Source organism: Rutidosis leptorrhynchoides, chromosome 9 (genome assembly GCF_046630445.1).
Source record: "Rutidosis leptorrhynchoides isolate AG116_Rl617_1_P2 chromosome 9, CSIRO_AGI_Rlap_v1, whole genome shotgun sequence".
Taxonomy (NCBI): domain Eukaryota; kingdom Viridiplantae; phylum Streptophyta; class Magnoliopsida; order Asterales; family Asteraceae; genus Rutidosis; species Rutidosis leptorrhynchoides.
The window spans coordinates 363,969,258-364,041,346 of record NC_092341.1 but is presented as its reverse complement, the minus strand read 5'-3'; the positions used below and the strand labels follow the sequence as shown (position 1 = coordinate 364,041,346).

Genomic DNA, 72,089 nt, shown 5'->3' with positions numbered 1-72,089 from the left:
CGGTACCAAAAAAACAACCAGAAGGTCCAGAACACAAAACTAACCTATGAAAACCTACACGAGAAAAATAAGGCACCATCCAAACGAAACAAGATGGACGATACACAACCTACAATGTTTTCTTGTACAACTTTAATAAAACCGAAGAAACTACTTAGATGGTTATGGTTTTGTTAGCGGTTTATTTATTATAGTGCGGTTAGCCCATCCACATTTTGTCATGTATTTATATTATGTCTAACATAATTATTGGATCAATGAGTATTAAGTATTTTAGTTTAACATGGTATTAGAGCAAACCTAAATGATAACTATCCTCCAACACCTAAATTATGGTTAGCTGCTGCAATGAAAAGATTAGACACCATCAATTCAAAATGAAAACCTTCAAAGTTTTCTTTCCAAGCTAGGCCGGCCACATATTTCCCCAAATTATATCAATCAATAACGTTACCGTCATTGTAATGGAGGCGCCTGACGTACTGCATCTATTGATGAGTGTCGGTGTGAAGACGGGAATTTAAAAACGCGAGGATGGAGGAGCCGAGACAATCTTTTTTTGTTTATTTGTTTTTGGTTTGTGACTTTGTGTAAATGCGAGGCTTAATTAATTACAAGTTGGGTTGTTCGGTGTATCATTAACAATACAAATTCGATATCTTCTCAGTCTTTTTAAGTAAGTGTTGATTGCTTAGGTTGCCAATATACATATAGAGTGAGTTCAGTTCATATTAATATATTTCCAAAAATAGAAATTAAAGTAATACCTAGGACTTGCAAACTCAAAGAGTTTTCCTGTGGCGGAGAAGATGATGAGTGCAACATCGGCATCGCAAAGAACCGTGAGTTCTTGGGCTTTTTTCAGAAGCCCTCTTCTTCTTTTCGAAAATGTCACTTGTCTTGATGTTTTATTATCGATTTTCTTTATCTTTATCTTCTCTCTCGCCATTAAAATCACTTCTACCAAACCAAAAACACACAATTTATTTATAAAACTAAAACTTCTAAATAAATTTTTTTTTTTTTAAATGATCACTTAATCTTTTAGATCTAACTCACAGATAATAAAGCAACCTTATCCATCATAGACTAAATGTTTACAAAACGTAATAAAGTGTTAATTAGCTTCAGGCATACAACTTTATAAATCACATGACAATTAAATGCTATCAGAAGAGATTTTAGCTGCTAGATATATATGAAATTCATATCTATCGATCTATTAAATCTAATCTAATCTAATCTAACCCAGAAAAATAAAACAAAAATTAGAAACGCCATTAGCAATAAAGCTAGATGAGAAATTAAAGTATATACATATATACATCATGATGATGATGAAGATTTTATAGTTAAATAAGGAAATGGGTGGGTTACCTCTTTTTGGGTAAGAAAATTAAAATGGAGATATTTTTTTGAGAGAAGCAATAAGAGTACTGTTTATATATCGATCAGTACATACATATATATGATATGATAATGATAATATCACAGCTGGCTGCTGACCAATCCTAGACTAGAGAGAATAAAGGAGGGATATTGGGATATTATATGATGTGGGAGTGGGAGGGTGTAATACTATAATAATATCTACAGTATATGTTTGGGAATTGTTGTTTGGGAAATGTGCGAGTATATTATGTGTCTAAAGATGGTAAAGATAATATCTTGCTTTAAAAAGTAAAACTTGCCAATTTTTGGTAACTAACAACTGCTTACCTATCTTGACAATAGGATGAGAGAGGTCTCAATGTGACAACTTAGTCTTTTAAATTAAAATAAAATAAAATGCGACATAAATAAAAAATACTAAAAAAAGTAAACAACCAAACTACTCGTCGTCATCGGGACATGCCAATTCCTTAACATATTTTTTCTTAAGTTTCGCTCGATAATTCATCATCATTTCATACTCGTGGGGAGGCAAGTCACGTGACACCGGTTTGGAGAAGCTTCAAACTTTTTAACATTGTTCTCGTCTCGCTTTCTTCACAAAGCTTCTCCATGGTTCGATTCGCCGCCAGTTGAGAAGCTTCGGCGGATTGAGCTATCTTTATTCGAACTTCGTCGGATGACATACGACTCGCGGCATCGGATGAGTACGAATCCCTTTGGCTTTTAGCCTGACTTGGAGGACGTTGGATTGGGTCGTGATCTTTAAGTAAATTTTCAAAGTGGGTTGTGTCAGGGTTCGTGCTTGTGACCGGGTTCGAACTAGCCTCGGCTGGAACATTTAATGGTGTATCATCGGTTTGTTTCATTTGTTGGTAGCCGATATGCCTTCACTTTCTAAAAACTTCGGGCAATCCCTTAAAACTCACCACGCATCCTCAAAAGCGAATTGTCGGCCCTTGGTTTGTTGTTTGAATTGTTTTCGGGCCGCATTCATAACGTCCTCCCCCGAACAACTACTTTGCCACATTCTCAAGCTTCGAATAAATACCAATAAATATCTTAACATCTCTTTGAATTTTAGCCCATTTACCACTTATTTGATCTGCACGTCTTTTCTCCGTAACTAACAAATTGTATTGTCTTCTCACTTCACCCCAAAATGAATTATAAGTTTAGTCATTTCTCGCATCCGGATGTTCGAAAACTACACATAACGCTCGACTAAAATTTTTGTTTCCAAGTCGGACCAAGCAACTTTCGGACACCTAACTTTTCCCCCCTTCGGATCGGCCACGGATTCGTCTTCGGGTTCGACATCCGGTTCGACCTGGCGTGCAGTTTCGGGCACTTGTTCATCATCCGATTCATCAAGTAGTGGTGGATAATATGGTGTTTGTTGTTCGGATTGTTGTTGAGATTGTTGGTTCGAGAATATGAGATATTGTTGAGATTGTTGGTTCATATTGTGGGGATATTGTTGTTGATATTGTTGATTCGTGTAGTATTGTTGTTGTTGTTGTTGAGATTGTTGTGTGTGAACATTTGAAAACATACCCCCAAATGGATTAACATTTGTAAATCGGGGCGACCAACCTGTGACAACCCGGAAATTTCCGACCAAATTTAAACTTAATCTTGATATGATTTCGATACGATAAGCAAAGTCTGTAATGCTGAGTCTCGAAAACTTTGGAACAGTTTACATGAATTCATTTGACCTTCGACTGCTCACGACGATTCACGAACAATTATTTGTAAATAGATATGTGTGTATGTATATATAAATAATAATTCGAAATATAATTTGAAGTATTATATGTTGTTGTTATTAAAAATTAATAAAATAAAAATAGGATATTATGATAATTATTATTTAAAATATATCTATATATATAAATAAAGTATAAAAAAATAAATATTAAACGATTGTAATACTCGTTTGATGTTCCGATTAATATTAAGCAAGTTAAATTCGAACTTATATGATTTTAAAATAAACGATGATCCGAAACTGAGTTCTATAAATTATAGACTTATTAAAAATGTATTTATGAGCTATTTGTTAAATTTTAAAACTTTTTATATCTTACCCAGGAACGGGCGTGGGCAGTGAGTTAATTATTTTTAATAATTTTAAATAGTTAATGATCAAATTTTATATCATAATAACCGAAATAAATAAAGTTAATTACTGTAAAAGTTTAAGATTTTTCCGAAAACTTTTATCCGCCGTTGATTTACAACGGACCACGATACAATATCCGAAATTAAAAACCGTCGATAGAGGTGGCTAAATTATCCTATATTATTCTTCTGCACGTTCTTTACATTTTGTGAGTAAATTAATTATTACTAATATATTATTGTACTATATATTATGTTAGCTATCCGTAAATGGAGAATTACATAGATGATTGATTATCACTGTGCTTAATTGATATATATACAATCTTTATTTCAATCATTGTCCACTCATTTATTTTCAATGACATGATATTTTACAAACATCTCAATTTATATATACATATACTTCACTACATACTTCAATCAACAAAACCTTTTCCATTTTATCAAACACCTTTATCTATAATATCTCTATCTACCTAATATATTATGCATATCTTAGATATATACAAAATACAGCTAGATCAATCAAAATGACCACATACTAGAGGACCCATCACAAACTCAATCATCACAAACATATACCTCACCTTTCACTGCATCAACTACGAATTCTTTCCAAAAGCACTTCCAAAACAATTACTTCAAACTTTCTTTTCTACTTTGTTATACACATTTCTTATCTATCATCAATCAAGATGACCACCACATCAAACCACAAATTATTTCTTTTATTAATATATGATTCTATATTAATATATTTACATTATAGTTATATAATAGATAGGATGTATCGATATATACATACACATCACCAAATTCATACTCTGTCACCAACATAACCATTACCATACTCACTTCCGTTTCCATTTTCTATCAAAACACAACCCAACTAAACCATGGTTCTTGCTACTGCAGGCCGCACTCAACTCTATTGTTGGTTCGGTTAAACTCACCCAACAACACGTCTTCTTGTTGCTGCGATCACAAAACAAAACCCACTGTTATACTATTTCTTCTTCTTTTCTAATATTGTACGATCACGTTAAAAATCACCAAAACCACCTCCTTCTTTTCTGTTTTGGCCGGACAATCAACACCATTGAAATCGTTAATCTGTTTTCTCTGGTTATACCTTCAGTTCACCTCAATCCCCCACTTAAACTTATGCTACTACTCATCACTATTGTTCTTCGTGACATAGCAACACACCACTGGTTTCTGCAGCTGCTACTATACTATTAATTGAGTCTGTTACAGCTGATAGTCGGTGGGTTTCTGTCAAACAAAAAGTGGTACGTTACTGTTACTGTAGCATGTCGTGAAACCCAAACACCACCCAAAGAACACTGTCGCTGATGCCCCACTTATTTCTATTTCATTTAACGAATTACTAGTATAGCCATACGTTTTAGATAAATGAAGATTAAGAAGATGGTGTTGTATTAATATTGGAGACGATGAGACAGGGGGATGATAATGAAGTTTGAGATTGAATGATACATAAAATCTCAATGTTAACGATCATAAGGATAGATGAAGATGATGGTATGATTAAGATTATGATTTAGAATTATGATTATAATTCATGATTTTAAGTGATAATTATAATGATAAATGATATTTGATATTAGTATGATGATGAAGAGATAACGAATGAAGATGTTATATATATATATATATATATATATATATATATATATATATATATATATATATATATATATATATATATATATATATATATATATATATATATATTTTCTTTTAATTCGATGATGATGAAGAGAAAGGGGTATGATGAAGTTGCTTTATGATGGTCCCAGATATAAGAAAAAAAGTCGTGAGTTTTCCCTTTTTGACAAAAGGATCCCACTTGCTCAATAATTGAATGATAAGATGATGATCTGTGTTTTAAACTAAGAAGAAAAACAAACAGATGGGTTAAATACGTTCAAGTCACGAATCAGAATAGAAAATATGTAATGGAACAATGGTTGGTGTTGTTGTGTGTTGAACAGGAGGTCATGGGTTCGAAACTAGGCGACGTCATTATTTTTTTTAATTAACAATAAAAGCTGCTGTTGGGCTTGTGTTTGTTGTTGGGCTGCATTCTCAGTTGGGCCGAGTACTGTTTTTCCTACATTGGGTCGGTTGTGGAATAGATTGGGCTGAGGGTTTTGGTTAAATGAATAAAAACGCGAATAAAATCAAGAACATATGAGTGCATCAGTGTTTTGAAAGGAATTAGTTTAAGCGGGAGGTCTCAAGTTCGAGCCCTGCCTGATGCATTTTCTTTTTAGAAAAAGCTTGAAGGTATTTTACTCACTTTAGTTAATATTATTATTATTAATCATCATTATTATTAGGAATAAGTTAATTATTATTGTTACCATCATTAACACAATCAAATATTAGTATCATTATTGTTATTACTAAGTATTATCATTAAGTATTAGGAGTATTATTAATATTATTATTACTAACATAGGTATTATGGTTATTATTATGATTACGATTATTATTATTATTATTATTACTATTTTGAAAACAACATAAATTATTATTATTTTCATTAACATTAGTATTAGTATCATTTTATTTTTTAGTAGTATTATTATTATTATAATTAACATAAGTATCGTTATTAACAATATCATTTTTATTATTAGAATTATCATTATTAATAAAATTATTATTATTATTATTAGTAAATCATTATTTTCACAAATATTATTTTAACAAATAAATATGTTGTATATAAATATATTTATTACATATACTATAACTATATTAATATTACATATACATTATGTATTAAACCTAATAACATTGTTTACATAAATATTTACATATAGCAAATTTTTGGATTTAGCAATATGATTCTAATTATATATATATATATATATATATATATATATATATATATATATATATATATATGTGTGTGTGTGTGTGTGTGTGTGTGTGTGTGTGTTAGTATAACTATATGTACAAATATTAAAATACAAAATAAATATATATATATATATATATATATATATATATATATATATATATATATATATAACCTTTAAAATAACAAATATATTACTAAATTAAATAAGTAACATACATAAACTAGTTTGATTATTATTACATGTTAAATATATGTGTTAATATATATATACAAATGATATAGGTTCGTGAATTTAAGGCCAACCTTACACTTGTTCAATGACGTCATATGTATTTTTACTACAAAATACAGTAGTGTGAGTTTCATTTGCCTTTTTACCCTTTATATTTTTGGGCTGAGAATACATGCGCAATTTTTATAAATGTTTTACGAAATAGACACAAGTAATTGAAACTACATTATATCGGTGAATGATCGAAGCCGAATACGCCCCTTTTGCTTGGTAACCTAAGAATTAGTAAACCGATCTACTAATTGACGCGAATCCTAAAGATAGATCTATTGGGCCTAACGAACCCCATCCAAAGTACCGGATGCCTTAGTACTTCGATGTTGTTTATATCATATCCGAAGGATTTTCCGGAATGATAGGGGATATTCTTATATGCATCTTGTTAATGTCGGTTACCAGGTGTTCACCATATGAATGATTTTTGTCTCTATGCATGGGACGTATATTTATGAGAACTGGAAATGAAATTCTTGTGGTCTATTAAAATGATGAAAATGAATGATTATGATAAACTAATGAACTCACCAACCTTTTGGTTGACACTTTAAAGCATGTTTATTCTCAGGTATTAAAGAAATTTTCCGCTGTGCATTAGCTCATTTTAAGGATATTACTTGGAGTCAATCATGGCATATTTCGAAAGACGTTGCATTCGAGTCGTTGAGTTCAGTAAAGATTATGATTAAGTAAATGATAGATTAGATCATTTATAGATGGATATAATGAAATGATATGCATGCCTGTCAACTTTCGATGTAATGAAAGTTTGTCTTTTAAAACGAATGCAATGTTTGTAAAATGTATCATATAGAGGTCAAGTACCTCGCGATGTAACCAACTATTGTGAATCGTTTGTAATCGATATGGACTTCGTCCGGATGGATTAGGACGGGTCGCTTCAGTTGGTATCAGAGCGGTGGTCTTAGCGAACCAGGTCTTGCATTGGTGTGTCTAACTGATAGTTGTTTAGATGCATTAGTGGGTCTGGACTTCGACCGTGTCTGCATGTCAAAAGTTTTGCTTATCATTTCGTATCAAAAAAATTATTTGCTTATCATCCTTAAAGTCTAGACACGTCTTGCTGCCTCTATTGCATAGACACACAACAACAACAACAACAACAACAACAACAACAACAACAACAATACCCAATCTCGCGCCTGCGAGGTATGGGGGAGGTAAGATGTAGACAATCCTTCCTCTACCCTAAACTAGAAGAGAAGTCGTTTCTGTTACCACGAGTAGAGAGAATTCTCCACCCACGGGAAAGGAAATTCATCCCCCTCTCTACTCCAGTGTAGAGAGATTGCTTCCGTGAGGACCTCCGGCTAAAAAAAGACTTTTTTTTTTTAAAAATTTAAAACTAAAAAATAGAAATTAAAAAATAAATTAAAAAAATACAAAGATAAATAAAAAAAAAATATATATATAGATAAATATATAGATAAAAAAAAAAAAAGTGTATAGATTCCTCCGTATAGACAGTGTATAGATAAATTCATTTCTTAGCATATATGTTATTGTTACCTTTGCCTGACAGCTTCAGTAGATTCCTCCGTAACTTATGGGATTTTAGTATTATATATGCATATGTAAATTATGTATTGCAGGGTACTAATCTACATCCTATAATATATTTCTTATCGAAAATCCTTCATTTGATCGTACGAGATGAAACCCTCAACCAGTTTGAGTCCCTCAGATTCTGATAGCTATTCCGATAGTTATTCCGACAGCTATTCCGACATGGATATTCACCTAAGCTCCGAAAGCAGTGTAAACGAAATGGATCAACCAACTAGTCATCTACAATTCTGGATGAATTGGGGATGAGTTCGTAGTCTACTTAATCAATGGAGACAAGTAGAAGCGATCCCTTTCATCTGCCATATTGTCCTCTTGACGATGAACCTGAAGCACTTACCAGCGAACCTGTTCAAGACACCATTTTCTCTCTCATTTTCATAGTATCTCGTCACGATTATATTCTATCAAAAATTCTAAACCTTATTCATCCGTTCGTTCTGACCGACAATCATCCCGGAATAATGGAAGAAGTCAACGAGCTTCGCGCTCAAGTAATCAATTTAGAAAACATGGTGCAAAACTTACCAGCTTCAGCAACATCACCGGCACCAATAGTACCATCAACAACCCAAGTTTCAACATCACATGCCTCAACATCTCATTCTGTACCTCGAGTATAATCATCGTTCTACATGACGTTCTACATCATTTATCTTCGTTCGACATGGCGTTTATGTAATCTCTAATGTTTTAGAGATTATATATTCTTGTTCTAACGGTAAACCAAATGAGATTAATATCATATTAACTCATTAAATCTATATTACATCTGAAGAAAATATATATATGAAAGTATATTTTCATAAGGATTGTAATAAAAAATTCTTTTGTACAAACTGTTAATGGTGAAAATATTTAACGGGTAGGTAATACTCGAGGAATATTTAAATTTCACATTAATAAGTTACACTGTACATTCTTCAAATCTGATTCAACATTCATTTACTATCCTACTTACATCTACAAAGATACGAATCCGTTCACCGCAGAATAACCATTTTCATTCAATTTTATATTTGGATTTTGACCTATCAGAATCCAACAAGTGGCATAATGAAGAAGACATTGGACAAAATAAAATTTGTTAGAAACAAACAAATTAACTATGAAAATTTTTGTTAAGAATCCACGCGAACTGTTCCTAGCTAACTGATTACATTTTATTTATCACAATTTAATTATCGCAATTTATATTCTCGCAATTTTATTTATCATCATTTAATTTCTGTTATTTATTTTACGCACTTTAAATATCGGGGCACGTATACAAGGTCTTGACATATCATATCGACGCATCTATATATATTATTTGGAATAACCATAGACACTCTATATGCAGTAATGATAGAGTTAGCTATACAAGGTTGAGGTTGATTCTACAATAATATATATACTTTGAGTTGTGATCGAATCTGAGACATGTACACGGGTCACGATACGTATTAATTAATTCGAATATTATATATTAAACTATATATGAATTATTGAAGTGTTAACTGTGGACTATCGACTGTGGACTAATAACATTAAACAATTAAAATGAATTAAAATATTGATTATAACAAATGAAACTAAACATTTCTTCAAGTTTGCCACTTGATTTCATCTTAAACCTCATTTGTATCTTGACGATTACAATCTGCGTTCAAACCTTTCATGATTCTTGAAAATACCTCAATCGAGAGGATGAACCAACCGCATTTAATCTACGGAAGAAAAGATTGATGCATATAGTTATGCACCTGAAAACACTTGGAACCTGAGTAAACGTTTAACACGTATCTGTGCTAATTCCTTTAGTGTTGTTATTACCCAAAATAACTTGGTGATTCCTTTCAAAGTAGCAAATTTTGTCACAGCTTCAGCAAATCAACTTCGACTTTTCGTTCGAAACAACCTTATTAACACCTTGATGTATATCTGTTCTCTTTTATTGTTACCGGGGAACCTTTTATATTCCACCATATTACCATCAATGTTTAATCATCTAAAAATACAATTCTCTTGAAACCACCTCAGATTGATAACTGATGATTCATATATTGTAGCATTAAATGCAGAGAAAACAGAAAAATTGTAGATGGTCTAAACGGCCAAAAGTTTGAAGATAAAGAAGGGAGTGTTAGGAACGCTCGATAGAAAATTTGGTACTGAAAAACAGATTGAGCTAACCATGAAGGAGACCAAGGCCAAATACAAGGACCATACCATATATTCACAGAATCCAGGTAATTATGGATCCGATGAAACCTTCAACGAATATCTTGCTCCGTACTCATGTTAAAATCTTGCGGAAAATCTTTCTTCATCAACCATCGAACTTAGAAATTCCAAAATATCATCATAAACATCTTCGATATTTCTGAAGATATTTTCATAAATATTCTTGTCCGATATTAATTATCTCTCCGCACTGTATGTGTTATTTCATAAAAAGAAACTGTTTTAGTTTCTAAATTCTGAAACCTTCGAGTTTAAAATATGAATGTTTTAGAAGTAGTGTTGGAATCTGATGCATGAGTTAGTATAATATAATGACACTTGATCAACGTGATTATATTACAGTAAGTCATGTTGAGTTTCTAATGGGACAGGATGATTCACAGATCATAACGTCATCATGTGCCATGTTACATGACTCTGGTATTCTACTTAATCTCTAACCATATCAAGAAAATATTTTTCTTGATGATTCGGTCTTTTCCGAGGTTTTCTGGTAATTTGACAAATCAAGATCGTGCCATTACGATTTCCTTCTTAGAACATTAACCATGTTCATTCGAAACTCCATACCCACGAATTCTGGACCATTACTTAATGTGCTTAATGGATAGAAAAGAAAACGAAAGCATGAAGCTCCAAAATAGAAAGGGGGTATAAATCGCAGCAAATAAGATGGAGCATTAACTGTGGATGACAATGATTATAGGAGACAGAAGCAGGGGCTTCGAAATATAAAGGAAAATATAAAACTCAGCAACAACGCCGAAATTACAAACAGTGGATATTAATATGAATAGCAATATAAAGACACGGTATAATTAAGAATAGTATCACCCCAAGGTAATGGTAGAAGTAAACAGATTTTTCTGGTGAAAGATTGAAAAGAAGGATGACAGAAATGATAATTAGGAGAAATATCAAGGATTAGAACTGGATTAAGCATTTTCAAAATCTTTTGAAAGTATGAACTAAGAAAGAAAGTAATGAGATGGTGAGAATAATGGAACGAAAGAGTTTAATTTATAATAGAAATATCAGACAAAGTAATCGAGACAGATCACCGTATTTAATTATAGAGATCTTAATTTCCTTACTGGCCGAAGAATCAAATCTTTTAGATTTCGAAGATTTTCTTTTAAATCCCTTGAATTCTGGAATTCAACCAAGACAACGTCAAAGTTAAGACGAACCTTATTCTCTAAATTCAACTATGACTAGTCAAAAGTTATAATGAAACTTGTCTTTCTCATTTCACTATTTTGTGATAGCTTCACTCGTACGCTTCACATGATCGAATCGTTTTATCTATATTAATCAATAATGATATAACTCTATTCATCGACACATATTTTTCATGAAAACATTTTTATTGTTAGCCATGACCACCTCACTCAAATTTCGGGTCGAAATTTCTTTAACGGGTAGGTACTGTGACAACTCGGAAATTTTCGACCAAATTTAAACTTAATCTTGATATGATTTCGATACGATAAGCAAAGTCTGTAATGTTGAGTCTCGAAAACTTTGGAACAGTTTACATGAATTCATTTGACCTTCGACTGCTCACGACGATTCACGAACAATTATTTGTAAATAGATATGTGTGTATGTATATATAAATAATAATTCGAAATATAATTTGAAGTATTATATGTTGTTGTTATTAAAAATTAATAAAATAAAAATAGGATATTATGATAATTATTATTTAAAATATATCTATATATATAAATAAAGTATAAAAAAATAAATATTAAACGATTGTAATACTCGTTTGATGTTCCGATTAATATTAAGCAAGTTAAATTCGAACTTATATGATTTTAAAATAAACGATGATCCGAAACTGAGTTCTATAAATTATAGACTTATTAAAAATGTATTTATGAGCTATTTGTTAAATTTTAAAACTTTTTATATCTTACCCAGGAACGGGTGTGGGCAGTGAGTATATTTTTGTTTAGTAATTTTAAATAGTTAATGATCAAATTTTATATCATAATGACCGAAATAAATAAAGTTAATTACTGTAAAAGTTTGAGATTTTTCCGAAGACTTTTATCCGCCGTTGATTTACAACGGACCACGATACAATATCCGAAATTAAAAACCGTCGATAGAGGCGGCTAAATTATCCTATATTATTCTTCTGCACGTTCTTTACATTTTGTGAGTAAATTAATTATTACTAATATATTATTGTACTATATATTCTGTTAGCTATCCGTGAATGGAGAATTACATAGATGATTGATTATCACTGTGCTTAATTGATATATATACAATCTTTATTTCAATCATTGTTCACTCATTTATTTTCAATGACATGATATTTTACAAACATCTCAATTTATATATACATATACTTCACTACATACTTCAATCAACAAAACCTTTTCCATTTTATCAAACACCTTTATCTATAATATCTCTATCTACCTAATATATTATGCATATCTTAGATATATACAAAATACAGCTCGATCAATCAAAATGACCACATACTAGAGGACCCATCACAAACTCAATCATCACAAACATATACCTCACCTTTCACTGCATCAACTACGACTTCTTTCCAAAAGCACTTTCAAAACAATTACTTCAAACTTTCTTTTCTACTTTGTTATACACATTTTTTATCTATCATCAATCAAGATAACCACCACATCAAACCACAAATTCTTTCTTTTATTAATATATGATTCTATATTAATATATTTACATTATAGTTATATAATAGATCGGATGTATCGATATATACATACACATCACCAAATTCATACTCTGTCACCAACATAACCATTACCATACTCGCTTCCGTTTCCATTTTCTATCAAAACATAACCCAACTAAACCATGGTTCTTGCTACTGCAGGCCGCACTCAACTCTATTGTTGGTTCGGTTAAACTCACCCAACAACACGTCTTCTTGTTGCTGCGATCACAAAACAAAACCCACTGTTATACTATTTCTTCTTCTTTTCTAATATTGTACGATCACGTTAAAAATCACCAAAACCACCTCCTTCTTTTCTGTTTTGGCCGGACAATCAACACCATTGAAACCGTTAATCTGTTTTCTCTGGTTATACCTTCAGTTCACCTCAATCCCCCACTTAAACTTATGCTACTACTCATCACTATTGTTCTTCGTGACATAGCAACACACCACTGGTTTTTGCAGCTGCTACTATACTATTAATTGAGTCTGTTTGATGTGCGTAGAGGTGTGTACAAAATAGTTATATTTTTACAAGGAAATACTATTAAATACGATACAATTTTACACAAGATATTTATTTATTTATAGAATGGATATACCTAAACCTTGCTACAACACTTATACGCAGTGTACCTAATCGTACAGTAGTGTAGTTTTTAGTAAGTCCGGTTCATCCACAGGGAACTCGCCAAGTTTAACGCTGTATTAGTTTTAACTTATAATTGTAAAAATACAAAAACGTATATTTTTTTTATACAAAGAACTTAATAAAAAATCTTTTTTTTTTATATATAGCGTTTCGCTTCCGGCGTTTAAGCAAGTCCCCGGTAGCGGCGCCAAAAATACTTGATGTTCGTAGAGGTGTGTACAAAATAGTTATATTTTTACAAGGAAACACTATTAAATACGATACAATTTTACACACGATATTTATTTATTTATAGAATGGATATGCCTAAACCTTGCTACAACACTTATAGGCAGTGTACCTAATCTTACAGTAGTGTAGTTTTTAGTAAGTCCGGTTCGTCCACAGGGAACTCGCCAAGTTTAACGCTATATTAGTTTTAACTTATAATTGTAAAAATACAAAAATATATAAATAATATTATTATTATAAAAGGGGGATTTTACCGTTTAAAGACCGGTTTGTCGATTTTAAAACTTTAGTCGCAGTTAAAACCTAATGTAAAATATTAAAAATAAATATAACTTAATTTAAAGCGTAAAATAAATAACGATAATGAAATTGCAATAAATAAAAGTGCGATAAAATAAAATTGCGATAATTAAAAAGTACGATAATTAAAAGCGCAATTAAATAAAATGACAGTAAATAAAAGTGCGATAATTAAAAGTGCAATTAAATACGAAATAAAGAAATTATGCTTATTTAAACTTCCGTAATCATGATGTTTGACGTGTTGATTTTAATTTGTTACCATGGGTTAATTGTCCTTTGTCCTGGATTATTTAATATGTCCGTCTGGTTTTTGTCCATAACAATCCATCAGTCATAAATATAAAGTGCGAGTGTCCTCGTCAAATTATCCTTATATTCGAAGTCAAATACTCCAACTAATTGGGGACTTAAACTGTAACAAGGTCTTAATGCTTTGTTTAATAATTACACCAGGATATCGACTGCGTGTAACCCAAGGTTTTAATACTTTGTTAACAATTACGCTAAGTGTCCTTGTATATAATTCACCCCTGTTTTAATAAGTCCATTGACTATTAATCCATTCCCGTGTCAGGTTAAATGAACGATTATTAGTACTCATAAATATCCCACCCATCGTGTCTGATCAAGTGTATATAGTTATTTATAGGTACGTCTAATTGTAAATCTTTATATTAAATTAACAAACTATCATTTAATTAAACAAATATAAAGCCCATTAATAGCCCATAGTTTAATTTTCACCAGTGTCGTTCTTTTGTCCAAACACCAATTATGGTACAAAGCCCAATTACCCCGTCTTAATATTTTAGCCCAACATCACAATTACTTCGGCTTAAATAAGCATAATAATAACTTAGCTACGAGACATTAATTTAAAAAGGTTGAACATAACTTACAATGATTAAAAATAGCGTAGCGTTACACGGATAGAATTTCAACTTACACCCTTACAACATTCGCTAACATACCCTTATTATTAGAATTTAAAATTAAAATTAATATATATATATATATATATATATATATATATATATATATATATATATATATATATATATATATATATATATATATATATATATATATATATGTATACGTGAGAGAGATAGAGAAAAATATATATTAAAACTGGCCAAAACACGCGAAATTTATAGATGTGGCCTGACTTCTGGGGCCATGCGATCGCATGGATTTTGTTCTTCCAGGCCATGCGATCGCATGGCCAGCTGGGAGAGTTCACATGACTTTGTTTTCTTTCTTGCCGACGGTTTTTAATAATAATATAATATATAAATAATTTATAGAATTATTTAAATATTATATTATATTCGTGTGCATAGTTGACTTGTAATTTTTAGTCCGTTGCGTCGAGCGTTGAGAGTTGACTCTGGTCCCGATTCCGGATTTTCGAACGTCCTTGCGTACAATTTAATATCTTGTATTTTGCGTTTTGCGTCTAGTACTCTTGTAATTTTGAGACGTTTCTCATCAATAATTTGAACTTCTTTGATTGTACTTTGTACTTTTGAGCTTTTTGGTCGTTTGCGTCTTCAATTCGTCGAATCTGTCTTTTGTCTTCACCTTTTATTATTTAAACGAATATCACTTGTGAATAGAACAATTTCAACTAAAAGCTTATCTTTCTTGAGGGATAATGCTATGAAATATATGTTCGTTTTTAGCATTATCACTGTTACAGCTGATAGTCGGTGGGTTTATGTCAAACAAAAAGTGGTACGTTACTATTACTGTAGCATGTCGTGAAACCCAAACACCACCCAAAGAACACTGTCGCTGCTGCCCCACTTATTTCTATTTCGTTTAACGAATTACTAGTATAGCCATACATTTCAGATAAATGAAGATTAAGAAGATGGCGTTGTATTAATATTGGATACGATGAGACATGGGGATGATAATGAAGTTTGAGATTGAATGATACATAAAATCTCAATGTTAATGATCATAAGGATAGATGAAGACGATGGTATGATTAAGATTATGATTTAAAATTATGATTATAATTCATGATTTTATGTGATAATTATAATGATAAATGATATTTGATATTAGTATGATGATGAAGAGATAACGAATGAAGATGTTATATATATATATATATATATATATATATATATATATATATATATATATATATATATATATATATATATATATATTTTCTTTCTTTTAATTCGATGATGATGATGAAGAGAAAGGGGTATGATGAAGTTGCTTTATGATGGTCCCAGATATAAGAAAAAAAGCCGTGAGTTTTCCCTTTTTGACAAAAGGATCCCACTTGCTCAATAATTGACTGATAAGATGATGATCCGTGTTTTAAACTAAGAAGAAAAACAAACAGACGGGTTAAATACGTTTAAGTCACGAATCAGAATAGAAAATATGTAATGGAACAGTGGTTGGTGTTGTTGTGTGTTGAACAGGAGATCATGGGTTCGAAACTAGGCGACGTCATTATTTTTTTTTAATTAACAATAAAAGCTGCTGTTGGGCTTGTGTTTGTTGTTGGGCTGCATTCTCAGTTGGGCCGAGTGCTATTTTTCCTACATTGGGTCGGTTATGGAATAGATTGGGTCGAGGGTTTTGGTTAAATGAATAAAAACGCGAATAAAATCAAGAACATATGAGTGCATCAGTGGTTTAGAAGGAAGTAGTTTAAGTGGGAGGTCTCAAGTTCGAGCCCTGCCTGAGGCATTTTCTTTTTAGAAAAAGCTTGAAGGTAGTTTACTCACTTTAGTTATTATTCTTATTATTATTAATCATCATTATTATTAGGAATAAGTTAATTATTATTGTTACCATCATTAACACAATCAAATATTAGTATCATTATTGTTATTACTAAGTATTATCATTAAGTATTAGGAGTATTATTAATATTATTATTACTAACATAGGTATTATGGTTATTATTATGATTACGATTATTATTATTATTATTATTATTATTATTATTATTATTATTATTATTATTATTATTATTATTATTATTACTACTATTTTGAAAACAACATAAATTATTATTATTTTCATTAACATTAGTATTAGTATCATTTTATTTTTTAGTAGTATTATTATTATTATAATTAACATAAGTATCGTTATTAACAATATCATTTTTATTATTAGAATTATCATTATTAATAAAATTATTATTATTATTAGTAAATCATTATTTTCACAAATATTATTTTAACAAATAAATATGTTGTATATAAATATATTTATTACATATACTATAACTATATTAATATTACATATACATTATATATTAAACCTAATAACGTTGTTTACATAAATATTTACATATAGCAAATTTTTGGATTTAGCAATATGATTCTAATTATATATATATATATATATATATATATATATATATATATATATATATATATATATATATATATATATATATATATATATATATATATATATATATATTAGTATAACTATATGTACAAATATTAAAATACAAAATAAATATATATATAACCTTTAAAATAACAAATATATTACTAAATTAAATAAGTAACATACAAAAACTAGTTTGATTATTATTGCATGTTAAATATATGTGTTAATATATATACAAATGATATAGGTTCGTGAATCCAAGGCCAACCTTACACTTGTTCAATGACGTCATATGTATTTTTACTACAAAATACAGTAGTGTGAGTTTCATTTGCCTTTTTACCCTTTATATTTTTGGGCTGAGAATACATGCGCAATTTTTATAAATGTTTTACGAAATAGACACAAGTAATTGAAACTACATTATATGGGTGAATGATCGAAGCCGAATATGCCCCTTTTGCTTGGTAACCTAAGAATTAGTAAACCGATCTACTAATTGACGCGAATCCTAAAGATAGATCTATTGGGCCTAACGAACCCCATCCAAAGTACCGGATGCCTTAGTACTTCGATGTTATTTATATCATGTCCGAAGGATTTCCCGGAATAATAGGGGATATTCTTATATGCATCTTGTTAATGTCGGTTACCAGGTGTTCACCGTATGAATGATTTTTGTCTCTATGCATGGGACATATATTTATGAGAACTGGAAATGAAATTCTCGTGGTCTATTAAAATGATGAAAATGAATGATTATGATAAACTAATGAACTCACCAACCTTTTGGTTGACACTTTAAAACATGTTTATTCTCAGGTATTAAAGAAATTTTTCGCTGTGCATTAGCTCATTTTAAGGATATTACTTGGAGTCAATCATGACATATTTCGAAAGACGTTGCATTCGAGTCGTTGAGTTCAGTAAAGATTATGATTAAGTAAATGACAGATTAGATCATTTATAGATGAATATTATGAAATGGTATGCATGCCTGTCAACTTTTGATGTAATGAAAGTTTGTCTTTTAAAACGAATGCAATGTTTGTAAAATGTATCATATAGAGGTCAAGTACCTCGCGATGTATCCAACTATTGTGAATCGTTTGTAATCGATATGGACTTCATCCGGATGGATTAGGATGGGTCGCTTCAAGACCGCATTCGGATCTTGAACTTGGGGGCGTTGTTTCGATTTGCCTTTGTTTGGAGTTTTTTTGGAACTCATTTTTTTATATAAAAAAGAGACTGTGTGAAAGTAATTGAGTTTAAATGAGAGAAATGGAGTGTATAAATGTTGTGTAAAATGATAAAATGTGGAGTAGTTTATATAGAGTTTAAAAAAGAAAAAAAAATCTTGCCGTTTACTAGTCGTTGCCCCTTTATTTTATTCTTCAGCGGTCATATTTCGATCCGTTTTCTAGTCCTCAAAAATTTTATAAACGCACGATGGGGAGAATGATTTGCTGGGAGAGTAGGTGGGCGAGACCCTGGGCAGTTCGCTGCCATCGACGCCCAGCTAGGCGGATGGCTGGGGCGACCCTCAGGGTGAAACCGTTGGGACCTCTCTAAGAACATTTGTAATATAATGATCCGGGACCGAGTTTATGAGTTCAATCGAAGATGACCACGTGATAAGGCTAAAAAGGAACATATATTTCATAGCAAAATCCCCCAAGAAAGACAAGATTTTAGTTGCAATTGTTCAATTTTCAAGTAATATTCGTTTATTTTAAATAAGTGCGAAGACAAAAGGCGAAAACGACGAATTGAAGACACAAAGGTCCAAAAAGCTCAAAAGTACAAGATACAATCAAAAAGGTTCAAATTATTGATGAGGAACGTCTAAAAATGACAAGAGTACAAGTTACAAAACGCAAAGTACAAAATATAAAATTGTACGCAAGGACGTTCGAAAATCCGGAACCGGGACCAGAGTCAACTCTCAACGCTCGACGCAACGGTGTAAAAATTACGAGTCAACTATGCACAAGAATAAAATATAATATTTAAATAATTCATAATAAGAATAATATTAAATAATAAAAAGTTGTTAATTGAGCATAGTTCAGGGGTCATAAGTGAAAATTCAATTTCTAAATTCGCCTATAAAAGGCTTTGTAATCGTAATGTAAAAACACACCTTTTTCTATCTTTTTCTTATTTATCAATATCAATTATCAATATCTATATTCTATATCTCTATCATAATGTTAACTTAATAAGATATAACAATAATCTTAATTTTAATTTTAAATTATGATAATAATAAGATTTATGATAGAGATCGTTTGAGTGTGTAAGTCGAAATTCTGTCCGTGTAACGCTACGCTATTTTTAATCATTGTAAGTTATGTTCAACCTTTTTACATTAATGTATCGTAACTAAGTTATTATTATGCTTATTTGAGCCGAAGTAATCGTGATGTTGGGCTAAAATATTAAGAAGGGGTTATTGAACTTTGGACCATAATTAAGGTTTGGGCAAAAGACCGACACTTGTGGAAATTGAACTATTGACTATTAATAGATGGGGGGTATTGTCTAATTGAGTGACAACTCATTGGAGTCTGTCGAACCTATCTTCAAATTAATTAACCTAATAATTAATAATGATTATGGTTGTCCTATTTAGTGATGTTCATATGGAATCTGTTATAATCATTTAATTAATCAATTGGGTTGGGTAATTGATTATTCATTCTGATCAAGTGGATGAATTAATATTCATAAACTAATTAAAACAGGGGTGGATTACATACAGTGATAACTGGTGTAATTGTTGACAGAAGTGATAACTGCGTCACAGTTTAAATCCTTAATCAGTTGGAATATTTGACTTCGGGTACAAGGGTAATTTGACGAGGATACTCGCACTTTATTTTTATGACCGATGGACTATTATGGACAAAAACCAGATAGACGTATCAAATAAACCAGGACAAAGGACAATTAACCCATGGTAATAAATTAAAATCAACACGTCAAACATCATGATTACGGAAGTTTAAATAAGCATAATTCTTTTATTATATTTCTCATCGTATCTTTATTTACTGTCATTTTATTACTCGCAATTTTATTTACTGTCATTTTATTTATTGTCATTATTTTACGCACTTTAATTATCGTCATTTATCTTTACGCTTAAAATATAGAATCGACAAACCGGTCATTAAACGGTAAAACCCCCCTTTTATAATAATATTACTACTTATATAATTATATATATTTTATATAAATATAGTTAAAAATATAGTAAGTATCACCAGCTCCCTGTGGAACGAACCGGACTTACTAAAAACTACACTACTCTACGATTAGGTACACTGCCTATAGTGTTGTAGCAAGGTTTAGGTATATCCCATCCGTAAATTAATAAAACTTGTGTCATATTTTGTAGTATTTTGTATTAAAAATAATACTATTTCGTACCCTCACGCTACATCATCAAGTTTTTGGCGCCGCTGCCGGGGAGCGCTAAAACGCTATATTTTTAATTATAATAATATTGAAATAAAATATAATAATATAATAATATTGAAATAGAATATAATAATATAATAATATTGAAATAGAATATAATAATATAATAATATTTTAGAATATATTTTGAATGGTAAAAGTTTTAAAAAGTCGTATTTATTAAATACTTCAGGGGTATATTATGTAAATTGTAATTAATAATTTCTATCATGTCGCTTTCATGTGAATAGTAAATTAATTAATTTCTTTTCATTTACTATTCATGAATAGTAAATGAATTAAAAAAAAAAGTTTTGAAAAAAAAATAATAATTTGTAAAAAAAATCATTTTTAAAAAAAAAAAAAAATTGTAAAAAAAAAAACGTTTTTTTTTTAGAAAAAAAAAATTCGTTTTTAAAAAAAAAAACGTAAAAAAAAAAAAAAATGTAAAAAAAAAAAAATTTATTAAAAAAAATATATATTTTTTAAGATTTTGTCTATAAAAAAAAAATTGTTTTTTTTAGTTTTATTACCTTTAGATTTTTAGACTATAGTCGCAACTTTTAGTATTAAGTTTAGTTTTGCCATAGTTATTTTTACTTCTAGAATTTTTAGGCTTTGCCGTAAAATCCCTTAAGTGCTTATTCCTTAGATTAAGTTTTAGGTGCTTTAGAATTTTACGACGCCGTATTTCGCACTACTTTCTTATTTTTATTTTTCGACGCCTATTTTTCGACCTTTTTATTTTTCGACCTTTTTCGACGCGCAATCTTTTTCTTTCTTATTTCTCGCCATTCTAGTTTTTAGGACTTAGATTTTTTTCTACTTCTTCTCTAAATTTCTTAAAATTACGAAAATTTATTTTAAGTGGTTAAATTGATAGACATCAAAATTTTCTGGTTCGTAGTAATAGTTGGATTTGTACGTGGACCGGGTTATTGGAGCCAAACAGTACTCAATTATATTGAGACCAAACGAATCCTGCCCCTCTGCTGCATCTTTTGGCTATTCGAAACGTGGGCAAAATCAGAAAAGTCTATTAATTGGACAACTTATATAAGTTTTTCTTATTTTTATAACTAATAGGATATTCTGTGAATGCACCGAGCAAAACGTTCACCACCTTTCATACGTTCACCACCTGTAACTCGATCAAGACATCTAGCAAATATTGTCGCCGTTGATTTTTCTTTAGAATCGTCATCTAGTCGAACAAGAACTCCAACTCAAATTTCCGATAATCCATCTTTTGAACCCGACTTCACAATTAAGAACCCGGAGCATATTCAAGGACAATTCCAAGATCCTGAACCACTAATTATTCCTCCTGAGCCACAAACCATTAAATCAGAATCCTCTAGTGATTCGTATTCAACAAATTCAATTATGGAAGTAACGGAACCTCTAAGTATGGAAGATCGAATGAGAGCCACACGCACGGGCCAAGGTCACGCCATTATTAAGCCAGAAGTTAATGCGCCAGATTATGAAATCAAAGGACAAATTCTACACATGGTAACTAACCAATGCCAATTCAGTGGTGCACCGAATGAAGATCCTAACGAACACCTTCGTACGTTTAAAAGAATTTGTACACTATTCAAAATCCGAGAAGTGGAAGATGAGCAGATCTATCTCATGTTGTTTCCCTGGACTTTAAAGGGAGAAGCCAAAGATTGGTTAGAATCGTTACCTGAAGGGGCGATTGACACATGGGATGTTTTAGTTGAAAAATTTCTTAAACAATTCTTTCCGGCATTCAAAGCCGTGAGACTTCAAGGAGAAATTGTTACGTTCGCGCAAAAGCCAAATGAAACATTATATGAGGCGTGGACAAGATTCGGAAGGATGTTGAGAGGATGTCCTCAACACGGATTAGATACTTTTCAAATAGTACAAATATTCTACCAAGGCGTAGACGTTGCTACACGAAAAGACATCGACATAACAGCTGGTGGTTCCATTATGAAGAAAACCGCAACTGAAGCTTACAAAATTATTGATAACACAGCCTCCCACTCTCATGAGTGGCATCAAGAAAAAGATATTTTTCGTTCATCTAAAGCGGCTAGAGCCGATTCTAGCCATGACTTTGATTCTGTTTTCGCAAAAATAGATGCTTTCGAAAGGCGAATGGAAAAGATGAATAAAGATATTCACGCAATACGAATCAGTTGTGAGCTATGCGGTGGACCACACTTAATGAAAGATTGTAATGTTGAACCAACCATGGAACAACGAGAGAATGTTTCCTATATGAACCAAAGGCCTGGAAATAATTATCAAAATAATTATCAACCGCCAAAGTTAAACTTCAATCGAAATCAAAACATTCTTTACAATCCAAACGGACCCAACAACAACTCGTACAACCAACAAGGTCCGAATAACCAACCAACTCAAAACAACACTTTCAATCAACAAAGACCTAGCTTGTATAAAACACCACAACAACCCGAAGAGAAAAAGCCAAATCTAGAAGAAATGATGGCAAAGCTGATTGAATCTCAAACACAATTCATTACATCTCAAACCCAAACGAACGAGAGGTTTGATCAGTCATTAAGAACTCAACAAGCTTCCATTTTGAATCTTGAAAAACACGTAGGTACTCTTGCTAGCATGATGAGTGAGAGGGAACAAGGAAATCTACCGAGTAATACTGAAGTAAATCCTCGGAATGAGAATGTTAACATGGTGTCAACAAATTCTGAAAAACCAGCTCCAGAAGTTGGGAAGGTTTTAGATGTGAGTAACAATGAAGAAGTTACACCACCACCACCAGAGTATGTAAAGCCAGTGGTGGCACCATATAAACCACCCATCCCGTGTAGCGACCCCGACAAATCGTCACGTGACGGCGTCGGCTACGTGGGTCCCATTACCTGATTATAAGTCTTTAAGATAACGTTTGACCAAAATATGTCGCCTTCATTTCAAAATAAAGATTGTTTCAAAGTTTGCAAGAATTGTTCAACCAAAAGTTAAGTTACAACGTTATAAGTACGATTGAAATCTAGGCGACACGGTTTAAAGTAAAGTCAAAAGACGCTCCATGAAATGCATGTATACTCGACATCCAAAGCAAGTATCAAATAATGAGCGGAAGCATGTATCACATATCGTGCAAGACCTGAGAAAAACATAGAAATCTGTCAACGAAAAACGTTGGTGAAATCATAGGTTTAGTAAGTAAATTGTATTGAACCACAAGGTTCTTTAAGAATTGCTCAACCAGAATCATTCACATTCCAAAATAGTATTTGTATCACGAGCACCCAATTATCAAGGCTTAACCGAATCTTCCCTCTGAATTTTGAATTTAGTGTTAGAACTTACACTACACATTGTTGAAATTATATTTCATTCACTAACGGTAGCGAACCGTCTGAATGAGGGTTTGTTAAACCCGTATGGCCACACAACATAATTACACGCTTACACTTACACCCTGCAAGTGGAACTAATGATAATTGGATTGAGGACTTTTGTTCAAACTCGTATGCATCTTTGTATTCGTATTTGTTCACAATGTAAAAGCATGAAAAGTAAATAAGTATGAAATGTATGTGTTTCTCAGCCCACGATGTAAAGAATAAAAGTGATTGAAAAAGTGGGACTATGATCTCACCTTGAGTGCAAGAGTTAATAAAGTACTTCACAAAGTAACGTATGCATGAAAGTTGCTTAGCCTTGACCTAAACAAGTAAGTTGTATCAATTAACCGGTTACGACACAAGGTCGGGTGAAACGTGTTCAATTAGTCCTATGGCTCGTTACGACTCGATTAAGTATAGCATGTGAATCACGTTGCCAAGTTTCATACAAGAAACAAGTATAAAAGCATGTTAGAACGATTGCATAAAAGTTTGGTTAAGTTTGACTAAAAGTCAAACTTGGTCAAAGTCAACGAAAAGTCAACGCGTTCGGGTCGGGTCCCGAACTATTTTTCTATGCTAAATATTCATATACAAGTATATTAAAACAAGTTTCATGTGAATCGGGGGTCGGTAGCTAGTCAAACATTTCGCGTGAAATGTGACAAAGTGAGCAGAATCTGGCCAGGCCAATCCGCGCGCCGCGCGGGGATGGGGCGCGCCGCGCCACCATCTGGGCAGAGATTTCTGGTCAGTTTTCAAAGTATGCACGAACCAAACATCAAACATTCACCATTTATGATCCGCAAACAACCAAAACATGTATCTTATATCCTTGGAAAGGTATTTTGACGAGCAATACAACTAACCACATATCACCAAACAAAAACATCAATTACAATAACCGAAAACTCGTCAATTGATCAAGAAAGGTTTATTTTCAAAGTTTCAAGTTCGTAAAACGTATTTTATGATTCGGGAATCCAATTTACACATACGATATGCCGTTTCGAAGGTAATGAAGCATACATTACTACTAAACACTAACAATTAACATTTCATGGCATTCAAGCATCAAAAGTTCATGTCAAGAACTATCAAACCCTAGTCAAACATCACAAAATCATTAATCGGGTTTTTGAAGTTTTCTTAATCAACCTATGCATCAAAACGAAGCTAGTGATACTAGTAACACAATTAAAACATGAACTTTAACAATCAAACAACATTTAATCTTCCAAAATGCAAGATTAAGCAAACCCATTTCAAATGTTCAAACTAGTTACTCAAAACAACAAATCGAGCAAGTAAATCATATATTCATGCTAGACACGAGCCATAGACACTAACTAACACCATTTCAAATCAAAAAACACGAATTTAGAGAAATCTAGAGTTTTAGAAATGTTACCCAAACGAGATGAAGTTGGTATCAAATTGTAGAGGATGAAGAGAGGATTCCAAATATGTAATTTGTTTTGTTGTAAGCCTCCTAGATCGAATTTAGATGATGAATGATTGAATTGGGTGTTTGTGTGTGTGTTCTTGCTAGAGAGAAAGAGAGAGAGAGGGAGATGGTTGAATGGTGGTGATTGGGGTGGACTAGGTGACCTAGTCAACTAGTTTGCCCCGTGTCAATTTTAGTCCCTCGAGTTTGTAGTCGGGTGCGGAAAATACCTAAACGGAATATTTTAAAACGCGTATTAAAATCCGATAACGAGAATATTTAGAATGTTAGCTAACGGAGGTTACGAATCTAGATACAAGGAATATTATCTAAAAAGAAAAAGACGGCGTTAAAAATAATTTAACGGAAAAATGCGGGATGTTACATTATCCACACCTCAAAAGAAATTTCGTCCCGAAATTTAGTTGGAAGTAGTAGTCGATATCTCTTACTCGAGACTTAGAGTAGTAACTCTACGAATGAGTGAAGGTACTTTCCTGGACATTCCACGAATCCGGATAGTCGGGGTGTTACGTTGTATTGAAGTTCGATTTCACGATCCATGATTTCAACCAGTTTTCCCATGAAGAGGAGTTTGTCATCAATAGTTGGTGCATCTAAAAGGATTGCACATTCCTGTTCCGCATGACACGTTTCTAAGTTTGTTACATGAAATGTAGGGTAAACGGAAACTTAATTGAGTCGGAAGTTCTAAACGGTAGGAAGCGGTTCCAATACGCCCCAAGGTTTCAAAAGGTTCGATATTGCGGATATAGCCTTTCTCGATTTCCCAAAATGGATTACACCTTTCCAAGGTGCGGTTTCTCAATATTACGCGATTACACACTGGGATTTGTGAGGTTTTCATCTAAGTTTGGTATAACTCTTCTGGCGACTACGGGTCATCTCGAGCCCTTCTCGGACTTGAACGATCTCAATTGTTGTTTCTTGATGGAGTTCAGATTCGGTGATTTGCTTGCCACATGCTTTGGTTAAATGAATCGGGGTATGACATTAGCGGTCCTATAGGGTTTCAGAAAGTGCGTGTGAACACACGAGTGGTGACTACTGTTGTAAGAGGGATCTACTAAAAGCGACCATGCAAGTTTGAAACATGTCTTTCGAAGACGTAAATCGTTCGTTTGTTCGGTTCGTCTGTTTGTGGGAGATACACGGTACATGTGTCTAAGCGGGTTCCCAAGGTCTCTTGTAACGCTAGAAGTGAAACGAGTATTTCGATACAGGATAAATGACGAAGATACACCGTGTTGGAATAGAATCTCTTAAGATATGTTTGAACAAGTCAGTTAGGGTTCGAAAAATGTTCGTTACGACTATTCACCCTCGTGGCGAGTACTAATGTAATATGAGGAGTTTATCTATCCATGGAGAAATGTTACAAGGAGTTTCCTTAAACGGAAATGCGAGCGATGAGGATAGGAGTGAAATGAGGACTTTGAATAGGATGAGCTTACATCTCGAGGTTGCCATAACGTGCCTCTAGTTGTCAAAAGTTGAAGTCTGAAAGAGAAACGAGGTAGTACACGTAGTTGTATAGTTCGGGGTTGAATAGTAGTTGACCGATTATCAGAAACACAAGGGCGTTAAGTCAAAGAAGAGTGAAGTATCGTTGGATTGTGTGTTATCTTAAATTCCAGTAATATCAGACGGTGACGGTGAAATAACAGAGGTATGTAGTGTGGTACGTGATGACGAGAAGATTGATCGGATCCACAATTTAGTATTTGAATTCTTCGTGTAAAATAACGAATTTTAGTTATGTTGATTTTTGAGTCGAGAGAGTATGTCTTTCGGCGTCCAAGTAGAAATATTTCCACATTTGAGTCCCACCTGGTGCTATATGAATTAAGCTAGCAAGGTTGGTGTGAATAATCACGTTCAAGATTCGGGCACGTAGAGGTTTATAGTTTTTCCTTAGTGAGTTAACGAGTTTAAAAGTCGTGTAACACGAGAAAAGTCAGAAATGAATCTTCGGTAATAACAGACGAGATCTAAGATTTTACGAATACAAGTCTGAGTGGGGAGAGTTTCCTGATTACATGTGGCTTGATTTCGAGATTGATTGTAATGCCTTGACCATTAACATTATGGTCTAGAAAATTGGACTTCGTTCAACAGAAATTCTCACTCGGAGAATTTGGTATAAAGTTGCTCTTTTCTCAAAAGTTCGAGCGTAAGATGGTGATGTTGTTCGTTTTCCTTCTTTACTTAAATAAGTTAAGACGTCATCTATAAATACGATAACAGATTTGTCTAGATAAGTTGCATACGTGATTTAGGAGGTTCATGAATACGGACGGAGTCCTAAATAAATCAAACGGTACTAAGAGAGATTTACAACTAACGTTGCGAGTTCGGAAATGGCTTAGGAGACATCGTCTCACTTAACCCCCAATTGATGATAACCGGAACGGAGGTCGTTTTGGAATACACACGGGATTCATGCAAGAAATCATGAGGTCATGGATGCGAGGGAGAGGGTATCGGTTTCCAACCGAAAATTACTCAGTTCACAATAATCTATACAAGATGATGGGGAAACAAATTTTTTTTTTTTTTTTTTTTTTTTTTTTTTTTTTTTTTAACGAATAGGTTTCGAGCTCCCTAGTTCTATAGGTGTCAAGTCAAAAGTCTTAACGTATATCCTCCAATAAAATTTATAGGCACACAATATTTTCCGTTGGTCACTTAAATCGTCTAAGTAGTATCTAGGGGAAAAAGTGGAATGTAAAGAGCACGAGTCAAAGACTTGTTTATAAAACGTCTAACGGTAACCGAATCGAATAAACATGAAACGTGAGAATTTCGAGAAGAAACATACCCGTGACTAGTCCATCGTCGTCTCGGGCATCCTAGGCGTTGATGTTGAAAGTTTAACGGCGTGCGTTGGGGTTGATTTTCTTATTTGGGCACGCACTCCTAAAATGACCCGGTTGGCCACATTCAAAACAAACACCCGTCTTGGGTGCATTGGGCTCCTTTTGAGCGACGGAAGTGGTATTCCTACAATCGTGGGCTACATGGCCACTTCTTTGACACTTCAAGCAAAATGGTTTGCCACATTCGCCTAAATGATGTTTGTAGCACTCGTTACAATACGGTAGGTGTCCGGTATAACCCCTCTTGCCGTCGGAGGTGTAAGGCTTCTTAGCAAAGTTGTTGTTGCTTGATTGAGAGGGTTCCCACTTTCTTTTGTTGCCGCCCGATTTATCCTCGGCCTTAGGTGCCGGAACTACGATTTCGTCAACCGTTTCAATTAGTTGGCGAGCCATGTTCATAGCGGCTTGATGAGTAGTGGGTTTGGATGACATCACCCCTTGTTTGATGCTTTTTGGAAGACCGAGCATGTAGAGTTCAATCCTTTGAGATTCGGGGTTAACAAGATTAGGACACATCAAGGATAGTTCGGCGAAGCGTTGATTATAAGTTTTAAGATCGTTTCCGACCGCTTTCAAAGCTCTTAGTTCTCCCTCAAGCTTTCGGGTTTCTTCGCGCGGAAAATATTCAACAATCATCTTTTCCTTTAGATCGGCCCAAGAGAGGGCATGAGCTTCATCGGTACCCACCGATTGAACATAGGTGTTCCACCATGTTAGAGCAATACCGGCGAAGGTGTGAGTGGAATATCTAACCTTGTCTTGGTCTCGACAACCGCTTATGCTAAAGACGGCTTCCGTTTGCTCAAACCATCGGGTGAGCACAACCGGTCCCCCGGTTCCATCGAAAGTGTGAGGTTTGCACCCTATGAAATTCTTATAGGAGCATCCTTCGTTGGAATTTCTGGCTCCATTGTTGTTGTTATGATGATTGTTGTTATTGTTGTTGTTGGAGGAGTGACCGGCCATGGCCGCATCCACGGCAGTGGCTATCATACGTTGGAGGGCTTGTTCGGGAGTTTCGGGAGGAGCGCGTCGACGAGCCATTGTTCCTTCGTGACACAAGAATATCGTTGGTTAGTATTTTCAACAATACTAACCGGAGTATGGATTAAGGATAGAGAGAAAATTTTCCTTGACTCGCCCTAAATTCTTTATGTCATAATGTCGGAACGTCCATGTGAATCACCGTAATATAATCCCGGAAATTATATTACCCTGATTCTCATGTGCATTTAACATTACTTCATAAAGTCAAGGTGGCGCATCAACAAAATTTATCAACGTAAGATCAAGATCGAATACGAGTTAGATATGATAGAAGAGTTCGAGTATAAATGCACAAATAGTCAAGTAATTCCTACTTCAGTCTATATGCCGGTTGTAGTTTAGATTCACCTATGTACCTTATGACTCGGGGTGGACACAAATGAACTCTAAATCCCTACAACCAAGGCTCTGATACCACCTGTAGCGACCCCGAAAAATCGTCACGTGACGGCGTCAGCTACGTGGGTCCCATTACCTGATTATAAGTCTTTAAGATAACGTTTGACCAAAATATGTCGCCTTCATTTCAAAATAAAGATTGTTTCAAAGTTTGCAAGAATTGTTCAACCAAAAGTTAAGTTACAACGTTATAAGTACGATTGAAATCTAGGCGACACGGTTTAAAGTAAAGTCAAAAGACGCTCCATGAAATGCATGTATACTCGACATCCAAAGCAAGTATCAAATAATGAGCGGAAGCATGTATCACATATCGTGCAAGACCTGAGAAAAACATAGAAATCTGTCAACGAAAAACGTTGGTGAAATCATAGGTTTAGTAAGTAAATTGTATTGAACCACAAGGTTCTTTAAGAATTGCTCAACCAGAATCATTCACATTCCAAAATAGTATTTGTATCACGAGCACCCAATTATCAAGGCTTAACCGAATCTTCCCTCTGAATTTTGAATTTAGTGTTAGAACTTACACTACACATTGTTGAAATTATATTTCATTCACTAACGGTAGCGAACCGTCTGAATGAGGGTTTGTTAAACCCGTATGGCCACACAACATAATTACACGCTTACACTTACACCCTGCAAGTGGAACTAATGATAATTGGATTGAGGACTTTTGTTCAAACTCGTATGCATCTTTGTATTCGTATTTGTTCACAATGTAAAAGCATGAAAAGTAAATAAGTATGAAATGTATGTGTTTCTCAGCCCACGATGTAAAGAATAAAAGTGATTGAAAAAGTGGGACTATGATCTCACCTTGAGTGCAAGAGTTAATAAAGTACTTCACAAAGTAACGTATGCATGAAAGTTGCTTAGCCTTGACCTAAACAAGTAAGTTGTATCAATTAACCGGTTACGACACAAGGTCGGGTGAAACGTGTTCAATTAGTCCTATGGCTCGTTACGACTCGATTAAGTATAGCATGTGAATCACGTTGCCAAGTTTCATACAAGAAACAAGTATAAAAGCATGTTAGAACGATTGCATAAAAGTTTGGTTAAGTTTGACTAAAAGTCAAACTTGGTCAAAGTCAACGAAAAGTCAACGCGTTCGGGTCGGGTCCCGAACTATTTTTCTATGCTAAATATTCATATACAAGTATATTAAAACAAGTTTCATGTGAATCGGGGGTCGGTAGCTAGTCAAACATTTCGCGTGAAATGTGACAAAGTGAGCAGAATCTGGCCAGGCCAATCCGCGCGCCGCGCGGGGATGGGGCGCGCCGCGCCACCATCTGGGCAGAGATTTCTGGTCAGTTTTCAAAGTATGCACGAACCAAACATCAAACATTCACCATTTATGATCCGCAAACAACCAAAACATGTATCTTATATCCTTGGAAAGGTATTTTGACGAGCAATACAACTAACCACATATCACCAAACAAAAACATCAATTACAATAACCGAAAACTCGTCAATTGATCAAGAAAGGTTTATTTTCAAAGTTTCAAGTTCGTAAAACGTATTTTATGATTCGGGAATCCAATTTACACATACGATATGCCGTTTCGAAGGTAATGAAGCATACATTACTACTAAACACTAACAATTAACATTTCATGGCATTCAAGCATCAAAAGTTCATGTCAAGAACTATCAAACCCTAGTCAAACATCACAAAATCATTAATCGGGTTTTTGAAGTTTTCTTAATCAACCTATGCATCAAAACGAAGCTAGTGATACTAGTAACACAATTAAAACATGAACTTTAACAATCAAACAACATTTAATCTTCCAAAATGCAAGATTAAGCAAACCCATTTCAAATGTTCAAACTAGTTACTCAAAACAACAAATCGAGCAAGTAAATCATATATTCATGCTAGACACGAGCCATAGACACTAACTAACACCATTTCAAATCAAAAAACACGAATTTAGAGAAATCTAGAGTTTTAGAAATGTTACCCAAACGAGATGAAGTTGGTATCAAATTGTAGAGGATGAAGAGAGGATTCCAAATATGTAATTTGTTTTGTTGTAAGCCTCCTAGATCGAATTTAGATGATGAATGATTGAATTGGGTGTTTGTGTGTGTGTTCTTGCTAGAGAGAAAGAGAGAGAGAGGGAGATGGTTGAATGGTGGTGATTGGGGTGGACTAGGTGACCTAGTCAACTAGTTTGCCCCGTGTCAATTTTAGTCCCTCGCGTTTGTAGTCGGGTGCGGAAAATACCTAAACGGAATATTTTAAAACGCGTATTAAAATCCGATAACGAGAATATTTAGAATGTTAGCTAACGGAGGTTACGAATCTAGATACAAGGAATATTATCTAAAAAGAAAAAGACGGCGTTAAAAATAATTTAACGGAAAAATGCGGGATGTTACATCCCGTTTCCAAGAAAAGGAGTTGAGTATGAGCAAGTAATAGGTAATAAAGTTGGTGATACCATTGGAAAGAAGAAGAAGAAGAAGTATAAGAAAGTGCAAGAAACAAAAACCGTAGAAGTAAACCCGGTGAAGACAGTTCCACCAAAACCTCCACCAAGAGTAGGTGATCCGGGTGAATTTATTGTTCCTTGTCTACTTAGTGATTGTGTCATGTATGATGCACTAGCAGATTTAGGTGCAAGTGTAAGTGTTATGCCTCTTTCCTTATATAAGAGATTAGGTGTAGGTAAGTTAAGTCCAACAGATATGAGTGTTCGACTCTTTGATCAAACCATTAAGCACCCAGTTGGAATTGCTGACAACCTACCCGTTCAAGTAGGCAATTTAACCTTTCTAGTCGAATTTATTGTCATTGACATAGAAGAGGACCCAAACATTCCTCTAATTTTAGGTCGGCCATTCTTTGCGTTCACCGGGGCGTTATTTGATGTAGGAAATGGAAGAATGACACTTAAAAGTGGTGACAAATCGATCACCTTTATGATTCGAAAATCTAAACCTCCACCAACCAAAACCGTTGAACCAATAAAAACGATTGGTAATAACCATGTTGTTTTACCAACTCCAACGGCAGTGCTTAGCAATAATGAAACGCCTAAGTGTGGGAAAAATGAAGTAACACCTAATGATAACCCAATAACAAAGGACCCCGTTGTTGATACGAAATTAGATGACCCCGTTATTAACAGTTCAATGAAGAAACTTTTTAAACGGGCTATTGATGCTAGAAGTAAGGGGAACTTTAAGTTATGTAACCGGTTAGTATCCAATATGTCGCCTAAAGAAAGGGCGAAGCTAGTTGAATTATGGAATATTACGGAAGAAGCCGGGCACTGGCTTAAAGAAAAAGTCACAGATAGGCAAGTTGATTATGGACCAAGAGAAATTGACAATGAAGTTAATCACAATTTCAACACCACAGCTACCTAAGTGTGGGGAGATTCGAATGTTCTAAAAAGATAATGCTGTCTAAAGTTATTTGTTCTGTTCTCGTGTAGTTCCGAGAATGGAATCCGATTGGTCTTTTCCGCTAGCAGACACTAAAGAACTAGTTTTCTCCCTCCATTCTGAATTTTTATTTTTTTTAGGTTTTATTTGAAATTAATATGCATTTTAATTTATGTTTTATTGTGATTTTAAAAAACAAAATTTACTTTATTTCATTAAGTTAAAAATATGATTTTTAAAATTCGTCGTGAGTTGAAGACTAGGTCGTTGAGCCGAAATTACTTTACCCGAGGGCGGGGCGACAAATTTTGTTATCATTATTTTTAATTTTATTGATTTAAAGTATGCCAAAAATATTATACTTTATAAATTTTTGAAAAGTGGGGTTATAAACCAAACTTCAAAAATATATATATATATATATATGTTTGTATTTTATCTTATGTACAAAACAGGGTAAAACAGCGCACTTTCAAAGACTGTCATGAAGTTCAGCAAAAGCTACTGATTTTGACAAGACGCAAAAAATCAAATGTGAAATAACAATATGTTTGCAAACTCGGTATTTTTAATCACTTTTCTACGCTAATCACCCTCATGAATTTAAATTATAGTCTGATTTCATGCAAATGAGGGCATTGCATGATCTTAAGTGTGGGGAAGGGTTATAAATTCTCTCAGGTTTATACTTGGTTTATTTGCCAAATTTTGTGAAAATTTGAAAAATTTTCAACTAAATGAACTCAAAATCATGTTTATACATATTTATGAACGATGAAAACTAGGTGTTAATACCGAAATTATCGTTACCTCGGAAAGGACATAAATTGAGAAACAACCTAAAATGCTTGAATTCATTTAAAATGGAATAAAGGAGAATAAAAAGGCAAAGAAAGAAACTAAGTGTGGGGAGAATGTACCAAGTTATTCAATTAAAAATTATCTATCACATATCTTTGTACAAGATTATTGCAGGTACTTTTGTTTTGGATGATACTAATCAGTTTTACCCGGTTTACTGTAATATATTTGAAAGAAAGATGGATCTACACGATGAATCAATTCCATCATTAAAAGGAAGTAAAGTCTTCCGAAAAAGACACGCGCTTCTTGATTTAGGTCAAGAAGTTGTCGTCCAGACCAGCTGTAGGTTGACGAAAAATCTAGAAAAGTCATCTCTAAAATCAGCAGGAAATCCACGGACCTCAGCATCAAACAGGGTCGCCAAGTGGTCAGATTTATCCTAACCATGAGAAGGATTTATCTCGTACAATGGGGAGGCACCGTGCAAATTAGCTTGATAAGACTAATGAATCAGATCCCCAGAAAGGATAATCTCCTTAAAGATTAAAAATCAGCTTTTAAGACTGATATTACTCAATCCTTGAGATTGACCTTAAAGATTGAGAATTCAAACTCATGGAATTCAATGATATCTAAACTCGAGCTTGAACGAGAAAATATTTTGATCAAAAATACAAACCGATTTGTTTTCTGAAAATCCATTTTCAATGCGTTCATTACCATTGAACGTAAAATCCTAGGAATTCACCTGGAATTCATTAGGTCACCTGAACCAAATCGGGTGTCAACCGTAAGAACGGTGGTTGCATAGCATGGTCGGAGGCAGGACCTTGTGCCAGACCGAAAAATCATAGGATGATCTTTACTATCGCTCATACCAAGGATAGTTCTAGCATCCGACACGTTAAAAGACCATAATCATCTGCATGTCACGGGACATTGCCTTAACAGTTTCTTGTTCATCGCTTTCCTTTACAACCGGACGGTAGTTTACCGAAAGATAATATACGGAACAAGTAAACTGGATGTGTACTTTCCGATACCGGGATAGCAGTGGATTACACGAACCTAAAAGTTTTAGCCAAAATATTGATCCACAAATATATTTTACAACACCGATGATGGATCAAATCAGAAAACTTGTCTAGGGTAAAATCTAGCTTGAATTTTCAAAAGATCAAATGTTTTCATAAAGATCCAATTTTCTTAAAGGATCTAAATTTTTATAGTCATGTGGGACTGTAAACCGCCTTTCAAATGTGCACTTTGCTTTGGAAACCGAAAGTAAATCGGCTATTTGATTGCAAGTGTCGTTGTCCTAAACCCAAGGCAACTGTGGATGACACACCCACCTTTAACCATATCGTTACTATCATTGTTTATACCGCTCTATCAAAATCACTGATGTACAAAGTGTGAAGAATAAAGAAGTGATTCGTGTGATGTATTATATTATTTCAAGACTGTATTGCTTGAGGACAAGCAACGCTCAAGTGTGGGGATATTGATAAGGCTAAAAAGGAACATATATTTCATAGCAAAATCCCCCAAGAAAGACAAGATTTTAGTTGCAATTGTTCCATTTTCAAGTAATATTCGTTTATTTTAAATAAGTGCGAAGACAAAAGGCGAAAACGACGAATTGAAGACACAAAGGTCCAAAAAGCTCAAAAGTACAAGATACAATCAAAAAGGTTCAAATTATTGATGAGGAACGTCTAAAAATGACAAGAGTACAAGTTACAAAACGCAAAGTATAAAATATAAAATTGTACGCAAGGACGTTCGAAAATCCGGAACCGGGACCAGAGTCAACTCTCAACGCTCGACGCAACGGTGTAAAAATTACGAGTCAACTATGCACAAGAATAAAATATAATATTTAAATAATTCATAATAAGAATAATATTAAATAATAAAAAGTTGTTAATTGAGCATAGTTCAGGGGTCATAAGTGAAAATTCAATTTCTAAATTCGCCTATAAAAGGCTTTGTAATCGTAATGTAAAAACACACATTTTTCTATCTTTTTCTTATTTATCAATATCAATTATCAATATCTATATTCTATATCTCTATCATAATGTTAACTTAATAAGATATAACAATAATCTTAATTTTAATTTTAAATTATGATAATAATAAGATTTATGATAGAGATCGTTTGAGTGTGTAAGTCGAAATTCTGTCCGTGTAACGCTACGCTATTTTTAATCATTGTAAGTTATGTTCAACCTTTTTACATTAATGTATCGTAACTAAGTTATTATTATGCTTATTTGAGCCGAAGTAATCGTGATGTTGGGCTAAAATATTAAGAAGGGGTTATTGAACTTTGGACCATAATTAAGGTTTGGGCAAAAGACCGACACTTGTGGAAATTGAACTATTGACTATTAATAGATGGGGGGTATTGTCTAATTGAGTGACAACTCATTGGAGTCTGTCGAACCTATCTTCAAATTAATTAACCTAATAATTAATAATGATTATGGTTGTCCTATTTAGTGATGTTCATATGGAATCTGTTATAATCATTTAATTAATCAATTGGGTTGGGTAATTGATTATTCATTCTGATCAAGTGGATGAATTAATATTCATAAACTAATTAAAACAGGGGTGGATTACATACAGTGATAACTGGTGTAATTGTTGACAGAAGTGATAACTGCGTCACAGTTTAAATCCTTAATCAGTTGGAATATTTGACTTCGGGTATAAGGGTAATTTGACGAGGATACTCGCACTTTATTTTTATGACCCATGGACTATTATGGACAAAAACCAGATAGACGTATCAAATAAACCAGGACAAAGGACAATTAACCCATGGTAATAAATTAAAATCAACACGTCAAACATCATGATTACGGAAGTTTAAATAAGCATAATTCTTTTATTATATTTCTCATCGTATCTTTATTTACTGTCATTTTATTACTCGCAATTTTATTTACTGTCATTTTATTTATTGTCATTATTTTACGCACTTTAATTATCGTCATTTATCTTTACGCTTAAAATATAGAATCGACAAACCGGTCATTAAACGGTAAAACCCCCCTTTTATAATAATATTACTACTTATATAATTATATATATTTTATATAAATATAGTTAAAAATATAGTAAGTATCACCAGCTCCCTGTGGAACGAACCGGACTTACTAAAAACTACACTACTCTACGATTAGGTACACTGCCTATAGTGTTGTAGCAAGGTTTAGGTATATCCCATCCGTAAATTAATAAAACTTGTGTCATATTTTGTAGTATTTTGTATTAAAAATAATACTATTTCGTACCCTCACGCTACATCATCACCACGAATTTGAATTATTTTCTTACAAATGAATCCTCCAAAATCATACATGAGACCACTAATTTGAAAATATGACCCCATGTGTTTTCAAAATTGATGATTTTTATTTTGAGCAGTGGTTAGATGTTACTGACGAGGATCCGAATGCGATGTCGGAACTCACCCACCCCATCATTTCTTTGGTCAAACAATCACAGTCCTGCTGTCTCTCAGGAGGAAACTCATACTGCAAATCCATACGGGCATCACGTGTGATAAAATTACTTTGGGTGAGACTCGAACGCATAACCTCCAAGACCTCCGAAGCCCAAGAGATGGGCGGTATCAACAAGGGATAAATTTTCAACACATGGGAATCGAACTTATAACCTCCCTTATTGGAAGTAATGTTGTTATCACTACACCAACACATTGATTATAAAATTGATGATTTTTTTATCCTATACTGTCATTTTTTGAAAAAAAAAGAAAATTTACATATTACTACTTATTTTATTTAACAGCGGATAATTTTTTATATCAAGGGCTCGTTAACAAGACGCTAATGAGACTTACAAATACAAAATCATAGATGCTTACAAAATCAATCGTTCCAACTTATAATCTTTTTACCTCTATCTTATCCATATTAAATCATATTATGGAAACTTAGACGTATGAAAGAAAGAAAAATGGACTATTTTATCCATATAATGTATAATACAATCATATAATAATACAAACAAATCAAGAACCATGTCAATGATTCATATGAATAAAAACACAAATGAATGAAATTGAATACTTTAGAAAAAAATGTAAAAAAGCTTTACATAAAAATTGTCACTGTTATTTTCACAATCATATCTAAAGACCGAATCATTCAATTTTCTCTGAAAGATCACAAAAAAATCACAAGAATTACTCAACCTCATATTTGAATGATAAGAAACTCGAATACAGAGAGAATACATTGAAGAAAAGGAGAAAAAATTGTTATATAGAATAAATTATGTGAGAAGTGAATAGGAAATTGTCCCGCTATTTTACAACCATTGAACACCCATTTGAATCCTTGTATATCTAGCATTATCGGTGACAAATTAGACACCGAGCCGTCTCCATGTTTATTGTATATAAAGGTAATTACAAGCCCCTTTTCCTTTCTTTATAAAAAATTTAGTTCTTAAACATGATATTTTTTTTATCTCTATCCATTATGTCGAAAGTCATGGAAGATACATGTAATGAATAGGGACCATCACTAAATAAAAAAACGTTTGGTATAATTTACTCAAAAAATAATCCTAAATAATCTGTTAGCTTTGGATTTAACGACTAATTGAACGGTTTTATAAGTGGAGACTTGTCTTTTACTTATTTAGTGTACTACGGTAGTAAAAGGTTTATTTACTCCTTATATCAATCGATACAAAAGTAAATCAATAAAAAGCAAAATTTCATTGGAACTTAAACTTAATTGGGACCAACTTCCTCATAGACTAAATATTTCTCGTAAGGTATTGAATTTGAATGCCATTTCTTCTCTTATATGTAACCGGGGAGTAGAAAGCAACTGTCATATCTTCTATGGGTGCGAAGTAGTTGTCGAGGTATGGAGATATATTAGAAAATGGGTGGAGATCAATCTTTCTAAATTTGATTATTGGCACGAGTTTAATGAGTGGTTTAAAAATTGTCTTAAAAATATTAACTCGAAAGAACAAGTTATATTACATAGTTGCGACGATAGTGTGGAGGATATGGATGCTTTGAAATAGTGTAGTACTCAATAACACTCCTATTCAGAAAGGGATCGTTATTAAATATATTCGCTATTTTTTCGCAGTTAAAGCGTAACACATGCCCATAAAAGCCATTGTAATTGATCTTTAGCATCTTGCTAAATATTTTTAATAAAGTGATTTATTTTAGGCGAAAAAACGTAACTAATATAACAAAGGCTTAATCATCAAATCGATGAAAACCCAAAATGAATAACTGAACGAATATAAGGAGACGATCCAACAAACCGAAACATAACGCATGAAACAAACAAAACTTGAACAAAAAAGAACCGTGATTCTCACACACCATGTTTTAATCCATGTACAACTAATTACCTATTTTAACGTTAATTATAATTACAATAAAAAAAGTTCAACTTCCTAGATTAATTTAAGAGCATAAATGTGAATTTATGAGACAAAAGTATAAATGAATCAAAAATTGGTGTGTGAAGATTCTCATACCTCACATATGTTTATGATTTTCTTCTATATTTTTTTATATAAAATATTTTAAATATAATTTATAAATGTATAAAATATACAATCTAATTAATCAACAATTGATTTTCAAATTATCGATTACTACTTTTAACCGTCTCAGTCGATTAATTTTCGAATAGCGAATTCCGCAACCTTGGTTGTATGGATAACGACCGTTTATATACACCGTTACACAACACGAAAAAAGCATATTCACGCGCTACACTTTTTTCTATTTTTCACTCTTCCGATCACCTGTTCTTTACAAACTTGAATTTCATAAACCCTAACCACAATAACCATTAAAATCACAAATATTCAAATGGTAATCATCTCAATCTACAGTCACTACTCAATCATTATCGTTGTCACATAAAAAGCCCTAATTTTGATCGCTCATTTATTAAGCCATTTACGATTCATTCGAAAACCCTAATTTAATGCTTACATACTCACGAAAGAAAATGAAGGATAATCCGAATCCTAATGCTTTTGATTTTATAGATGAAACTTCTGATTTTGCTCTTAGAATTATGAGTAAGGTCGGAAGACCCCCTGCGAATGCAGTTGATAAGTATACATTCCTCGCTACCAGTAAGTTATTATTTTAATGTTATTAATTTTTTTTTTTGTATGTACACATACTAATATATTTCTATACATATATGTATATGTAGATATTTTGAGATATATTCTTTTGACGTATATTTTAAACAAGTTAAAAGTTTGACCTTTGAAGTCATGGTGACCACTGATCATCTAACAGTGAAATGCTTTATGATTATTGTTCTGATTGGGTACTATTTACTAGCTGTTGAGTGGCTCAGGTATAGATGATATGCAAAAATGATACTCTATAGAATAAATATAATGGGCAGATCAACAAGATCAATATGACTATGAAGGATTGTAAAGTATTAGAGAATAAATTTGGCTATAGATTAAGTGGATCTAGAAATGCAATGCATTTAGTAGAGGTTTTGAAATAAGCTAAGGAAGGAAATGAGTTATTTTAAAGGAGAAGATTATGACTTTTTACGTTGTGTGATTGTGATTGTATTAAACCAAGCAGGCTGGTCTGAGTGGCTATCGAGTTGCCCAATGAAGCACACCACCCGGGTTCACCCGGGTTCAGTTCCTGGCTATGTCAAATTATTCAAAAAGGGAGTGTGACTAGAGGGTGTGCATAATGCGCAATTCACCTGGTACCAGGTCTCGCGCTCAGGGGGCTTGATTAGTTGAGGTTTTACCTTCTATGGGGGAGGGGAGCCGGTGTGCTTGTTCATAGGAGGGTTTCCTCGCTTATCCCAAAAAAAAAAGAAAAAGAGTGTGACTGTATTAGATAGGGAGAGCTAATTAGAGGCCTGGTTATATTACAGAAGTGATTGACCATTTGTGTAAATTGAGGCCGGTAATTTACAGTACCTTTCTGCAGATTTGTATGAGGTGGGCTTACTTTTATGAGTTTTTTTTTTTTTTTTTTTTTTTTTTTTTTTTTTTTTTTTTTTTTTTGCGGGTGGGTGAGGGTGAGGTTGTTCAAAACAGTTTAGTTATGCCATAAAGTATTGTCAATACTCAACAAAGAAAGTATATCACAAAAATTTCACTATTTCAGTTATGATCTACATTTGATTACTTTTACAAATTCCGGACCGTAAGACAAACTTGCTGACTGCTTTTGAGATCATGAAACCTAGCTGAAGGCTAACCATGTTAGCTAAAAATTTAACTAGCCTCATATATAAAAATGTTTCAAGAGAATATGTTAGTGATTCATATAAGAAAATGTGGTGTTGAATGTTATTGAATAAAGTTCCATCGCCTGTCTGCTTTGTCTCTCTGTCTGTATTTTATGGCGTTAACTTTTCAGTAATATTATTTTGACTCTGATATCTGCAGTATTAGCTTGCATTTTTGTATGTTGATATCAGGTTCTTATGTTAATTTTCATGTCTTGTAGCCGCTGCTGGGAAAAATGTCTCAGCTGAGGAGATTAACTATGTTCCATCTTTAAACATTGATGTTATGAACATTAAGCGCATGTCTACCACCGTAGTCGAAGATCCTTCTGCTACATTAATGGGCAATTCAAATGATGGGTTTAAAGTTGCTGATCACCCTCGTGAATCTAGTCCAAAACTTAGATCTAATTTATCCAAATCAGAAGTCAATTCACCTGCTGGCACGGAGGCCTATGTGGCTGCCATGTCAGCTTTACCTAGAGACGACAAATCAAATTTGAACATCCCAGTTTTGTTGCCTAGTCAAAGTGAATCTGTATGTTCTGTACTTCTCAAGATCTATGTTAAATGTCTGTATTTATTCGAAGTGCTATATGCTCACATGTGCTGACTTGATTGCAGGATGATGTAGTTGAAATGGACCCAGATGAAAATGAAAGCACGTGTGATAGATCTTCATCTTCTTGTAATGCTGCAGAAGAAGATGGTAATTACTGAACTCATCATCTTCTTCTTTTATTTCTTTCTGGGGTTCCATCCTATTCTTAATGCTTCCTGATTATAAGCATTTTTCTGTTATAGCAACTTTATACGTTTACCTCATGAAACCATGTGGATTGTCAGTTTTGTAAGGCTTTATCTTGTTGTTCGGGAGTTTATGGAAAGAATGAGAATCAGCATCATGCCTTTTGGCTTGTTAATATTCTTTTTAGTTATTTATAGATCATATTTGATATCAATAAGAAAATTTATTTCAACTGAAATGTTGCTTTATCTTTTCAGTTGCCGGACCTTCGTTAGATCACTATACTGGTGGCTGGGAATCGGTAAGCACTTCAAAGATTATTATTTGGAGTTTTGTTTTGTTATGCTTGTGTTTTGTTACTTTGTGCTTGCCAAACATATAGTAAAGTGAAGAATATCTTTATTTTACATTCTGATCAAGCATATTGTCTACATGAATCATCATTCCTAGAAGTTAATGTAGGATATTGTTTCTTGATTTAATGTCCTTGAAACTGTAAATCTGTAACTGAATATGAATTCAGTTAGTTCTTTTAAGAGGGTTTATATGTTTAAGTTTTTAGCTGTCTAGTTTTTCTATTGTGACACGTAACAGCTAAATAGTTTCTTGATATCTAATTTTTTTGTCTATTGAACATAGTGTAATGCTAGCTACAAATGAAGTACGTATGCTTCAGTTTTTGCACCTCTTGTTAAATTATTGTTTAATTGACAGGACAATGAAGATACAGCAAAAGTTGTCTTCTATCCTGAGTATGTTGTGTACCGTAATAGCTATTATACAGATCCTGTGATATCTTTTACTAGAGATTTCATAGAAATGGAGGCATCAACTGAAGATGGAGATGATCAAACCTTTAAATGCAAATGGGGAATTGAGGATATAGTTCATATCAGATCTCGTTGGCATGACCAGGTAATATCATTACATTAAGTGTTATATTTAATATATATTGTTTTTCTGTGCTTACAGTGAAGCTTTAGATTACTATAACTATTTTGGATTCCGTGCAGATGGAGATGGCTATGATTTATGTACTTACTAAGGATACAATACATATCGAAACTGTTGAGTGCACTTCAGGTTGTGATGATGTAACTTTTTACTGCTTATTATTAACCTTTTGGTTTACTTTAATGATTCCAAAAGGATCAATTGTTGCATGTTTTAGGAGGTGGTTTGGGTAAATAAGTTACCATACTTTATCCTTTCTGATATAAAATGCTTTACTTTTGGGATCACATGACATGATGAAGAAGCTTATTAGTTATTTCAATATCTAATTAATACTATGAAATGGGTTTTTAGTTTCTGCATATATGGCTAAAATGGAATATAAATTGATGCAACTAACGTCGGTCTAACAATCCTATTATTGATAGTTTGATATGTCCTGCCTTTTATGCATCGCTCAGGCATTAAATTGAAATTTCCAGTTATCGGGTCAAGCTGGTATGAGAAACTTGACACAATTACATCTTTAAACGTCGAGTATAAAGCTTTATGGAGCAACTTGCTTGAGTCAGAGTAAGTTCTTTTACTTTATGATCAGTATACTGTATACTAGTGAGTTCTATAATGTGTCTACTTTACTGCATAATGTTACATGTTGCAATTATGCTCAATAGGATGATCTAAAAGTGAGTAAATGTTGAAGATAGAATCGCAAAATTTTGTTCCTTTCAGAATGTTTAGGATAAATCTTGCATTTTATGTGTAAACCTTATAAAAATGACAAATATATGATTGTTGCAGAGACACTGTTGATGGACACAATGGAGTATCCGGTTCAAAATATCTTCCCGAGTAAGTACCTTTTTGCATATAATGAAACTACTGTTAGGATGTCTTTATTGAAATTGACATAATATCAAAAGTCAAATAGAAAGCACATGTGTAAAGAGGCGCTTAAATTATTATTATTTTTTAAAAAAATTAATTTTATTTTGATGTTTGCAGCTTTGATCGTCCTTTTGAAGAGGTTGTGTATCCGAAAGGGGATGCTGATGCTGTTTCATTAAGTAAGAGAGACTTTGATTTACTGCAACCAGACACATTTGTCAATGATACCATCATTGACTTTTATATTAAGTATGTTCATCCTCACCTGTTTATATAATAAATGCTGCTTGGGGAATAAAGTAATAAGTTTTTAAATTGTGACAGGCACTTGAAAAATAAAATCGAGCCTGAGGAGAGGCACAGGTTCCACTTCTTTAACAGTTTTTTCTTCCGGAAGCTGGCTGATCCAGATAAAGATCAACTTGATGCTTCTCAAGGGAGGGCCGCTTATCAACGTGTGAAAAAATGGACAAGAAAAGTCAACCTTTTTGAGAGAGACTTTGTTTTTATTCCTGTAAACTATAAGTGAGTATATGAAGTGTGTAATGTTTTTTCGATTTTATGAAATTTTTGGTGTTAATTGAGAGCTTTATGTTTTATAGTTATCACTGGAGCCTTATTGTCATTTGTCATCTTTCGGAAGTGGTCGCATATAAAGGTATTTTCTTTTCTCTTCATGTATACCATATACGGGCTCTCACTTTTCTAATTTTATGATACTAATCAGATGTAGATTCAAACGAGTCGATGAAAGTGCCTTGTGTTTTGCATATGGATTCTTTTAGAGGCAGTCATACCGGTCTCAAAGGTGTTGTCCAAAGGTATTCAGTAGTATTGTTCATGCTCATTTAGATGATTAAATTTATTAAACAATATTATAATATGCGAATTATCTATACGATTAATCCTATCTTATCACAATACAGTTACCTAAGGGAAGAGTGGATAGAGAGGCAAAAGGATGCATCTGAAGACATCATCTCAAGATTCAGTAATTTGAAATTCATTTCACTAGAGGTATGAATTATCTTTGTTTGATTTTGATTATTTTGTTGTTGCTTGAGTAATTAATTTGATTTGTTTAAATCATATTAACCATAATGGTTAATGTATGTTTTGTGCAGTTGCCGCAGCAGCCAAATTTGTATGATTGTGGTCTATTCCTGCTTCACTATGTGGAACTCTTTTTGGAGCAAGCTCCTTCACAGTTTAACCCGTTTAAGATCACGAACAGCTCAGGATTTGTAAGTAACTTTCAACTTTGAGAATTATCGTGTCATTCTTTAATTGCTCATAATTATTAAAAATTATTCAATTTTTTAACTTTCAGTTAAATGTGGATTGGTTTCATCCAACTGAAGCGTGTGTCAAAAGAGTAGTTATACAAAATTTAATCTGCGACTTGTTGAAGAATCCTCATCAGGAATCTTCTTCCGTTGCTGGTAACGAAGAACGGGCCCACCTCACAACAAATGTCAACAAGTGTACTCCTGTAAATGTATCCCAAACGTGTTGCAACCCTTCGTCTGTACATTGTGCTGATGATCCTACCGAGACGTCAAAGTTATCCTTTAAGTCGGGATCATTTTTGGACACACCTTTTCCAGCTTTCAACCAATTGACTACTTTTGATGTGTACACTAGCTCTCTGACCCCAATTGAGGTATTCTTTTAATCTCTTTGAATTTTTCTCATGTGAGATAAAAAAATTTTGCGATTTTTTAGATTTCTCTGATTATCATACAGAATTGCATCACTGTCATTACTCTACATATTCTTATTCTTGAAGCAGGAAAATGTTGAAGAAATTGGACAGTTTGTTGATACACAAACGGAATCTGGAATCCAACAAGGCGATGATATCATACCCAATGATCCTTATTTAGCCCAAGATTTACAAACTCGGGAACTATGGCAAGCTCCGGTTAACAATATTAAATCATCACGAGAGCCATTAGCATCAGGTTGTGAAGATTGCATAGAAATAGTTGATGAAAATATTCAACTTGATTTGGATTTCAGCTTAAAGAATATCGTACCAGATCAACGAAGATCAATGGTGCTAGACACATTGCCAGAGTATGTTCAAATTGTTGATGGTAATGATGATGTTGATCACACATCATCTTTCAGTTTTCCTGATATGCAAATTAATGGATGCACTGGTTCGGAAAACTCTCTGGGTTTGGAATTAGATGTGCAGGGTCCCACCAAGAAGATTCGGATGACTGAAGTATGAAAGTTTATTGATGGATGCCGAGAAGTTGTGTGAATAGTGCTGATTATTGATTAACATTTCTTTTGGGGATCGTTTAGGGTTTGTTCTTGATTGTCCAGATAATCAAACTGGCCTCACACAAGATATGTCCCAGTAAAAGTTAGGTCTATTAATTCTTTTGAGGGCTTTTTTTTTGTTGAATTTAAGAGTATATAATCCAAGTGCTAGTGTTAAAAAGTACTGGTAATTGACAAATTTAGAACAATTTTCAGTTATTATTTTATGCTTGGAAACAGAAAGTACAGAAAAGGTTTTCCATGTTCGGCCTACCGGGAAGACGAGTAATCTAATCATGTACTCTTATGTACACAGCCCGTCATGATTACTTCCTGGTTGTTTCCTATCCATTCCTGGCCACCAATAAATATTTGTCTTAAATATTTATCCTAGACAAAAATTCAAACCCGAGACTTCTTACAAAGAACTTGGGCTCCAACCACTAGGCTATGTTGTGATGGTTTGAAAACATAAAGTACAATTCTTCAAAATTAAGAGTACATGAACAGCAAAATATGGTCATTGCAAGAAATTGCACACCTTAGAGGTAATTCATAAAATGAACTGCATCAAGCAAGACAAACCTTGTAGTCTTAACACCATAACATTATTTCAGTAGTTGCGACAACTTGACTAAATCATTGATTAATGGACCTTGTCACTGGTTAAGATTGAGCCTTGAAATCCAGAAGTCTAGTTGAGTAGCTACACAGTCGGAGCCAGTTGAACCATACGAGCTAAATTTCTTGATTGAATTTTCGACCCCGAGATAATCATACACACCCTCATCAAACACTTGATCAATACTACGTAATTCATCAAGACTTAGGTCCTGAAGCTGACAGTTTCGGTATACACACAAAGCCACTGCCCTACCAACTATATCATGTGAAGTTCTGAAAGGTATCCCCTGCACAATATTATTATTTGTTAGTAGCAGTAACGCCAATAACATTTTTTAAAAAGAATTATATATAGGCATTTGGATCAATAAATTTACACATTAATGTGTATGCATACAAGTGTTTGTGCATATACTTATTTATGGCTTTTTGTACCAACTAAAGCACTAACAAACCTCTTTTTAAACCAAACATTACAGAGCGTCAAAATCAATTATGACGGTGACATGGCAGAATTTGACTCCCATAACGCCTGCTGTGGTATATTGACACTATCAAATTTTGACACGTCATTTTCACTTTATTTATTTATTTTTCCCTCCCAACTTCTATTCATATTTTACCACATCGCCCAAAATCGTTCCACTCAAATTCGACACAAATTCAAAATTTGACATTGCCACGTCACTGTTAAAATCCTCTCTCTCATACCAAAAACATCATTTGCCTCCACATAAATGCTAAAGAAAAATTTGGTTTTACTTGCCTTGTGAACAAGATAATCTGCAAGTGTAGTGGCATCAAGATGACCTGCTGGTAAAGCTTTCTGTATTTTGTCCTGATTATAAGTGATGTTTTGAGCAAACTCAGCTGACACTTCTAGCATTCCTATTATCGTTTTTACACTATCAAATACAGGTTCCTTATCTTCCTGTAAATAAACCAAAATATATACTTATTATTAAAGCAGCTAACAAAACAATCAATAAAGGACATACTAATATATCTTTAATGGCACAACAAATCTTGAAAATATACAAAGTACCTGCAGATCACGGTTGTAAGCAAGTGGAAGCCCTTTGCATAAAACCAAAAGTGTGACGAGATCTCCTATAACTCTAGCAGACTTGCCCCGAACAAGTTCCATAGGGTCGGGATTTTTCTTCTGAGGCATTATACTACTACCCGTTGAAACCGAATCACTTGGCGTTATGAACCCAAACTCTTCCGATGCCCACAGCACCCACTCTTCACCAAGCCGAGAAAGATGCATAGCCGTAATCGAGTTAGCCGAAAGAAGTTCCAAAACAAAATCACGGTCTGAAACTGCATCCATACTATATTCCCCGTAAAAAAAAGTCAGTAACTTTTCAACCAAGTCAACAACTTATAGTATAAAGTCAACATTTTTCTGTTATACCTGTTCCTCATTGGAGCGGTAAAACCAAGAGCATCAGAAGTCATGAACCGATCTATAGGAAGGCCAGTGCCAGCTAATGCACATGCACCTAAAGGACAGAAATTCAACCTAACTCGACAATCTAGCAGACGCCCGGCATCACGTTCAAGCTACACAGCAATAATATGGTTTTTGGTTATGAATTTCAAGTTATGTTTTGCAGAAAATTATATCTCATAAAGAGTTGATACATCTACAAACCTGTTCGACATATGCTAGAAGATGATGCTGAAGTAGAACAGGTTGTGCCCTCTGCAAATGCGTATAACCAGGAACAATCACACCGCCATTCTTCTTAGCCAGCATCACCAAAGAAACCTTCAGACCACAAACAATCAAAAATTTGGATAACCCGGTTAGCCCCTGTATATTTGAGTAAAAATACACCCCTCCCCGGGTAGCTTGAACAATTGAAACCTTATGCGGATAAGAATATTGCTATATTGATTTCATTAGTTCAAAAATCAAGAATAACCACCTCAATTACCAATCTTTACGAGCTATAAAGGGAAAAAAAAAAAAAAAAAACTAATCTTTTTTAGTTGGGTGATGGTTAAAAGATAATTCATTTATAAAAATTAAATATTTATGAGTTGGGTGCTTGTTAGAGCATGATTTATTAATAAAATTTTAATCTTTATTATATGGGTGCTAGTTAGAACCCGATTTATTAATAAAAAATAAATCTCCCTTAAAAGAAAACATTAAGGATGTGTAAACAACCTGAAGATACTTGATACGTGCAACAATTGTATCAATAGCATCACGACACCACAAGCGGAAATCGGTTGAAACTTGATCATTTCGACTTCTAGCAGTATGAAGCTTCTTGGCAGGTTCTCCGATTAAATCAGTAAGGTGTGCTTCAATGTTCATGTGTACATCCTCTCTGTCAGTCCTCCACACAAACTCTCCTTTTTCAATTTGTTTCTCTATTTGTTCCAAACCTTCTAGAATACTATCTCTATCACTCATACTCATCAACCCCTATATACAGTATATAACGCAAAATCAATATAAACAGATGTAAACTGTAACCAGCTTCCACTGCTGTTCAAACTATGTCACTCAAAGTATCCATTTTTAAAAGACGTTTTTATCACTCAAGTTTCAATTTTGTTACCATGTTGCGACTGCCATCTTTATTTAAAAAAAAAGACATGTAACCTGTATTCATATGCCAAATTGCCAACATTATGTGCCAACTGCATAAAACAAAATTGATGAACTAGTGGATGTCATCATTTTTACACAAATGTGACCACTAATACAGGTTATATATGTTAATATTTTCAAAACAAGGCAGCAACATTGTAAAAAATATTGAAACTTTAAATGATTAATCAGGTTATATGTTAATATTTCAAAACAAGGTAGCAACATTGTAAAAAATTGAAACTTTAAAAATTGAAACTTCAAAATGATTAAAAAAATGTAAAAAAAATTGTAAAAAAAATTAAAATTTAGGAAGTTTGAGTAACCTAAATGGAAGCAGTAGCTAAAATTAGTCACTATTTTTACACATTCGCCTATATTATACTGAAAATTATTATTACTCACAAAGACCAAAAGTAACATAAATAAGCTACTAATAGAGTACAGTACTCTAAATGATGTTTAGTTAGGGTTACCTGTTTAGCAAGCATACAAGCATGAGCACGGCTGCCCATAATGTCATGTTTATAAAGAGCTTTATCAAATGAAATTGATTCAGTGAACCTTTCAACAGCATCAGTTACACCTTCTTCAAATCGGCCGCCCCATAGTTTTGCTTCCTTCGCCGGAGCCGCCGCCGGAGCCGTCATGTTTGAGTGTTTTGAGGTGCAGCAAGAAATTGACGGCGGTTTAATTTGGGAAGTGAAGGGATAGCAGAAATAGGTGGAGAGTGATGATGAAGAATTAGGGTTTATAATGGAATGCGATTGAGATGGAATCAATGAATTGGGTGGTGACTGTGAGAAAGTAAAAGAAATTGATTCCATGATATTATTATATGATGCGGCGGTATGAAAAAAGTTGCAGGTGTTGTGTTTGTGTGTCAACCAAAGCAAATGAAGGAGCACTACCAATATACAGAGTATACTTTTTTCTTTTCTTTTTGCCAAAAGAAAAAGTATAACTATATAAAAAGTTAAAATAGTTCATCGAAAAGATAAAGACTCGAAACAAAGTACAACAGAAAGGCAACTTGGCTCAAACACAAAAGAAAACAAGAAAACGCACATCAACCTAATAAACCTACAATCCACTCAACGTAGCTAATGAACAAACAACAAAAAACTAAAACAACTCGCGTGATCACGAACAAGAAACATAAAGCCATCGACCTGTACAAAACGAAAGACGTACGAAACTCAAATTCCTTCTGCGTTAAAATTTTTTTAGCTCCTCCGCGTGACCTTTTCTAGGCTTAGTTTTTTTATTTGTTTCTGAAAATGAATCGTCTTAGAGTTTAACACTTTTACTTGAACCCAACAATCTTTAAAATCTTTAGTCGCCTTCTCGAAAAATCTAGTAATCATACCCGAGGAGGATCATCCAATACCGTCATTATGATGGTTCGCCGATGAAGAAGGCAAGCTCTCGATTCCCAACATGTGCCGAAAATCATGTTGAAGCCCTGATCCACCAACATCTGATTGGGCCTTAAAGCTCGATCTATCGCTAACCGGTGAATTGGTGATACATGCCCATCATCCAAAGGTGCAAAAGGGCTTTGGGCTAAAGCAACAACAAAATAATGGGCCATTAGACAAGTCCATATCTGAACGCACCAAATCTGGAGGGATTTCCCCTTTGTCACAATAAACACCCTCATCATGCTCCACCGACAATTCCAAACCATCTTCAGTATCTCATACAATAAAACCAACACTACCTACGCATTCTTTATAATGACTCCAATGATTCACGTACACCGATGGACTTGAATGACACATAACATGAACAGTAGGATCCACATAATCGTTAATAACCCTCTTCGAATACGAACCATACAGAACCGAACTATTGGACGAGTTACACAAAATCGGAGGAAACACATCTTCTTGCAACCTCTCAACGATCGCCACATCCGCCACTTCATTATCCCAAATATGACCTTTATCAATTGCAGAAGATATCAAATTGGTTGGAACTAGTTCGTACAAATGTTTCACGCAATTGGTTTCGACAAAAAACCAACATTGAGCATATTTGCCGAAGCATGGACTATTTTCAAAAACCACGCCCACACGTCTAGCAACCTTGTTTACGTGTTTAACTGAAACAAACTTTACCGGAATATTTCATGACCTGTTCATATACATTATAAACGATTCACAATAGTTGATTACATCGCGAGGTATTTGACCTCTATATGATACATTTTACAAACATTGCATTCGTTTTTAAAAGATAAACTTTCTTTACATCGAAAATTGATAGACATGCATACCCTTTCATAATATCCACTATCCAAACTATAATTGACTTAATAATAATCTTGATGAACTCAATGACTCGAATGCAACGTCTTTCGAAATATGCCATGAATGACTCCAAGTAATATCTCTAAAATGAGCAAATGCACAGTGGAAGATTTCTTTAACACCTGAGAATAAACATGCTTTAAAGTGTCAACCAAAAGGTTGGTGAGTTCATTAGTTTATCATAATCATTTATTTCCATTGTTTTAATAGACCACAAGAATTTCATTTTCAGTTCTCATAAATATACGTCCCATGCATAGAGACAAAAATCATTCATATGGTGAACACCTGGTAACCGACCTTAACAAGATGCATATAGAATATCCCCTATCATTCCGGGACTCCCTTCGGACATGATAAATTCGAAGTACTAAAGCATCCGGTACTTTGGATGGGGCTTGTTGGGCCCGATAGATCTATCTTTAGGATTCGCGTCAATTAGGGTGTCTGTTCCCTAATTCTTAGATTACCAGACTAAAAAGGGGCATATCCGGTTTAATAATCCAGCCATAGAATGTAGTTTCATTTACTTGTGTCTATTTCGTAAAACAGTTATAAAAATTGCGCATGTATTCTCAGACCAAAAATATAAAGGGTAAAAAGGCAAATGAAACTCACCATACTGTATATCGTAGTAAAAATACATATAACATCATTGAACAAGTGCAAGGTTGGCCTCAGATTCACGAACCTATATTAATTATATTTATATATATATGTTGGTCAAAATTTGTCTAACAATTTAAGTCAGGTCATAGTGTACCACAATCCTAATGCTCGTGACTAATATGCAATAGTCAATAAAAGTCAATTTGACTCAAAATAATTTCCAAAATCCATACATGATTAACATATAACTTGAATATCGTCGTTTTATATTTTTAAATATTTTTAAAAGATTTTAATAGAGTAAATAATATAATTCATTTATTATTAAAATTTATAAAAATATACTTTTATATATCTTAAGTAATAAAATTTATAAAGTTCATTTAATATAATATGATAGGTAGTATTAACGTAATTATATTACACGTAGTAAAATATCTTTGTATTACATATTTATTTGATAAAATAACATTGATAATAATAATAAGCAAAACTTGTATTATTTTGAAATAATAATTTTTATTATTCTATTAATAAAAATATCAATATTTATATTTACTAAAAGTGATATTATGAATAAACGATAATTCTAATTATGATAACTTTATTATTTACGATACTTTTTAATATTATCTTTAAAATAATAATTCTATTTAAAATGATAATAATAATGATATTTTATAATAACAATGACATTTCTATTAAAATGATAATTTTAGTTAAAATGATAGTTTTAATACTAACGATACTTTTAATAATAATAGTAATGATAAAATAATAAGAACGATAATTTTATCTAAATCAATATCTTATAATATTTTAATTTCATCATGATACTCTTACTTATTATTTCCTAATCGTTTCGTTTAATAGTTTTTAATCGTCTTTTATATCGTGTTCATAATAATGATAATAATAGTAATCAAAATAATTAGGTGTTACTAATATTCGTTTTAATTACACTAACATTAATAATGATAGTTACTATGACATTATTAACGATAATACTAATAATTATCTTAATGATAATATAATAATAATAATAATAATAATAATAATAATAATAATAATAATAACAATAACCATTTTTAAATAATGATATATATATTAATAATGATAATAATAATAATAATAATAATAATAATAATAATAATACTAATAATAATAATAATAATAATAATAATAATAATAATAATTCGATAATAATAATAATAATACTAATTATAACTTTAATAATAACGATAGTAATAATAATAAAAATAACAATTTTTAATGATAAATCCCTTTTATTGATAAAGATAATAATAATGATAATAATAAGATAAAACTAGAAAGACGATAATAACGACGATAGTAATAATAATCATTTTAACAATAATACTAAAATTCAGTTGACTATAATTTCTAATCTGTTCATCGAAATCATTCGAGTTCTAAATGAAAAGTTCTTAATTTTTCACTAGCTTTCCAACGACATGCATATCTTATACCTTATCTCAATCGCATATGTAACTAATTCAAGATTCAACACATCCTATCTAATAGTAATATCAAAAGTACAAGCATACATAATTCTATATTCTCGAGCACTAGTCAGGGATACACTATCAATATATAAAAGTTAAGTTATAAGTGCTCACGTGTCAATATTGAGATTCAATATTGTAGGAAAGTATGTAGACGCAACGGAGACGATAAACACTAGGTTGACCTCATGAGCTATACCCCTGATCCATACCCATCACCTCCGTAGTTATAACCCATAATTTCCTTAGCCCTATCATACTCGATAACCAGTTTGAAAATAACCCGTTCATTACCTCGTCGTAGTATTTTATGTATAATACTAATAATAATAATACTACTAATAATAAGTTTAATAATAACATTAATCTTAATTAATAATAATAATAATAGTAATATGTAGATAATAATATTAATTATACAGATGGAGTAAAGGAATGGATATATGTGTGTGTGTTCGTCCGAAGCCAAAATGATCGAGCTATATAATGTGACCAACCTCATGACCCCATGCGATCGCATGGGGTTCTTCTTTCTTTTCATGCGATCGCATGATGTGACGATCGCTCCAAATCCATATGGACGAACACGTCATTCATCGATTTTATTACGTGGTATTTGACCTCTATATGATACGTTTTGTAAACATTGCATTCTTTTGAAAAGGCACACCATAAATGAATGTTTAAATCAAAGGTTTTCGACATTTGATGATTTCTACATATAGACAATCACCGTAAATAATAGTTTACAATAGTACTTCCATTGACAATGTAGTCAAAATAAGATACATGGTGATAATTTGGTGAATGCAACATTTCCTTGATAAACATGCCATGTAAGACTCCATGCACATAGCTTGTCTAACATATAAGCAAACAGCGGAAGACTTCTAGGAACCTGAGAATAAACATGCTAACAAGTGTCAACACAAAGGTTGGTGAGTTCATAGTTTTAATGTTTTGTATAATCTGTACATAAAGGTGGATCATAAGATTTCAGTTGTTTCATCCAGAAACGTTTATCAAAAGTTTGTCAATAGATTCTACGTAATAGAGCACCCTGGTAACTAAACTTTAACGTTATAATGATAAATACCCCATTCGTTTTAATACACGCAAACCAACGTGTCCTAAACTCAAATAATACACGTCCGTTAAAAGGCTAGCGCTCTAGCTCGGACGGGGATGTCAAGCCCTATGGATCCATATACTATTATTCGCGCCCACCAGTCCACATCCTATGTACTGGCAGTTACTAGTTACCAAAGCTAAAGGATTTTCGGTTTAAACTCAGTGTAGAATTAAGTATGTACTTGTATCCATTGCGTTTAAAATAAATTGCATGTATTCTCAGCCCAAAAATGTATATTGCAAAAACAATTAAAAATGAAGCAAATGAAACTCACCTTAGCAGCATATAAAGTCGTTCACCAAAATGTGACCGAAACTCGGATTACCAAATAACCGTAGATCTCAACCTAGAGAACATATGTTGGTCAATAAATGTCTATCAAGCTAGGTCTGGTCATAGTGTATCACAATCCTAATGCTCGAGATCGACATACAAAAGTTATCCAAAGTCATTTCAAAAAGTCAATTTTGACAATAGTTCAACAAAACGAGACATACCTTATATAAGGAGTCATTTACTCGGTTGGTAATATTCAAAAATCCATTTTATCAATCTCGTAAACAAGTTGTTTAAATCTTAATTGCAGATTCAAAAGCAATTTCAATTAACATCAAACATAATTCAGTTGATCATATCTCTTAATCCGTTCATCGAAACTATTCGATATCTAAATGAAAAGTCATTGATTTTTCGCCAGCTTTTCAAAAACATGCATATCATATACCTTTTACCAGTAATATATGTATTTAATTCGTGATTCATCATAAACTGTTTAACGATGAAATTTAGCACACAAGCATGCATAAATATATATACTCGAGCACTAGACATGGATACACAATTAATATATAAAAGATAAAATATGCGTGCTTACGTATCAATATTGAGATTCAATATTGTAGGAAAGTACGTAGACGCAACGGAGATGATAAAAACTAGGTTTGACTTGCGAATAATATCCACGAATATTACCCATAATTTCCTTAGCTCTATCCCGCTCGAAAACCCATTTCAAAAATGACCCGCTCATGGCCTCGTCGTAGTATTTTATGTACTAATACTACTAATAATAATAAGATTAATAATAATAATAATAATAATAATAATAATAATAATATAAATATAAATATATACGAGTGTAATATGAGTAAACAAACTTGAGCAGAAACTGGACTTTTATAGGCAACTTTTTGGAATCTGATGCTCATGCGATCGCATGGGTTTTTAGTGTATTTTCCATGCGATCGCATGGCCGCCTGATCCAGCTTAAAATGTTTTTGTTTTCTTGTTTGTCGACATATTATTATATAATATATATAATTTAAATAATTAATTATATATTATATTAAATTCATGTGCATAGTTGACTTGTAATTTTCGTTCCGATGACTCGTACGTTGTCACTCGACTTATGTCCCGGTTCCGGTTTCTCGAACGCATTTTCGTACGCTTAGAAAACTCGCAATTTACGTTTTGTGACTCGTACCTTTGTCAAAATATAGTCTTAAATTATCAATAAACTATATCATTCAAAGTGTATCTTAAACTTTCGAGTGTTTTGGTCATTTACTTCTATAAATCATTGTCTCGCTATTTGTTAATATATATATAATAACAAATCGTTTTATGACCAAGTTAATATATATTTTCAACATTCATAAACACGTTTTAAATATACGTCGCAAGTTATTCATATAATTAATATTCCAACTTATCATATATATTCAAATAAATATTTAAACCAATAAGTTTAATGTACAGTATCAAACCATTAAAACTTTGTTACATTTTCAAGTTATAGTATATATATATGTATCTATTTACATATAATGGTTAGCGAATCGTTGAGAACAACCGAAGGGTACTTGAATAGTTCAAAAATTTTGAGATTCGATTTTACAGACTTTGCTTATCGTGTCGGAAATGTTAATCATACAAAGATTAAGTTTAAATTTGGTCAGAAATTTTCGGGTTGTCACAATACCTACCCGTTAAAGAAATTTCGTCCCGAAATTTGAGTGAGGTCGTCATGGCTAACAATAAAAAATATTTTCACGACGAATTTGAGTTGGTAAATAGAATTTTATCACCATTGAATAATACGGATAAAACAATCCGATTACTCGAAGTGTATGAGAGAAGGTATCGTAATAGAGTGAAAAGGAGAATAGAGATTCGTCTTATCTCTTGATGTAGTAACGATTGATTTCCGGAATTTAAGGAATAGAAAATCTTCATAATTTAAATAAGATTTGATTCTTCGGAATTTAAGGAAATTAGGATTTCCTTTGATTAAATGCGTAATCTGCCTCGATTGTTATGTCTGATATTTTGCTATAAATTGATCTCTTCCGTTTCATTTATTTTCACCACTCCTATAATCTTCTTTCTTATTTCATACTTACAAAAGATTTGTGAAAATGCTTCATCCAGTTCTGATTCTTGATATTTTCTTGGCTATCATATCATTCATTCTTCTTTTTCATCTGCCACCAGAGGAGGTTATTTTCTTCTACTATTACCTTGGGGTTATATTGTTTTTCATTCTCCCATGTCTTTATATTGCTATATGCATTGATATACACGGTTTGTAATTTCGGGGTTGTTTTCGAGCTTTATATTTTCCATTATATTTCGGAGCTTCATGCTTTCGTTTTCTCTTCCCGACTTTAAGTCAAGCGAATAATGGTCCAGAATTCGTAGGTATGAATTTCGGAATGAACATAATTTATGTTCTAAGAAAGAAACGGTAATGGCACAATCTGACTTGTCAAATTACCAGAATACCTCGAAAAAGACCGAATCATCAAGAAAAATATTTTCTTGATATGTTTAGAGGTTAAATAGAATAAAAGAGTTATGTAACATGGTTCATGATGAGGGTATGATCTGTGAACCTTTATCACGTTTCATTAGAAACTCATCATGACTTACTGTAATATAATGACATTGATCAAATGTCATTATATTATACTAACTCATGCTTCAATTCCCAACACTACTTCAAAAACTTCCATTTTTCGAAATTTTTAGAAATTAGAAACTAAAATAGTTTCTTTTATGATGTAACACAGATAGCGTGAAGAGATAAATAATTTCGGATGATAATAGTTATGAAGATATCTTCAGAAATATCGAAGATATTTATAATGAAAGATATGATAATATCATAGAATTTCTAATATCGAAGGATGATGAAGAAGATTTGTTCGTAACGGATTTTGAGTCAGGAGCAAGGTATTCGTTAATGACTTCAGCAGATACTGAATCATTTGCATTCTTTGAAGGCAGGTTTAGTCTTTGTGATTTGTCCACAGCCTCCTTCATGGTCTTCTCAATCCGTTTTCAGTTCCAAATCTTCTCTTTTTCTCAGCTTTACCACCATACTATTTTTTATCATCAAACTTTTGACAGTTAAGGTCGTTTACAGTTTTTGCTGCTTCATCAGCATTTTTCCAAAATTCGGAGAACTAGTTTCGCAGTTTGGGTGTTTTTCAGAAACTTCTTTGAAGTAAATAAGTCTAGGAGATAGACATTATATGTATATATATAACTGTTGGCGTAGAATTTCTGCGAAATTCGAAATACTGATCGCTAATTTTCGGTAGTTGGTATGGAAATTACCGTTACAAGATGTGGATGAGTACATGATAGGGTTTCAATGAACAATTATAATGGTTTTTTGGAGAGACTTTAAGTCACAGATTAATGAATTTGCTGGTACATTTACTGTTAATGTGGTGGAACATGAAAGGTTCCCCAGTAATAAAAACGTATATGCCAAAGTTACAAGTCTGAAAGGTCGTCGTTGACTGGTTGAACGGTTGATAATACTGGATACTTTTGAAAAGGAATTGCAAGGTTATTTTCGGTAAAAACAATGCTAATGGATATTGCACAGATTTAAAATCAAAGTATAGCTTTGAAAGATGTAGAGATCTAAGAATGATGTCATCGGTTCAGAGTTATGACTTGGATTCTGATCCGTCAATATCAGAATATGTAACTGAATTTTTATGAAAACGATTGTATATCGTTGTGAGCATTGTTAATAATTTTTGAATCAAAGTTGAAGAATGTACAGTGTAACATATTAATTGCGAACTTATATATTTCTCGGGTATTACCTACCAGTTAAAGATTTCACAATTAATACTTTGTACAAAAGAATTTTTATTACCGTCTTTATGAAAATATATGTATGTACATTTTCTTCAGATGTAACACGGATTTAATGAGTTAATATCATATTAAGCTCAATTAATTTTCGGCTTGACTTAGAAATGATTAATCTCTAAAACATTAAATATTACATAATCTTTGCGGAGTATTTCGCTAATGTAATAGATACTTCATTATTTATTCTTATTCCTCGTTGAAGGATGTTGATGCTCGTGGAATTTTTGTGAACCTTACAAGGCACAGATGATGTTTTCTGGAAAGTTTCGAGTACATCGAAAATGAAAATGTAAAATCGATTATGTAATTGAATAATACACTTGGTTTATTACGAAATGGAATTCATTAAGTTGAAACAGAGATTGTAGTTAACAATGGTTAAGTTGTTAAGGAAGGATGTACATCATTGCATATTAGTAATATGAACTAACCGAGTAGTACCTACCAGTTAAGATTCACACGTAATAGCTTAGTACGAAAAGATTTATTTTGATTTCAAAATTCATATATATTAAATATACATAAAATTTCTTCAGGGGAAATGAGTTAATACTTCATTGGTTATTGTTGCTAGTATTTCTTGGTAACTACGATGCGTATGACGTTGATGTTCAAGGTACATATTGTAATGTTGAGGCTTGTGGTGCGGATGTTGTTGGTGGTGGTAATGGTACTATTGGTGTTGTTGTCGGTGGTACTGTTGATGCTGGTGATTCTGCTGGTTCTTGTAACCTTTGCACCATATTCTCCAAAGCCACTACCCGAGCGCGAAGCTCGTTGACTTCTTCTACTACACCGGGATGATTGGCGGTTTGGACGAGCGGATGAATAAGATCCAGAATTTGAGAGAGTATATGATCATGATGAGATACTCTGGAAATGAGAGAGAAAATGGTGTCTCGAACAGGTTCGCCGGTAAGTGCTTCAGGTTCTTCGCCAAGAGGGCAATGTGGTGGATGGAAGGGATCGCCTTCTTCTTGTCTCTAATAATTAAGTAGTCTACGAACCCATCCCCAATTCATCCAGAATAGGTGATTGCTGATTGGTTGATCCATTCCTGTTACACTGTCTTCGGAATTCAGGTGAATATCCATATCGGAATAGCTGTCGGAGTTTAAGGAATTTGAACTAGATACGGGATCCATCTTGTATAATTATGGATATGATTTTTGATATGAATTAGATTATAGAATTTAGTTTGGTATTCTTCAATACATAATTTACATATGTATATATAATACCAAATTCCATAAATCACGGAGAAATTTTAGGAAGATGTCAGGAAAAGTTTACAGTAACATATACGCTAAGATATGAATTTTTGTCTATACACTATTTATGCAATAAATGCAGGAAAACGTGTCTAGACTTACGAATGATAAGCATGTAATTTCTGACAAGAAATGATAAGCAAAACTTTTAACATGCAGACACGGTCGAAGTCCAGACTTACTTATGCATCCTAACAACTATCACTTAGACACACTCATGCAAGACCTGGTTCGCTAGGACCAATGCTCTGATACCAACTGTGAAGATCGCTCCAAATCCATATGGACGAACACGTCATTCATCGATTTCATTGCGAGGTATTTGACCTCTATATGATACGTTTTGTAAACATTGCATTCTTTTGAAAAGGCACACCATAAATGAATGTTTAAATCAAAGGTTTTCGACATTTGATGATTTCTACATATAGACAATCACCGTAAATAATAGTTTACAATAGTACTTCCATTGACAATGTAGTCAAAATAAGATACATGGTGATGATTTGGTGAATGCAACGTTTCCTTGATAAACATGCCATGTAAGACTCCATGCACATAGCTTGTCTAACATATAAGCAAACAGCGGAAGACTTCTAGGAACCTGAGAATAAACATGCTAACAAGTGTCAACACAAAGGTTGGTGAGTTCATAGTTTTAATGTTTTGTATAATCTGTACATAAAGGTGGATCACAAGATTTCAGTTGTTTCATCCAGAAACGTTTATCAAAAGTTTGTCAATAGATTCTACGTAACAGAGCACCTTGGTAACTAAACTTTAACCTTATAATGATAAATACCCCATTCGTTTTAATACACGCAAACCAACGTGTCCTAAACTCAAATAACACACGTCCGTTAAAAGGCTAGCGCTCTAGCTCGGACGGGGATGTCAATCCCTATGGATCCATATACTATTATTCGCGCCCACCAGTCCACATCCTATGTACTGGCAGTTACTAGTTACCAAAGCTAAGGGATTTTCGGTTTAAACTCAGTGTAGAATTAAGTATGTACTTGTATCCATTGCGTTTAAAATAAATTGCATGTATTCTCAGCCCAAAAATGTATATTGCAAAAGCAATTAAAAAGGAAGCAAATGAAACTCACCTTAGCAGCATATAAAGTCGTTCACCAAAATGTGACCGAAACTCGGATTACCAAATAACCGTAGATCTCAACCTAGAGAACATATGTTGGTCAATAAATGTCTATCAAGCTAGGTCTGGTCATAGTGTATCACAATCCTAATGCTCGAGATCGACATATAAAAGTTATCCAAAGTCATTTCAAAAAGTCAATTTTGACAATAGTTTAACAAAACGAGACATACCTTATATAAAGAGTCGTTTACTCGGTTGATAATATTCAAAAATCCATTTTATCAATCTCGTAAACAAGTTATTTAAATCTTAATTGCAGATTTAAAAGCAATTTCAATTAACATCAAACATAATTCAGTTGATCATATCTCTTAATCCATTCATCGAAACTATTCGATATCTAAATGAAAAGTCATTGATTTTTCGCTAGCTTTCCAAAAACATGCATATCATATACCTTTTACCAGTAATATATGTATTTAATTCGTGATTCATCATAAACTGTTTAACGATGAAATTTAGCATACAAGCATGCATAAATATATATACTCGAGCACTAGACATGGATACACAATTAATATATAAAAGATAAAATATGCGTGCTTACGTATCAATATTGAGATTCAATATTGTAGGAAAGTACGTAGACGCAACGGAGATGATAAAAACTAGGTTTGACTTGCGAATAATACCCACGAATATTACCCATAATTTCCTTAGCTCTATCCCGCTCGAAAACCCATTTCAAAAATGACCCGCTCATGGCCTCGTCGTAGTATTTTATGTACTAATACTACTAATAATAATAAGATTAATAATAATAATATTAATCTTAATAATAATAATAATAATAATAATAATAATAATAATAATAATAATAATAATAATAATAATAATATAAATATATACGAGTGTAATATGAGTAAACAAACTTGAGCAGAAACTGGACTTTTATAGGCTACTTTTTGGAATCTGATGCTCTTGCGATCGCATGGGTTTTTAGTGTATTTTCCATGCGATCGCATGGCCGCCTGATCCAGCTTAAAATGTTTTTGTTTTCTTGTTTGTCGACATATTATTATATAATATATATAATTTAAATAATTAATTATATATTATATTAAATTCATGTGCATAGTTGACTTGTAATTTTCGTTCCGATGACTCGTACGTTGTCACTCGACTTATGTCCCGGTTCCGGTTTCTCGAACGCATTTTCGTACGCTTAGAAAACTCGCAATTTACGTTTTGTGACTCGTACTTTTGTCAAAATATAGTCTTAAATTATCAATAAACTATATCATTCAAAGTGTATCTTAAACTTTCGAGTGTTTTGGTCATTTACTTCTATAAATCATTGTCTCGCTATTTGTTAATATATATATAATAACAAATCGTTTTATGACCAAGTTAATATATATTTTCAACATTCATAAACACGTTTTAAATATACGTCGAAAGTTATTCATATAATTAATATTCCAACTTATCATATATATTCAAATAAATATTTAAACCAATAAGTTTAATGTACGGTATCAAACCATTAAAACTTTGTTACATTTTCAAGTTATAGTATATATATATGTATCTATTTACATATAATGGTTAGCAAATCGTTGAGAACAACCGAAGGGTACTTGAATAGTTCAAAAAATTTGAGATTCGATTTTACAGACTTTGCTTATCGTGTCGAAAATGTTAATCATACAAAGATTAAGTTTAAATTTGGTCAGAAATTTTTGGGTTGTCACACATGACCTCATCTCCCAGCTGGTATCCATTTCGTTCCCTTACCGACACTCCATTTCACATATGTGTAATATAATTAATATTATTTAATATATAATATATTTAATCTTTAAAATTAATTAAATATTATATTATATTCTCGTGCATAGTTAAAATGTAATTTTTATTCAAATGAGTCGTACGTTGTCACTCGACTCGTGTACCACTTTCGGTTTTTCGAGCGCACTTTCGTACATTTAGAAAACTAGCCTTTTACGTTACACGACGTGTACCTTCAATAATAGTTTGATTTATTCATCAATAAATTACCTTGTAAAAATGTATCTTATAAAATTTGAGCGTTGTGGTCATTTGCTTCTATAAATTAGTGACTCGTTGTTTACCAAGCTATATTATTCTAAATTGGGACGTTTTATGACTAAGTTAATATATATATATATATATATATATATATATATATATATATATATATATATATATTATTTAAAATTGTAAATTTGTACCTAATAAATATTTTTGAAATATTTTAACTAATGATATAATATTTAGCCTTTCAAAACCAAATAGATTTCAAAGTTTGTTTTAACTCGTTTTTAAATAATAGTAGTTATTTTATCAAATAATGTTTTAATATGAAAACTAAATAGTTGCTTTATCGAGGGACACGAGTTAATCAAATAAAGTTTTTTTTTTTTAAATTTAAACGGAAATGATTTCTAGCTTTTGACTAACTCTTGTAAATGACACTTATAAATCACTTTTACCAACAATTCCGGATACCGTTAAAAAGGAAAAGTTTCTCAAATCATAGTGGACCTCTTAACAGAGACTCATAATTATAATTTAATGTATCTAATAATTCAATCATTTGATATCATCTTTTAATTCCATTGATAACTATTAGAATATATTTTGAAAAAAATACGTTTATATAAAGTATTATACGTCTAATACTTTGTTAATGTTTTCAAGTTATAATATATACACATATACATATATAATCATGTTCGTTCATATAATAGTTCGTGAATCATTAGAATTTGGTCGAGGTTAAATGAGTGTATGAACACAGTTTAAAATTTTTGAGATTCAACTTACAAACTTTGCTTATCGTGTCGGGAATATATAAAGATTAAAGTTTAAATTTGGTCGGAAATTTCCGGGTTGTCACAGTACCTACCCGTTAAAGAAATTTCGTCCTGAAATTTGATTGGGATGGTCATGGCTGACAATAAATATGTTTTCATGACGCATATAAGCTGAAGATTAGGGTTTTATCATCATTGAGTAATATGGATAAAACCATTTGATTTTTTTTGTGTGAAGAGTACGAGTGGAGTTATCACCAAAAGAGTGAAATTAGTAGGTATAGATTCATCATATCTTTTGACGTAGATAGAATTGATTTTCAAGTTCAAGAGATTTGGAGAAAATCTTCGTAATAAGATTTGATTAAGGAAATTAGGATCAGCTTTAAATGTGATCATTCATTTTGATTGCTCTGTCGGATATTTTACTATAAATCCACTCCCTTCATTTCCTTACAACTCACACCTTCTCTTCTTTCTCCCTCAGCTCATACTTTAAAGTATTTGTCAATATGCTCCATCCAGTTATGATTCTTGATATACTCCTTACCTTCACATCTGTCATTCTTCTTTTTCATCTGCCGCCAGAAGAATCTATTTACTTTTACTATACCCTTGGGTTTATAGTGTTTTTAGTTCTCCCGTGTCTTTATATTGCTATTTGCATCGATATATACGGTTTATAATTTCTGGGTGGTTGTTGGATTTTATATCTTCTCTTATATTTCGATGTCTCTACTTCTGTCTCCCATAATCATTGTCATCTCCAGTTAATGCTCTCTTTTATTTGTTGCGATTTATACCCTAATTTCTATTTCGGAATTTTGTCCTTTCGTTTCTTCTTCTTGCGATTAAGCAGCGCTTGTAATGGTCCAGAATTCGCAGATATGAATTTCGGAATGAACATTGTTAATGTTCTAGGAAGGAAATTGTAATGGCACGATCTTGACTTGTCAAATTACCAGTATACCTCGGAAAAAGCCGAATCATCAAGAAATATTTTCTTGATATTTTAGAGGTTAAATAGAATACAAGAGTCGTATAACATGGCACATGATGATGTTATGATATGTGAATCATCACATTCCATTTAGAAACTCAACATGACTTACTGTAATATAATCACGTTGATCAAGTGTCATTATATTATACCATCTCATGCTTCAGCTCCCAACACTACTTCAAAAAAAATATTCCTATTTTAAACTCGAATGTTTCAGAATTTAGAAACTAAAATAGTTTCTTTTATGATGTAATACAGATAGCGCGAAAAGGTAAATGATTTCAGATAAGAATAATTATGGAAATATCTTCAGAAATATGAAAGATAAAAGATACGATGATATCTTAGAATTTCTAATATCAGAGGATGATGAAGGGTATTGTTTGCAGGGGTTTAGAGTCAGGAGCAAGGTATTCATTAATGACTTCAGCAGGTACTGAATCATTTGGATTCTTTGAAGTCAGGTTCAGTCTTTGTGATTTGTCCACAGCCTCCTTCATACTTTGCTCAATCCGGTTTCCAGTTTCAAGACTTCTCTTTTTCTGCGCTTTGCCATCACACTTATTCATTATCATCAAACTTTTACTGTTAAAGTCGTTTATAGTTTTTGCTGCTTCATCAGCATTTTTCCATTTTCGGAGAACCAATTCGTAGTTCGGAGTGTTTTTCAGAAACTTCACATTCAAATTAAGTCCAGAAGATAGACGTTATATATACACATATAACTGTTGGCGTAGACATGCTGCGAGATTTTAAAATATTGATTGCTAATTTCCGATGATTCGTATGGCAATTCTTGTTACAAGATGCAAATGAGTAAATGATGGGGTTTCAATGAATAACTATAATGACTTTTTGGAGAGGCTAAAGTCAAAGGGTAATGAAGTTGTTGGTACATCTGCTGATAATGTGGTGGAATGTAAAAGGTTCCCCGGTAACGATGGTGTATATCTCAAGGTTATAATAAGGTTAGTCTGACTGAAAAGTCAAAGTTGACTTGCTGGAGCTGTTACAAAACTGGCTACTTTGAAAAGGAATCGCAAAGTTATTTTTGCTAATAAATGCCAAAGGATTTGACACAGATATGTGTTGAATTATGACTTTGGTTTCGAGAGCTTTTTAACTACATAACTGTGGGTAATATTTGATTGGATCATCGTCTCGATTGCTCATTATTTGAAGTGTCTTCAGAAATTTTCGAAGGGTTTGAACGCAGATTGTAATCGTTAATATACATATGATGTTCTAACACAGTTTTTGATGTCAAAGTATAGCTTTGAAAGATGTAGGAATCTAAAAATGATAATAACGATTATATCTCGAATTGGATTTTGATTTGTCAAAAATCAGAATTCGTAATCAATTTTTGGATGAGAATGGTTGTTTTGATTTCTATAAAAGAGGGTATATTATTGTGAAAGTAGTGAGTATAGTTGATGATTTTCTTAAATCATATTTGAAGAACGTAACATATTAATTATGAATTTATATATCTCTCGGGTATTACCTACCCGTTAAAAAATTTCACAATTAATATTTTGTACAAAAGAATTTTATTATAGTCTTTATGAAAATATATATGTATATATTCTCTTCAGATGTAACATAGATTTTAATGAGTTAATATTAAATTAAACTCATTCGATTTACAGTTGGAACTAGAATTGAATAATCCCTTGAAGGCTTTAGAGATTTACATAAGTATTTCTTCAATAATATTGGAATTATGAATCAATACTTCGTTATTTGTTGAGGCGTGATGTTGGTTTTTGTTAAATTCTTGTAAACTTCGCAAAGTACGAATGATGTTATCTGAAAAGTTTCGGGTATATTGATGATGAAAGTGTAAAATCAGATATATAATTGATTTATTATGAATTGGAATTTGTTGAATTGAGACAGAGATTATAGTTAACGATGGTTAAGTCGCGGGCGAAGGACGTACATTATTACATATTTGTAATATGAATTAACCGAGTAGTTAAGATTCACACATAATAGCTTAGTACGGAAAGATTTATTATGATTTGGAAATTTATATATATAAGATATACATATAAATCCTTTAGTGGAAATGAGTTAATACTTCATATCTTGTTGATATGACATACTTGTTGTTGATTTGTAATAATGTCCATGGTGATTCTTGAACTGACGGGGTTTGTGATGTTATATGTGTTGTTGATTCTGAGGTTGACTGTTCTGGCGATGCTGGTGACGCTGACGGTATTGTTGATGCTGTTGGTAAAACAAGTTTAACTTGTTAATCACACACCATTTTTGTCAGGGTTTCTACTCTTCCTTCTATCATTTTGGTTCGCTTAACTGATTTATGGTTAGGGCTAGATTAGATAATCTCTAAGACTTTAGAGATTACATAATCGCCGCGGAATGTTTCTCCAATGAAGTTATGAATTAATACTTCGTCAGTTATTGTTGTTGGTACTCCTTGGTATCTATGTTGCATATGACGTTGATGCTCGTGGGACAGAATGTGAAGTTGAGGTTTACGACGCAGTTGTGGTTGGAGGTGGTAATTGTAGTGACCCTTCCTAATCCATCTGGACGAAGTCTTAACAGTTGGTCCCATTGCGAGGTTCTGACCTCTATATGCCATGAACGACTCCATGTAGTATGAGCAAATGCACAACGGAAGATTTCTTTCATACCTGAGAATAAACATGCTTTAAAGTGTCAACCAAAAGGTTGGTGAGTTCACAAGTGTATCATAAAACAATAAAATTCATCATTTTGATAGACCACAAGATTTAAATGCTGCATGGTACAAATGTGCCTGAATCCTATACCCACCTGTAATGTACATGCGATATCTTTTAAATACAGTACACCTTTCTCGTGTATGAAATCATCTTTCATAAATCTTAGTAACCGTACACATATCTCGTGCACAAAAACTAATACACATATCCTGTGTATAAAAATCATTCTCTCGATACGTAACATTCTCATCAATTGGTGGCAATTATCATGTCCACATAATTCAATTGTGGCAATTATCATGTCCACATAATTCAATGGTGGCAATTATCATGTCCACATAATTCAATAATAATCCGCAGAACTTCTGTCTGCATAATAATTCATTCGAGGAATGTTTTGCTTGTGTCTATCTCGTCAAACATTTATAAAAGCATTTCATGTATTTGCAGTTCAAATATATTTCAAAAGCATTTAATAAAGCAGTTGTAGAAACAGCGCATGTATTCTCAGTCCCAAAACTGTAAAGAGTAAAATGGAGTAAATGAACTCACCATACTGTATTTTGTAGTAAAAATACATATGACGACATTGAACAAGTGTAGGGTTGACCTCGGTTTCACGAACCTATATCATTTATATATATTAACACATATAATAACCTTTAAACAAGTTGATATTATTAATATACTAGTTTTATTACTGATTTATGTGTTACCCTAAATAAATATATTAATTATATCATTTTTTTTATATATTTTATTTACATAGTTAATATTCATACATATATCGGATTCTTATTAAGGTATTTTAATTAAAACATATATGATATATTAAAGTTTATATATAAGGTTATATTAAAATATATTTATATCTTATATGTAATTTAATCAATTAATAAGTAATAATATTTTATTTTGAAAACAAAATAGTTTGTAAGCTTAACCTAGGTAGTATATATGCGTTAAATACATTTTTCGTAAGTAATATATGTTGTAATAATAGTAATGATAATAATAATAATAATTATAATAATAATTAATAATAATAACCGTAATAATAATAATAATTATAATAAATAAAAAAAAATTAAAAGTGTACAACCTTTGAAGAAAGGAGCTCTTAAAAATAAAATGCCACTGCCGGGGCTCGAACCCGAGACCTCTCGCTTAACCCGATAACACTCCTAAACCTTTGATCCGTCAGTTTCATTAATATAGTAGCTCGCGTTTTCAGTTATTTAACCCGTACGAAGCGGTTATTATCTTGACCATATTCGTATCATCATCATTTTTGCCATATGATTATCATCATAAAATCATCATTCGTGGTTGCCATTCCATGTATCATCTACATCATCATCAGAACTTACCATATCTCATCATCATTCTCTACCATGAACTCATACACGATATCATCATAAAATCACTTCATCATCGTGTGCATCCTTCAACATTATCATTTTCTAGTTTATGTGGGCTTTCGGCCCAATCAGAAAAACTAAAGCATATCGGCCCAAAACATTTAACCAAGCCCAACATAAAAGAAGCCCAATAACATGTCCTTTTTAGGACGTTTGCAAAGTAAAAAAAAAAGATTTCGTTTATCTGTACACATGAGAATTGAAGGAAGGTTAGTGTCTATCGTTTTCATCCAATGTACACGTATCATCTTCACTCTTTTATTACCATCACCTTAATCATTAAACATCCGTATCATCATCTCTATAGTTCATCATTTAACATCATGAATCTTATTATCCTATATTATCATATATCACCCGTATCATAACCAATTCGTTAACAACTATCATCCACTTCCTTCGATAGTCATATTCATTATCATCATCCTAGACTATCTTATATCATAAACATATATGATCATCATTTCATACGAACATCACTCATCTTCATTATCTGATTAATAGTTTCGACCCCATATTAGAAATAAAGAAATGATATGATTAGGTAGTAGGCCATCAAAGCATGTTTCATTTCCTAATAAACAACTTCAATATGTACCCTAATATGTCGGCCAATATGGTTGTGAATTGTCCACATTCATCACTTTAAATTAAATTACCAAAAGCAAGGAAAAAAATAAAAGAAATCGGCACCTTTCTTGCATAAGTCTTACAGTTAAAAAAAATAGGATTCCATCCTTATGGCCTACCAAGAAGGAGTAATCAAGAGCAAATATAAAAAATGTCGGCCACTTTTTTTTATAAGTTGGAAGTATAATATTTGTGTTTCTTTTTATTTTTTATTTTTATAATTCACCAAGGTCATTATCATTTAGTATTGTTTCACAATTGTTTTGAATAAATAACACGGCAGTAGCAGTGTAGCATAATAACAGCAGCAGGTGACGGGTGTTTGATCATGATTTAGAGGTGATGATGTTCACGGTGGTGTTTTGGCTCGATCATAAATATCAAACAGAAAAAACAACTTGTGATGATGGTGGTTGCTTACAGGTGAGTTTCGATAAGCAGCTGAAGGAGAAACAGAAATCTATAGTAGCAGTCCTTTGGTGTTTTGTAGTGTAGCAGGTGGTGAAAGTTGACTGTTTTGAGTGGTTGAAGTTCGAATAAAAACAGAAAATAAGTGTAGCAGCATTAAGGTGATCAAAGTGGTGATGGTGATCTTGAGTAGAGATAGGAGAGAGAGAGAATGGAAAAAGAAGAGTTGGGGGTGGTGAAGTGGTTCATGAAGAAGAGAACAAGGACTTACTTGGGTTTGGTTTATTGGTTGAAGAACCGAACACGATAACGTGATGATGTGGTAGCGGTTTGAAGATGAAGATTGCTCTACTTGTTTTTCTTCTATGTGGTTCTTAGCGTAGTCGAATAACATAATTAGCAAGTAGAGTGGTTCGAGCAGGTAGCGTAGTCTTGGTTGTGGTTTCTTGGTAATCATAAGGTGTTGTAATGAATCAAGAAAAGAGAAGGGATGGTGGTGACTTCAAAAGAAAAAGAAACGGTGACATGCATGTGTTAGTGGGTTGAGGTGTTCTTAGGTGTTGGTTTGTTTCCGGTTTCCAAAACAGAAAGGAAGAGAGGTGATGAGTGAGAGACAAAGAAATTTTTCATGGTGGTTATGGGTGTTCTATGGTGGCGATGGAGTGATGAGTTCAAGAAGGTAGTTGTTTGGGTGATCGTTGGTTGTTCGAATTGATACAGAAAACAGAAGGAAACTATAAGCGTTGCAGTGGTTTGTTTATGGATTTGATGATACAAGAAATTGGTTTATGACTAAATTCATGAGTACATTGATTGTATTTTAGCAAAGAGGCTCGACAGGGAATCAATCACT

At 32.7% G+C, this 72,089-nt stretch overlaps 3 protein-coding genes across 7 annotated transcripts in view; 1 reads left to right on the top strand and 2 right to left on the bottom strand.

Moving 5' to 3' along the window:
- Positions 1–1,527, bottom strand: part of LOC139865756 (MADS-box protein AGL24-like) — a 5,314-nt gene extending 3,787 nt beyond the window's left edge. Inside the window, exons 1-2 of one of the 2 annotated variants that reach the window (XM_071853855.1) lie at positions 1,378–1,527; positions 768–960 (exon numbers count right to left, since the gene is read on the bottom strand). In XM_071853855.1, the coding sequence (XP_071709956.1) occupies positions 768–949 (182 nt within the window). In that variant the 5' untranslated portion in view covers positions 950–960; positions 1,378–1,527. The remainder of the gene's footprint in view (positions 1–767; positions 961–1,377) is intronic. The other variant, XM_071853856.1, reaches the window with a different exon arrangement.
- Positions 1,528–40,453: 38,926 nt separating this feature from the next.
- LOC139865912 (probable ubiquitin-like-specific protease 2B) lies at positions 40,454–47,066 on the top strand. 4 transcript variants are annotated; one of them, XM_071854019.1, is made up of 16 exons: positions 40,454–40,561; positions 42,197–42,513; positions 42,600–42,684; positions 42,981–43,024; positions 43,438–43,638; positions 43,737–43,806; positions 44,139–44,250; positions 44,479–44,529; positions 44,683–44,814; positions 44,890–45,090; positions 45,168–45,223; positions 45,293–45,386; positions 45,492–45,582; positions 45,690–45,809; positions 45,896–46,228; positions 46,355–47,066. In XM_071854019.1, the coding sequence occupies exons 2-16, from the start codon at positions 42,262–42,264 to the stop codon at positions 46,802–46,804; spliced, it is 2,292 nt and encodes a 763-aa protein (XP_071710120.1). In that variant the 5' UTR covers positions 40,454–40,561; positions 42,197–42,261; the 3' UTR covers positions 46,805–47,066. The 4 variants fall into 4 exon arrangements, with proteins under 4 accessions (XP_071710120.1, XP_071710119.1, XP_071710117.1 ...); XM_071854018.1 differs by lacking the exon at positions 40,454–40,561 and adding an exon at positions 40,596–40,830 and having other exon boundaries at positions 44,160–44,250; XM_071854016.1 differs by lacking the exon at positions 40,454–40,561 and adding an exon at positions 40,596–40,830.
- On the bottom strand, positions 47,067–50,971 carry LOC139865913 (argininosuccinate lyase, chloroplastic). Its single transcript, XM_071854020.1, has 7 exons — positions 50,554–50,971; positions 49,646–49,909; positions 49,124–49,240; positions 48,884–49,032; positions 48,509–48,800; positions 48,230–48,394; positions 47,067–47,750 (listed from the first exon to the last, which is right to left on the bottom strand). Exons 1-7 carry the CDS (start codon positions 50,902–50,904, stop codon positions 47,499–47,501), a joined length of 1,590 nt encoding a protein of 529 aa, XP_071710121.1. The 5' UTR covers positions 50,905–50,971; the 3' UTR covers positions 47,067–47,498.
- Positions 50,972–72,089: the final 21,118 nt, after the last annotated feature.

Bases quoted from the DNA above. Each gene is read 5' to 3' on its own strand.
- LOC139865912 (XM_071854016.1), top strand. From the start codon at position 40,677: ATGCTTACATACTCACGAAAGAAAATGAAGGATAATCCGAATCCTAAT. The intron at 43,025-43,437 runs GTAAGCACTTCA...TTTAATTGACAG, and splicing joins ATACTGGTGGCTGGGAATCG to GACAATGAAGATACAGCAAA. The intron at 43,807-44,138 runs GTTGTGATGATG...TGCATCGCTCAG, and splicing joins AACTGTTGAGTGCACTTCAG to GCATTAAATTGAAATTTCCA.
- LOC139865913 (XM_071854020.1), bottom strand. From the start codon at position 50,904: ATGGAATCAATTTCTTTTACTTTCTCACAGTCACCACCCAATTCATTG. The intron at 49,241-49,645 runs GTTGTTTACACA...TGTGGTCTGAAG, and splicing joins CACGTATCAAGTATCTTCAG to GTTTCTTTGGTGATGCTGGC. The intron at 48,395-48,508 runs GTACTTTGTATA...GTTTATTTACAG, and splicing joins CTTACAACCGTGATCTGCAG to GAAGATAAGGAACCTGTATT.